This window comes from Canis aureus, chromosome 6 (genome assembly GCF_053574225.1).
Source record: "Canis aureus isolate CA01 chromosome 6, VMU_Caureus_v.1.0, whole genome shotgun sequence".
In the NCBI taxonomy this organism is placed as follows: domain Eukaryota; kingdom Metazoa; phylum Chordata; class Mammalia; order Carnivora; family Canidae; genus Canis; species Canis aureus.
This window is the reverse complement of record NC_135616.1, coordinates 74,848,650-74,909,597: the sequence shown is the minus strand read 5'-3', so window position 1 is coordinate 74,909,597 and position 60,948 is coordinate 74,848,650. Positions and strand designations below refer to the sequence as shown.

The 60,948-nt window shown below is 39.3% G+C and overlaps 1 protein-coding gene across 2 annotated transcripts; it reads left to right on the top strand.

Moving 5' to 3' along the window:
* The first annotated feature begins 295 nt into the window (after nucleotides 1–295).
* On the top strand, nucleotides 296–30,043 carry C4BPA (complement component 4 binding protein alpha). 2 transcript variants are annotated; one of them, XM_077902301.1, is made up of 12 exons: nucleotides 296–410; nucleotides 11,045–11,208; nucleotides 12,201–12,386; nucleotides 13,223–13,322; nucleotides 16,702–16,787; nucleotides 17,181–17,375; nucleotides 19,016–19,198; nucleotides 19,869–20,069; nucleotides 24,916–25,101; nucleotides 28,574–28,744; nucleotides 28,934–29,109; nucleotides 29,636–30,043. In XM_077902301.1, exons 2-12 carry the CDS (start codon nucleotides 11,049–11,051, stop codon nucleotides 29,807–29,809), a joined length of 1,818 nt encoding a protein of 605 aa, XP_077758427.1. In that variant the 5' UTR covers nucleotides 296–410; nucleotides 11,045–11,048; the 3' UTR covers nucleotides 29,810–30,043. The 2 variants fall into 2 exon arrangements, with proteins under 2 accessions (XP_077758427.1, XP_077758426.1); XM_077902300.1 differs by lacking the exon at nucleotides 296–410 and adding an exon at nucleotides 2,294–2,461.
* Nucleotides 30,044–60,948: the final 30,905 nt, after the last annotated feature.

The window sequence follows — 60,948 nt, the reverse complement described above, 5'->3', positions numbered from 1 at the left end:
AAGAGATCGAAGACATCCAAGAAAGGAAGTGATAAGCACCGAACACAGACTTGGCTCACAACAGTATGTAGTACCTGTAGAAGTAGGAAAAGAATAGAGAGAAAGGAACCATTTTAAGGGCTACTGCAGTAGTCCATGCAGGAGACAATGATAACCTGAGCAGCAGAAACAGAGAGAGAATATGTGAGGGACATTGGAAAATCAAATAAAAACAACTTATCAACTCATCAAACATTGGAGGATGAGGGAGAGGAAGGGTTTAAAGGTGAATTTGAAATTCCATTCCCGGAAGTCCAAATTACTGTTGGGGTCAGAAGGTGAAGCATCTTTCTGGGCAGGAAATGAGAAGTTCCCCTTTGGATGTGCGGCATGTAAGGTGCTTCTAAGGTGTCCGATGGGCAACAAACACAGTAAGTCTGCATTAAGGAGAGTGATCAGAGATACAGAGGTGGTCATGGGGTAGTTCTCTTATAAGGAATAAAGCCATGACGGCAGGTACAATAAAGGTAATGAAGAGAAATATTTTTGAAAAGAAGAACCTGGGACATATCTATATGTAGGGATGAGAAAGAACAAGAAGAGGTAAGAACAAATAAGCATTTTGTAAAAGAGGTGAATCAGAAAAGTTCATGAAAATGGAAGTCAAAGGAGAAGAGTTTCAGAAAGGAGATTATCAGCAGGGCTGATGAGAAATCAGGAGATAAGAAATTAAGAGCATGCCTGAAAGAGGTGTGTCCCTAAGCAAGGGAAGAAGCCAGAATGGGAGGCCACAACAGGAGGGGCGGAAGGAGGGGGATTAAGGAGAAAGTAAGCAGGAAACTCAGGAGACCTAAGAACTTAATTATCTCATGACCGAGCAAAAATGAAATTTGAGGTTTTGGCAAGATTTAAGGAATATTTCAGGATGAAAGATGCATTGAAAATAAGAAAAGAACAGAGATCTCTTCTGAAGCAAGAGTGACTAAGAGGCGGCACCTGAGTGGCTCAGTCGGTTAAGGGTCTGCCTTTGGCTCAAGTCTTGATCCTGGGTTCCTGGGATCCAGTCCTGTATCCGGCTCCCTGCTCAGCGGGGAGTCTGCTTCTCCTTCTCCCTCTGCCCCTCCTCCTCCTGCTCTCTCTCTCCCTCTCCTTCTCATTCTCTTTCTCAAATAAAATCTTGAAAAAAAAAAAAAAACTAGGAGAGAAATGTGAGGTGAATAGAAGCTACTGTAGAATGATTGTTTAGTGGACTAGGAGGCAAGATCACCAGCTGAGAGGAAAACAGTTAGGTGACCTGGAGAGAAAAACTTGGAACAGTCACTGTGGAAAGGAAAGCAAAGCACTGTAGATTTGGGAAATGGTATTTCGAAAACTCAACTTTAAAGGTGGTATTTCCTTCGATTTAGCTCTCAAGATTTGGCATAATCTGGAATCCTCTACACTCATTCTCGGCAAATCAGCAAATCGGTCTCACCTTGTGACTTGGCCCATGTTCTCTTTACCTTCTCATTTTTATCTAATAATTTTGCTACTTTTCATTCAAAGCCCAGCTCAAATCTCGTATCTCTGTCAAAGCTTGTGAGATGCTTCGATTCTGCTCTTTTCTGAGACCCTTAAGAGACTTCTGATATTTATGACAGAAAAAGTGAAGTTTTCAGGAAAAATTCCCCTTTAATAGCCATCTCCCGAGCACACAAACCTCGACTTTGAGGAATAATACCTTAATTAGATAAATGTCAGAGTTTGAGGTTCTTCCTAGATCTGAATGATCACAAACAGCGCTCCGTGACAGATCAACTTCTGGAAATAATTTGGTGTCCGACAATGTAGTAGTCAATGAACATGTATTGCACATTGCAGAAATTGGGTAAATTTGTTAAACTCCCCCACCATTGTGCTTTCTTGGGGTGGAATGAAGACCAACAAGGGCAAAGTCATCAGTCACTGAGCCCCAGGAAGGCCTGCTGGACCTAGCATCGTGGAAAGTGGATCAAAGTGGACCTAGTCGCAACCCTACAGTACCCAAGTTTTCTAGGCTAGCTGCATTGCAACATATATGTCTGCCTTGTATTTATGAAAAGAAAAAAGAATCTTGGCATCAAATTCATATTGCCTTTCCACTTAGGGGAAATGCTTGGCAGAGAAGAAAACAAATGATTGCAACACGTTATCAAGAATAAGGGTTAGTGCCCAGAAAAGGAGATTAGGTAAATACCAGTGCTTTATTTCTGTTGTTAATCATTCACTGGGCCAGTAGAAAGTCTCTGCCCATCCATTACAATTTAGCCATCCCTGATCAGCCAATCACATGCCTGGAATTCAGGGACTTTGTGGTGGTGCAATTACCAGCTAGCTTCAGGGGACTCTGGTAAACTGATCTGGGGAGGAACTAAAATTATTAGAGATCCAGACCGTTTTTCCCTGGAGAAACGACCCAAGGCCCCACAATAGAGTCTTCTACTTCTTCTTCAGCTACCTGCAGGTCAGTGGGTTACTTGGGGTACCTTGAGGAAAAGGCCGGTGTGTTTGGCCTTTTAAGGAGGACAAGATTAGAAAGATAAGACAAACACTTGGAGGGTATTTTCAGCTGAAATCTTTTCAGGAGTACTGCATTAGTGGATTATATGACTTGAAAAGTACATATAAATGTACTTTTAAATTATTTAAAATTTTAAAAATTTTTTTAAATTAAATTTAAATTTAATTTAAATTTTTTTAAATTATAAATGGGGAATAATAATGCATACTAATAAACTAAAGCAGAAAGGAAGTGAAAGGTGACTCTCGCTATTGTATCTAAAAGTCAAGAGTGTTGGTTCATTGATTCTTTACCATCACTCCACACAGGAGTTGAGGCAGGAGGTAAAGCAGACTTTCCAAAGGGTTTCACAGAAGACCTGGTTTGTATAGGCTACAGCCTAAAAATTGATGCAATGCCCTTTGAGATTTAATTAACCCCCCTCACATCCTCTCCACCATCAACAGCAAAGATCTTTTGATTTGGTAATAAGAAGGATGTTGCTCAGCCTCCAGTTAGCTTTCTGAAGCTAGAAACCTTAGTTGTTCTCACCTCCTTTCTCTTCCTCACTTCTCTGAATTCAGCAATGTTGATTACTCTTCTTTCTTGAAGTTTCCTTCTCCCTTGGTGGGGCAAGACACAGTACTATTCTTGTTCTTATTTTTGACTCCTCAACCACTCTTAGCTGATTCCTGTTCTGTCTCTCTAAATACAGTATTACAAAGAGAATGAAAAATAGAATATCTAGAATGAGCAGAAGCATCACAGAAGGTTAGGCTTAAGTGTAGTGATACACTTGAATATAATATGAGCACACAAGGAAGAAGCTGATAGATAAAGAGATTCCAGGAAGGAAGTGAAAGTGTGTAAGCAATTTCTTTCTGGGATCTGGAAGTGATGTGATTGAGTGTGCAGCTATAAGAAAGGAGCTGAGACTGGAGAAAAATATTACCCTTTCCAAAGGTAGGCAAGCTTTTTTCCTTTTTTTTTTTTTTTTTTTTAAAGATCTTATTTATTTGAGAGAGAACATGAGCAGGAGGGAGAGGGAGAAGCAAACTCCCCTGTTGAGCAGGGAGCCCAACCTCAGGGCTCAATCCCAGGACCCTGGGATCATGACCTGAGCTGAAGCTGCTACTGCTATGCATAACTGACTGAGCCACCCAGGCACCCCAGGACGTATGTAAGCTTTAGAGTTTAGACAAAATAAATACATGGACTTAAAAAAGTAATCTTTAATGGAAGAAGAAAGTTGGGAGCTGAGGATTTTTCCAGTGCCTCTCAAATTGTGCTGCACTGTGCAAGCCATCAGAGACCTGCCATGTTGGCTATAACTCTTGAGTTGGTTTCACTTCTATAGGAATTTAAAAGGTGAAGATGTCATCAAAATATTAGGGCATTTGCCTGGGAAGTCTAAGCTTTTCAGTGGGTAGCTAATAGCATTCCAGACTTTGTATGGAATGGAAAGATGATATAAGTTTACTGTCATCGTTTGAGAGTTGAGAAACTAAGACCCACGGAGCTGACATGGCTTCTTCAAGATCATAGGATTAGACTGTAGTGTGACTGGGGCTCCAATTCGGGTCTCCTTAACTCTCAAGTCCTAGTCGCCCCATCCTCTGTGGTTTGCTGAATCCTGTGCAGGTTCTACTGACGGACCACAGGCATCATGATGGTGAACTGCGGATGCCACCCCTGGCCCACTGAGCCACCGTACAACCTGAGAACTAGTGAGGGAAGTGGGATCACTGTATTATTTATCTCTCCAAAATTTATGAAACACTTCATAGACATTATTCCACTTGGTCTTCAGTAAGGCAGTTAGTTAGTCATTCTTACTCTGAAGATAAAACTATATTGAGTTTTATTTATTTCACATTTATTGGATAACTATTATAGTTACAGTATCAGGTCAGCAAATTAAGAAGTTGAATTAACATCTTCATGTCTTCATGGGACCCGCAATCTATTTTAGGAAGTAAGTGAATAGTGAATAGAAACAATACAATGTGGTATTACGATTAAGGTATCAGGGAAATACTAGGGGAGCATAGAAGTGACTCATATTTCTCGATGGGTTTGGACAATTCTTCATTAAGGAGGTGACATTTGATCTGGACAGTGAATCAAGAGCATCCGTGCACAAGAGATGTTATATGAAAATGCTTGTAAGAGTTAAAAAAAAATCCAGGATGGGGCAATTGGGTGGCTCAATCCATTAAGCATATGTCTTCAGCTCAGGTCATGATCCCAGGGTCCTGAGATCCAGCCCCAGTGTTAAGCTCCCTGCTCCATGACAAGTCTGCTTCTCCCTCTCCCTCTGCCTGCTGCTTTGCCTACTTGTGCTCTCTCGCATGCATTCTTTCTCATAAATAAATAAATAAATTAATTAATTAATTAATTAATTTAAAAAATCTTTAAAGAGATCCAGAATGTGTTTGAGAAAGATAGAAACCTTCACGAAGTTAAGGCACAGTGTTTCAAGTGAGTAGAAGCAGAGGAAGGTTGGGAGAGGTATGGAAACCTAGTGAATTTGGGACCATTGGAGTTTTTAAGTAAATTGCTTTTTTGGAATCAGCCTACAAGCTGGTTTACAAATGTTTAGGGGCTTTAGTGGTGGTCTAGGGTGGGTGAAGGAAATTATAAGTACATAAATCCAGACTATGGAAGGGGGGTGGGTGTAGGAAAGAGTGCAGATTCTAGTGCTGCTATGGCCAACGTAATGGGACTTGGAGACTGAACATGGGGGGCAGTGGTGGGCAAGAGAGAGGAGGCCAGGATGGCTCAGGTTTCTAGTCCAGGGGGGCTGGATGGAGATGATTACCTTAGCCCAGACAGAAAACATAGACGTCAAGTGTGTTGGAGAGAAGATAGTGGGTTTCCTTTGGGATACATTGGATTCAAGGTACATGGGAGATACTAATGATGCAGTTAGAAAACTGATGTAAACCTTGGGAATTATACCTTAAACGTAAAAAAAAATAAAAAAAGGATTTTGCTTAAATAAGAAATTCAACAATCGGTTGCCAGGGGTTGGGGGTAGGGAATAGGGAGAGCTTGGTAAAAGGATACAAATTTTCATCTGTAAGATAAAGAGGTTCTGAGGATCTAATGTAAAACATGATGACTATATTTGATAACACTGTATTGTATAATTAAAATTTGCTAAGAGAGTAGAACTTAAATGTTATCACACAAAAAAAGATAAATATTGAGGTGATAGACATGTTCATTGACAAAATGGGTGGCTGAAAGGGAGGCAGTCCTTTCACTAGGTGTACCTGTGTCAAATCACCATGATATACACTTTAAATATCTCACAGTTTAGGCACTTATACCTCAATAAAGCTGATATTTTAAAAAAAGAAATCTAACAAGATGCCTGAGTAGCTCAGCTAGTTAAGCATCAGACTCTTGATTTAAGCTCAGCTCCTCATCTCATGGCCTTGGGCTTGAGCCCCGAGTCTAGTCTGCTTGAGATTCTCTTTCTCCCTCTCCATCTACCCCTCCTCCTACTCAAACAGCTCACTCACTAAATGAGTAAATAACTAAACAAATAAAATCTTTTAAAGAAAGAGAGAGAGAGAAGTCCAACAAAGAGACAAGTTTGAATTTACTTTCAGAATTACAAATGAAAATTGTAATCATCTATTTCTGGATTTGCAAAGAACACTCACAGGTATTTGTCACATTCAAAAACAGAAATGTAATTTAAATATTATCCCAGACAAAAAAGAAATTTGTGAAGATAACCAGTTAGAATGATAGACTTTTCCGGAGTCTATAATTGAAAAGTTTTGTTCAAGTGGCAGAGCAATGATCTCTAAAGTCCCGAAATAATATTTGCAAGGTCATCGTTTTGATGAGGATGTCGTCTTTTGTGCAGCTACAGGGGAAGACAAAATAGTTTCTCCTTACTTTGCTGGGATTTCTTTCACTGATTTTTCAGAAATGTTCACTATTTCAAAGCTAAACACTGGAATTCCAGTTGCTAGTGACAAGATCAATGGAGGTGGGCCCAAAGACTCAAAATTTATGTATGGGACTGAATAGGGTCAAGTAAGATTTTTATTAACAACTGAGTTTATGAAGCCTGTAAGTTTTTGCACTTATAGAAGACAGCTGGGCCCAGAGGTCTGTGAGTGATTCATGGGTGATGGTCAATGTCGTGGGACTATGTGAGTTCCTCTCAGGAAGACAGTGAAAACTGGGGGAAGAAGAAGCCCCAGGACAGGCCCCTTTGGGCTCCAGAGTCTCTGCTTTGCAGGTGGCCCTGCATGTCACCATCGCCAAAGGCCACGGTGAAGACCGAACTGATGGCTTCTGGCCCAAGTCCAGTGGGCTTTCCTCTGCACTGGAGTTTAATTGAAGTACCTGGTGATGCAGCCAAATGTCATTGTAATTTTCATCACTAATTTTTTAAATTTTATTTTTATTTATGAGAGAGAGAGAGAGACTAGGCACGGGGAGCAGCAGAGGGAGACAGGCAAGCAGACTGCACTGAGCACAGAGCCCGACTCTGGGCTCAATCTTAAGACCCTAAGATCATGACCTGAGCCAAAATTAAGAGTCAGAGGCTGACTGAGCCACCCAGGTGCCCCATACATACATCATTTTGATGATGATGTTTTGACTTCAGGTGGGGTTGGCACATGGTCCCAATCCCTTCACTTTCTTCTCTGACATTTCTTTTGAATGTTTTCTGTGTGCCATCTGTGCACCGAGCCAAGGTGGCTCTCAGCAGTTCTGAGAGATGTGTATATTCCTCATTCCTATTTTATAAAGGAGGAAATTGAAGCTTAGTGGAGTGGAGTATCCTGCCCAGGGATACCCGGTTCCCATCTGCTGGAGCCAGGATTCAATCCACATAGCCTGGATCTGACTCCAGAGTCCATGCTTCATGGTCTGGCCACATACTTTCCTCTTGTGTCTCCAGCACTGTGTCTGTGGCCTCAGTGTGAGGCCAAGTGACATGAATTCCTCAGCACAATGCAGGGTCTGTATGGATGGCTGCCTTTTCTCCTCTTTTATAACCTGTGGAGGGAGGAGAACTAGTCTTTGCCCATTCCTTCCCTCCTCACTGTCCTCTGGTGAATGACTGAGGATTTGATGGCTTCAGTTTAAGGATGGGGAAGAGCTTAGAGTAAAATCACTGGGGTCTTTTTTCATGAAGATACAGGTGTGCCTTGCTTATTAAAGTCAGTTAAAATCTGACCTTGACAAAACAAATGCTGTTAAGAGTAACTATGGACGTGGAACAGTATTATTGTTCTTCAAAGCATTTTATCACTAGGTGCTTTTGAATGTAACTTCAACAGACATGGATTGAGCGCCTTAACTGTGGGAGGCAGGGTGCTAGGTACTAGGTGGGGCAGAAGCAAGTAGGAACCCACCTCTGACTTCAAGGACCTTATGGCCTAGAGTTGAAGACAGACTTCAGATGTCAGTGATAGGCCACAGCTGAACAAAAATGATAAACACCGAGTTGTAATTAGAATATGAAGGCTGGCCAGGAGGAAAGGAGGAATCACTGGAGAAAAGACGGGCAGAACGAGTAGGAATTGGAGAGGGAAGAAGGACAAGAGGGCAGGTGATATGGGCAGGGGTGCGTTACAGGAAAATGTTTGGGACTATGAGAGCTCCAGGTTGTCCAGCACAGCCAAACCCTGGGGGGCTCATACCACACAACTGAAAAACTCCTTGCCAGAAGCCAGTTGAGTGAATGCCAACTCCTGAAGGATCAGTTCGCTGAGATCAATTTGCTAAGTTCATCAGATGATCAACTTACTGAACATCATTTTAAATACTCATTTTGAGTCTACTCAATGATTATAAATATATTCTCTTCGAACACAGCTAATGAATATGTTCTTTGTAGCAGCATTTTAAGTATTTCTTTTCAATTCTTAAAAGTAAGGATGTAGTCTTATGGCTATATTTTTATAAATATACTCAGGAGTATATTATACTGAGTATATGAGTATATATACTCATTTTCCTGAGTATATACAATGTATATGCTTCTATTGTGAACATAAGAACTGCAACAATTCATATGGGCAATTTGCACTTTATACTATCAGCCTCTTGAGTTTTTACAGTCAAATTCTATGATGTCAATATATTGGTATTTTTATTTTATTTTAGTTTTCTTCATTTTTTAAAAAATTAAAAACAGTTTCCAGCTTATTTTGAAATTTTAAAAAAATACATGGTATATTTTTGGTATATTTTTATATTGGTATATTTTTATTATTCTCTATTTTTTAGTGGTATATTTTTAAATCTCTCCAAGTTCACTGAAATTCAGCAACCATACCAACTCTCTGAACTCATAAAAAAAGGAAAGAAACTCATTTCTATAGGTTTTACAATTCATAACAGTTTTCATTGGATGGGAGAAATTTATATTTTGCAAATTTCATGGATGATTTAATGGACTGGGTTTCACTACCTGGAACTACCCTTATCCCCATCTGTCTTCCATCTCATCTGGATTGTTAAGGCAAGAGGAAGAGAGTCCAGAGGTTGGGAGAGGAGGAAGGGGGCAAACAAAAAAGAAAGGAGGTGTGTCAGGGCCCCAAATGCTGATCCTGACTCCTAACACCTCTTTAGACCACATCAAGGTATTCAGTACAGATTCTGTAAACATATTTTAGTAAGCAAATGCATTTGGCAAGTGGATCATCAGGTTGAACTTCTTTTTTGGTGGAATTGTCCTAGTGGCCACGTCCAGAGCTCAGGGGTCAGGGTGTCTGTCAAGGTAGACTGACAGTCTTTGGAAGAATAGCTTTAGCAGAACTGAATTTTAGAAAGATAAGACCAAATGAGTCATTACTCAATGAAGAAGTTAGGCCCACCCCTATGGTATGAAGAGTCATTAGAAACTTGTCTCTTCCTGTAAAATGTGGGACAGAAGCATCTTTGAGGGAAATTTTGAAGGCCCTCAAAAGATTCACGCATCGTATGAATTGTGAACACATGGGGCATAGAGAATCGCCTGGTTATAACAGGTATCAGAATAAACAATGAAATTCAGTATTTCTTTGGGAGTTAACTTTGAATATTCCTTTAAGGACAAGGACTCTTTCTAATGTAAATTTAAGATAGATTGTTTTTCCCAAAGGGAACAGGAGTGGCAGTGAAAAGGGGTCTTCGTGATTTTGCTTTAAAGAAGTCTTTATGTGGATGGAACTGGAGGGTATTATGCTGAGTGAAATAAGTCAATCAGAGAAGGACAAACATTATATGGTCTCATTCATTTGGGGAATATAAAAAATAGTGAAAGGGAATAAAGGGGAAAAGAGAAAAAATGAGTGGGAAATATCAGAAAGGGAGACAGAACATGAGAGACTCGTAACTCTGGGAAACGAACTACGGGGGTGGAAGGGGAGGTGGGCGGGGGGTGGGGGTGACTGGGTGACGGGCACTGAGGGGGGCACTTGATGGGATGAGCACTGGGTGTTATTCTATATGTTGGCAAATTGAACACCAATAAAAAATAAATTTATATATAAAAAAGATTCTATAAAATTAAAAATTAAAAAATTAAAAAAATAAAGAAGTCTTTAAATTTTCTGATCAAATATGAAAGTACAATTTGTCATAAATATTTTTCTTTCTCTTTATACAGCTGCATGTATAACACACATACATATATACGTATCTCTCCATAAACCATTCTCTTAAAACTGCAAATTGCATGAATGTCTATTGCCTCTGTCGACAGTTGTCATGAGGAACTCTCAGTACTCTAAAGATTTGACTCCTTTTCTCCATCTCATCATTTTCTTGCCTTTGTTATTATTTTGTCTCCAATTTGTTCCCTCTTCTCCACCTCCTCTGCCATTTTCTGGGTTTGGACCATCTCTGCGGCTCACCTGGACAATTGCAATAGTCTTCTTCCTCAACCGTCCAGTTTCTTCTCTTTGTTTACTGTGGTCTATCAGGTACACATCTGCCACAATGATTGATTGATTGATTGATTGATTGATTTCACAATGATCTTTTTAAAGTGCAATCATGAGTCCTTTCTTAGCTTAAAAGCAAACAAAGGGATGCCTGGGTGGCTCAGTGGTTGAGCATCTGCTTTTGGCTCAGGTCCTGATTCCAGGATCCTGGGATCAAGTCCCCCTTGGGCTCCCCACAGGGACCCTGCTTCTCCATCTGCCTGTGTCTCTGCCCCTCTCTCTGTGTATCTCTCATGAATAAACAAAATCTTAAAAACACAAAGGGAAAACAAAATCCAAAATGAAAAACAGTGGTTCTTTATTCCCTAAAGGGTAGCATCTATACATTCCTAAACCTGCCTCTTGTGTCCCATTCAGACACATCTATAATCTGTCCCTTCTTAGCAACCACCTCCCCATCTCTTCTCTGAGCCAAGGCTGACACCCCCTGCCTTGTGTTGGAACATTTATGTGCATGTGCTTCTTTCTACTCCAGGCCATGATTTCCTTGAAGATGTGGACCGTACCCATAGTATTTATCCTCATGCTTTATGACAACTAGGAATCAATGACTGCTGATTAAACTGAGTTCTTTTGGCAGAAAAATGTGGGGGAATCATCAGGTCAAGCACCTCAGAGCTCCAAATGGGATCCTTCACAGAAATGAGAAAATGGCAGCTCGGCCCTTGTCTAGGTTATGGAAAGTCTCTGATCCAACTCTGTTCCAAATGACCTTGGTCGCTGCTCTATTGGCTACTGTTCTTGGTGAGTAATAATAGAGAGATAAGTTCAGATCAGCAACAAACTTTCAAGATCATCCACCCATTTGCTTTTAAGATGAACAGATGATTAAGCTTTTGGTAAAAAGCCACCTTCAGCAACAAGACGTTTATTTCACCAGGAGTTTGGAATTTGGCATTTAAGCGGATTTGGAATTATTTGGGATGTAGAGAGAATTTGTTTTATCCACAAAAGGGATAGTTTTCTAGACTAGAATGCCCCCTAGCATTTCTAGAATGCCCCCTAGCATTTCTCCTCCAGGAGTTTCCAAAACAATTTGTCTCCCAACCATGACTTAAAACAAGTGTGTGGGATCTATCAGCCCAACTGAACAATTTTCACTGCCTCTAGGTCTATCCAGAATAGAGAGGAGAAATAAGTAAAGACTTCTCCTAGGTCTCCTGTAAGGTAATTTAGTCCCCTATTTAATTTTTGCAAGGAAAGCTGAATTAAAATCTTTATGTTTCCAGGACTCCATGTATCTTCCTTTGCATCATTCAACATCCAACATATACAAAAAGATGCAGATTAAAAATGTGGTTTTTATCCATCTCCCAGCCACCTAGTTTCCCTTTCCCAAGACAACCAATCTTACATAATGTTATTATTGATTAAATAATGTTTCTACTGAGGAAAATTGTAGGAACTACTGGCTTTGTCCAGCTATCTCTGGGTCAGCAGATAGAAGGAATCTGATGGGTAGATAAAATCACGTCTGCCATCCTTTGGATAAATTATCTCATTTACAGTAGAAAGGGAATGAAACATTTCTGCCTTTCATCATTATCATTTGTCAGCAAATGGACATTAGTGATCACTCACTGGATTCGTTGAACAATGGGGACAATAGGAGTTGTTATTTTTCTTAATTAGAGGAGAAAAGCATGGCCCTTGATCTGAAAATCATACTACTGAAACATTAAGATGTGTGTTTCAAGCCATAACTGATGGCTCTCTTTGTCCTTTTTACTCTCCAGGAGATTGTGGCCCTCCACCAAATTTACTCTTTGCTTTTCCAATGACAACTGTGGTAAATCAGACACACTTCAACCCTGGAGCTACCGTAAAATACACCTGCCGTCCCGGCTACGGTAGGGTTAGTTATAAAAGTTCGACTCTTACCTGTCAGGATGACACATGGAACTACTCTGAATTCTGTACCAGTAAGTATGAACATTTATTTTTCTTACCTATACTTTTCCTTTCTTTGCAAAGTTGTCTCAGGAATTAAGAGAATGACCAGATGAGAATCTTTGATCACTAAGAAACCATCGTTGTTAAGTCACTGATCTCAAGGTACATACATGTGCTGCTTTTTGGAAAAGCATAAACTAAAAACCAAATAAAGCAGAAATTATGAATTACCTAGTTGCAGTGAAAAAGAAGCTTATCCTTTACAGTGTAACTCACTAAACACTTCCTTCTGAGATGAACTACAAATTGAATTTTAATATTTTGAGACCCAGATTCATTCTCTCCAAAGTTACAAAAAGTTATGTAGCTAGAGAGAGGCAGTGTGGTTTCCAAAGAAACTTCACCCAAAATATCTGCTATGTTTGAGAGAAGATTCTGTGATTCACTTACGGCTGAGAATAAATTCTGTAATATCCTCCCAACAGTGAGGGTATTTACACTTTGTGTTGTCCCTTTTGTGACCAAGGACATGCATGCCTCAATATGAAGTACGTACCACAGATCCAGAATGGAGCGTAGCTCCCTGAACAGTGACCTACTGTCCTGGACCACAGACTCCATTACCACAGAGTTTTAACTGTTTTTCACTGTTGGTGAAATGTACCAGAAAAACATTAGATCAAATTTTGTAATCATTTATCCTCCAAAGTAAAAATTCAGTGAGTCGGGATCAGACATAAATTTGGATCTCAACCTCCAGATCTTTCTGGAAGCCTCTGTCAAAGCTAATCACTCGGTCTTCTTTTCTAATGCCTTATCTGTGAGTACTCGGAATCACTAATTATCATTTTAATTTTTCTGTCAGAGAGACGATGCAAAAACCCAGGAGAATTACAAAATGGGCAAGTGATAGCTAAGCCAGATCACTTGTTTGGATCACACTTGGAATTCGTTTGTTCAGAAGGGTGAGTGTGAAGCCGTCTAGATACAATGCTTTTAAATTAATTTTTCATAAATAGCTCATATTTTTCAAAAGTAAAAATGATGTAAAACCATATACACTGAGAATTCTCACTTCTACCCTCTTGCCATCCACCCCTTTCTTTCATGTCCTTATACAGGGATCCACTTTTATTGGTTTCTTATGTATCTTTCTGGTGTTTGCTTTTACAAATTCAAGCTAAAAATTAGTACGTTTTTATTTTACACCTCTCCAATGACAAGTGTAGTTTTGAATCTTGCTTTATTTTTGACTCATCAATATGCATAGGACATCGTATCGCATTTGTGCATAGAAGTACCTCACTGATTCGCCTTTACAGCTTCACAGAATGTTATCCTGTGATGTGTCGCGGATTAACAATCTGATGGATCCACAGATGTTTCCAATGTTTTGCTATTCTGATCGGTCCTCTGATGCACCATTTTGTACATATATAATTTTGCACAGATGTAGTTATATCAGTAGGGTAAATTTCTAGAGTGTGTTTTCTGGGTCAATGAGTACACATATTTGAAAATTTGAAAGATTTTTGCCAAATTGCTCTCCTTAGAGGTTACAATGTTTTACAGAGTATGTAAACATCTGTGTCTTCATAAACTTTCCAACTGTGTTGTCAATCTTTTGAAAATGTGAAATTTTCAAAAATTTTCCAATTTAAGAGGTAAAAATGAAATCTTATGGTATAGTGTTAAGGTATAGTTCTCTTATTATGAGTGAGGTTGAGCATATTTTTTCGTGTGTTCAAGAGATATTTGTATTAGTTTTTGAACTATTTGGCATATCCTTTGCCTATTTTTTCAATTAATTTCATGAAATTTTTATTAATTTCTAGGATAGATACATACATACATGAACATATATATATGCATATTAGGGTTTAGGACTTGTTTCTGGTAGGAGTTGAGTATATTATTTTTCTTTTGACTTGGCTATTGATACATTTTTTCTTTTCAGGGAAAAATTGTTTTATGCTTCGAATTTATAAAATTCTCTTTTTAAAATGGCTTCTGGATTTTAGCTCTTTATTTATTTGTTTATTTATTTATTTTTAATATTTTGTTTATTTATTCATGAGAGACACAGAGAGAGAGAGGTAAAGACACAGGCAGAGGGAGAAGCAGGCTCCATGCAGGGAGCCCAATGTGGGACTCCATCCTAGGATTCCAGGATCATGCCTTGAACCAAAGGCAGACGCTCAACTGCTGAGCCACCCAGGCGTCCCTTAGGTCTTCATGTAAAAGCCCTTCTCCAGCACAGGATTTTAAACTATTTGCCTAGAATTCTTCTGCTATTTTTATGTTTTCATATTTTTTTAATGTTTAAAGCTTTGATCCATTTGGAGTCAATATATAATTTACAGTGTAAGGTAAATATCCTAGGCTATATTTTTCCATATGACTTTCACATTATCTTGAAAGTCCATCTTCAGTTCACTGATTTGAGGAAGCTTTTTAATATTATACTAAATTCTCAAATGTATCTTGTATGTATCTGCATATGTTCTATTCAATGCCATTATTTTGTCTACATACTCATATACACATTTCAGGCTTTATAATATGTTTTAATACCCAATTTGAGTACTCCACCTTATTGCTTTTTAAAAAATTTCCTGACAGTACTTGTTTATTTTTCTATATATTAAAGAAGTTAGGCATATTTTAAAATCAGTGCTGGATTAGTGTTTAACTTAATTTTTGAAGAATAGATTTTTTTTTGTTTGTTTGTTTGTTTGTTTGTTTGTTTTTACGTTGAATCTCCCTGGACAAGAATAGGCTAGTATAAGGAAGGGAAAACTTTTCCTCTATGGTCTTAGGGTCTCTGACTGGGCTTGAGAATTAAATTGACATAAAGCAGATTAGCAGAAGAAAAGCACACAAATTTTATTTTTGATGTACATGGGAACCTTCATGAAAACTAAGACCCAAAAAGTGGTTAGGCCACAGTCTTTATATAGTAGATTGAACCAAAAGTAGCAATTGTGGAAAAGGAACAAAAATCCATGGGAGGGCTACAGGAAGATAAGAGTTATTTTGACGAGGTCTATTTGTACAGATTTCTCTTGGCTTCACCTCCCCATCTCTGGTGATAAGATTATTCTTTTCCTCCTGTATAGGGAGAGCATCTTTCACATGAGAGTTTTATCTCCTGAATTCAGGAAGAAAAGGGGAAGTCCGGGTGCCCTTCCTTTGTGTATTTTATGTGGTTTTCACTCAAAATGATCTTTAGTAATTTTAGTTTTTTTGACACAGGCCATTGAGTTCAATACTTTGTTGCTATGTACTGCTATTTTCAAATGTAGATTAAGTATTATTTTATTTCTCTAAGGCTTACTTGAAATACATTTTAAAATACCTGTTTTGTTCTGTTTTGTGTTCCTTCTTCAGGTTCTCCAACTAAGTATATGCTGATTGTCCTTTGCTTGTCATCTGCGTTTAACATTTTCCTCTAATGTTGTTTCCTTTTGTTTGGTTTTCTCACATGAATCCTTATTTATCTCTTACTGTGTATGGCTCCCCAGATGGAAAGTGAGACGATTCAGAAGGGAAGTGCTGTTGGAATGCTGAAGTGTTCCTACTGGAATAACCGGAAACCATACCTTTCCCTTGGTTTCCTGGGTAGTTTAGAAAACTTAGATTTTTAAGAAATTTCAAGATAAAAAAATGCTTGATTCTCACTGTCTTGTATCTTATTAAAAGGTTCATTTTTCTTAAGTTATTACTAAATAAATCCCAGGGGCTCTAGTTTGCTGAAGATAGTATTCAATCATAGTGTACATTTATTCCTTGATGATTATCATTTTAAAACATACGGACAAAGCTCTTTCTGTTACCATGATACACAGAGGGCAGTAAGACAAACTGAAGAAGGCTTAGAATTTGCCAAGAGCCATAAAAATGGGGATCGTGAATGGGGGAGTTAAGGGTATATTGGAGAAGGTGAGATCTGGAAGTCAGAGGGAGGCTGCATGTCAGAGGGCCTGAGGGTTTGGGGCTGGTAACCTGGCTGGTACTGTCATTTAGACAAAATTGTGGAACACATTCAAATGAGTCTTTTACCCGACATTGTGCTGGTTGAGCTCTGGATGAACTCCATGCATAATATATAGCTGCTCCCCAATAACAGATTCCAGAATATAAGAGGGAATGAACACACACACACAGCTCATTGCAATGATGAAGTTTTAGTTGTATGGAAGGCTCAATGGCAAATGTTCTCTGGAAAACATTCTTTCTTCCTTTTTACTATTGAATAACCTGTTCATTTGTTCAGACCCTTTTATTCAACTTAATTTAGGATAAGAAGAATTTCATTAAAATCTTCAATACTATCTCATTCAGATATATTTTAATTGGCCCAGCTACTAGTTATTGTGAGATCCAAGATAAAGGAGTTGATTGGAGTGATCCTCTCCCACTATGTATAAGTAAGTAAAGACTTTTTCTGACTTAACTGTAAACCTAAGCCATGTTAGAAAATAAAACTCTAGTGCATCTTTGTTGCTTCTTGTACCCTCTGTTAGAATTTTCAGGGGATTCCCAGGTGGCTCAGTATGCTCAGTGGTTTAGCACCTGCCTTTGGCCCAGGGCGTGATCCTGGAGTCTTGGAATTGAGTCCCCATCAGCCTTCCTGCATGGAGCCTGCTTCTCCCTCTGCCTCCATCTCTCTCTCTGTCTCTCTCTCTCTCTGTCTCTTTCTCTCTCTCTCTCTTATGAATAAATAAATAAAAATTTTAAAACAAAAAGAATTTTCATCATGAATGCTAGATGCCACGATAGATACTAGGTGCCCTGATTATTTCTTCTTCACTCACCCTCAGTTGCTAAATGTGAGCCACCTCCCAACATTGACAATGGGAAGCACAGTGGTGGAGATGAAGATTTCTACACATATGGCTCGTCTGTCACCTACAGATGTGACCCCAACTTCTCAATGTTAGGCAAAGCCTCCATTTCTTGCATGGTGGAAAATAAAACAATAGGTGTCTGGAGCCCAGGTCCTCCTATTTGTAAAAGTAAGTCAGAGTGATGAATTTTGGTTTGAACTGTTTGTTTAAAAGAAAAAGGTAGGTAAATTTGTTGGGAGAAAGGGAATGATTCCAAGATGAATTATTGCTGCAACACAGTCATTTATTTGCTCAACCAATATTTGTGTATGATGTACTGGTGTGCAGTAACAAACAGCACCAATATCTCATGGCTTTGCAAAGTACAAGTTGATTTTCATTCATATGGAGTCTGCTGCTCATCCAGGGCCAGCTGTAGTCTACAAGTTAATTTAGTGAGAAGCTTAGCAATCCCGGTTACTTTGATCTTGTGGTTTTTCCACATCAAAACGTGCTTTCAAAATCTGTTCAGTAGGTGAAGAGAGAAAAGTAAATTATGCCCTGGCTCCCTAAAAGAGCTTTGGTCTGAAGTGAACACCTATCACTTTACAGCCTTTTGTTCCAAACTAATAATGTGTAGACCCTACCTTGAGGAAACTGAGGAATATTGCCTTTTGTCTGTTCAGGGAGAGTAAGTGGGAATATTGGTTAGTGGTTATAATGTCCATCTCAAGTGCTTATAGAACAAGGCCAATGGTAATTAAATTAGAAACTCTATTGTGTATTGTTAGTTGGCTAATATGAGGCATCTTCCTTTGCTCCTAAGTGCCTATGGGATATCCCTTACAATTCTGATTCACCATAGAACACGATCAAATCAGGGGATGAAAAAACATGATACTGCAAACGATTCAAAATGCCAGGAGTCCAGACAGCAAGAGGTGGAAATGGCAGAGACTGAAATAGCAGGTTACGAAGGGCCTCATGTGTCACTCTGAGGAGTTCGGAGCAAAGGTGAACATTGAAAGGCTTTAACCAGGGAAGTAAATGTGTTGCGTTTCAGAAAGACAAGTCTGACTACAGAATGGACAACGATTCAAAGTGGGACAAAATTCAACACATAGACACTAGTTGCAACCATCTAGCCAAGTAGCGGAAGTAGCTTCAATCCTAGCCATGACGAATCAGGGTGGCAGGACTGATATGGTAGCTGGTGGGCAGTTGGTTCTTTGTGAGAGCACCGATTGCTGATGCCTGGCTGCCTCCTCCTCATGACCACCATATCATTACCATGGGCCACTGTCCCATACCAAAATCATGCAGAAAAGTAGGCCACCGTAAGCGGAGGATTTGAGGACTTTGAGGGATGTGTTTCTTCTAGGTTATATAGGGCAAGTTTTCCTTGAGTAAGCTGGAGTTATTCACAATCGTATCATAACAGAACCAATATGAGGGGGCCTCATTTTACCGCGGCTTTTAAAAGCTGCAATTATGTTTGCTTTAAAATTTTTTCCTTGTGGATACCTGGATGGCTCAGCAGTTGAGCGTCAGCCTTTGGCTCAGGTTGTGATCCTGGGATCCTGGGATCGAGTTCCCATCGGGGTCCCCACAAGGAGCCTCCTTTTCCCTCTGCCTGTGTCTCAGGCTCTCTGTGTCTTTCACGAATAAATAAAGAAAATCTTAAAAAAAAAAAGTTTTCCTTGTATCTACCTGACATATACTGTTTGAGGCTTTTGTGTTATAGTTGAAACTGGATTAGCAATAGCAAGTACCATTCTTATTGCCCTTTCTCTTTGACAACCCACTTCTCTTTTCTTGTGATTCTTTAGAAATCATCTGTTCTAGGCCAGAGGTTAGAAATGGAAAAATAATCTCTGGACTTAGACCCACCTATAATTACCAAAACAACATGGTATTTGAGTGCAATGAAGGTTATATTCTCAAGGGAAGCAAGTTAATCTATTGTGGAGAAGATGGTGAATGGAATCCTCCTCCTCCCACTTGTGAGCTCAGTAAGTATGGACCATGAAGGAATTTCAATGTTTGGCATCTAAATGACCCAGAAATGTTGGTGGGGGCATACTTGCGTGCCTAAATTCACATGAACCACAGTAGAAATTTAAATTTAGAACAGTAATTGGGTCTATTTTTTCTAGTTGTTGGAAAAAAGAAAGGTTACGGTACACTGGGCAAGGACTTACATAATATCACAAAAGGCTCCCGTATACAGTTGTACAGATTGTGAACACTCCAACCCTAAAGGGAGACATCAGCATTGTAGACATTGTGGATTAGTGTATTTATTTCAATAATTTTCTTGCAGTTAGTAGGAAACTGTTTTGTTCTATCAAAATCATTACATTATGATAAGTGACTTGAAAGATAAATAGCAAAGTGACTGTGGGGGAGATGCCTTTTTCTAACTTCCACAAAAATATTATATGGACTAGCTATGATTCTGACACTCTGCAACTATAAACCATGTGGATCATTAAAAACTATGTTAATAGTGATAATGATAACTTGGTGCTAGTTTGTTTTTTGATGTGGCTGCTGCATCAGCCATGGCAAGAGGGTTGCTGCACAATGAACACATAGCATCCTTTGATAGGACGGGCTTGGTGATGATCACTGTTGCATTCTCAGTAACGTCTTTTCCCTTTGTTTTTCCTTTACGAACAGATAGTTGTCCTGAGTTACCAAACATCCCAAATGCCTACTGGGAAAGACAAAACTCGTTCTTGTCAAAAAAACAGCAAATGTTTAGTATTGGAACGACATTGAGCTACAGGTGCCATTTTGGCTATGAACCTGCTTCAGATGGTCCTACAACTCTGACCTGTCAGAAAAATTTGACTTGGACCCCACACATAGAATGTAAGGGTGAGTCTCTGTTTCTTCAATCTTTTTGTATATCAAGTGCCCAGCATAGACTTTTTTTTTCTTAAAATGAATGCAATTTTATCTTTTGAGATAAATTCAGCATTATTATAATTCAACAGAAGAGCGAAGTATTATTGTCAGAAAGGATCATGAAAGTCTTGGAGGGGCTGAGAAACGATAACCTTTTTCCTTATCCCATTTCAAAATCAAATGAGACATGGATACACAGAAGGAACACAGAAGCGAACCATTATGCAGACTGAGTATTAGCTTCATCACTGGTGAAAGTAGCATGGAGAATACTGCTCAAGAATGACCAGAGCCAGACCTCCATCATCACCCTTTACTCCCCAGTGTAGACTTTGGGGTGCTTAATAGAAAGAAAGTGTGTGAAACAGCCATGAATTCAATCAGCTGCAAAGTGACTTGTGTCTCATGTCTTTGAGCTATGGGACTGCGGGCTGCAGGAGCTGGGTCTTGTGACCTGCCTCTAGAAGACAGACCCTGACCCCTGACCCCTGATCCCTGACCCAGTACTCCTGCCTCAGAAGGATAAAAAGGAGACTTTCTTCAATCTCAAGATGTCTTTTCTCTTTTTGAGAGAATGTGTGAGGGGCTGAAAGACAGGCAGATGCAATTTTATGGGCTTCAGTGGAATTGATGACAGAGGGAGAAAATGTTTCCTTCCACACATCAGAATCTTGCCATTTTAGAGGTGAAGACACAGAGGCCCAGGATATAGAGAACTTTAGTCTGCAGATTGGAACTTGAAAAGTGTATAAAATGAACAAGTAATGAAAAACAGTAGTTTAGATCAACCCAATGGAAGACCATTCATTTCACAGTAGGACTCAAGGTTTAATTGCAGTTATTTAGACTCATTTGGGGGCAATAAACCGAAAAGTTTTATTGAAAAGTTTTAACAAAATTGCTGAATTAAAATATATTTAACAATGATTGAAAAGTTGAAAAGTTTTAACAAAATTACTGAATTAAAATATATTTAACAATGATTGAAAAGTTGAAAAGTTTTAACAAAATTACTGAATTAAAATATATTTAACAATGATTGCCACCACTTAAATAACAAAGTATTAATAAGTGCAAGCCTTTGAGGATTCTCCTTAATGAATACAAAATAGCGACTTGTAATTATACCCTAATTTTTCTATATAAATGAATATTTATTTATACATGTTTAAAAACCTACTTCTTTTTTTCTCCATCGTTTTCTTTTCTTCTTTCTTATTACGGAGGTGTAGTTGACATACAATGTTATATTACTTTCAAGTGTACAACAGAATTCAACAATTCTGTGCATTACTTAGCGCTCATCACAAGAAGTAAAGTCACTATCTGCCACCATTTGTTATTACAATATTACCGACTATATTCTCTATATTCTTCTGTACCTTTCATCTCCATGACTTGTTTACTTTATAACTAAAAGTTTGTACCTCTTAATTGCCATCACCTTTTTTTTTTTTTTTTTTTTGCCATCACCTTTTTCACCCATCCTCCAGTCTCCTTTCTGGCAATCACCAGTTGTTCTCTGCATTTAAAAGCCTGTCTATTTGTTTTGTTTGTTTGTTTGTTTTTTAGATTTTACATATAAGTGAAATCATATGGTATTTGTCATTCTCTGATTTGTCGGTTCTTTGTCATGGGCCTTCTAGGCCCATCCATGTGTCACAAATGGCAAGATTTTATTTTATTTTTTTACTGAGTAATATTCAATTATCTACATCTTCTTGATCTGTTATCAATGGACATTTGGGTTGCCGCATATCTTGGTTGCACCGATTTACATTCCAACTGGGAGTGCACAAGGATTCCCCTTCCACTGCATCCTCACCAAATACATGCTATTTCTTATCTTTTTGATACTAGCCATTCTGACAGATGTGAGGTGATATCTCATGGTGGTTTTGATTTGCATTTCTCTGATGGCGAGTGATGCTGAGCGTCTTTTCATGTGTCTGTTGGCTATCTGTATGTCTTCTTTAGAAAAAAGTCTATTCAGGTTCTCTGCCCATTCTTTATTCAGATTACTTGATTTTTCAGTGTTGAGTTTGATAAGTTCTTTGCATATTTTGGATAATTACCCCTTATAGAATATATTGTCTACAGATATCTTCCCCCATTCAGTAGGTTGCCTTTTTGTTTTGTTAATGGTTTTCTACACTGTGCAAAAGTGTTTCACTTTGGTGTAATCCCAATAGTTTATTTTTGGTTTTGCTTCCCTTGCCTGAGGAGACAGATCCATAAAGATGTTGCTGATGCTAGTGTCCAAGAGATTAATGCCTATGTTTTCTTTTAGGAGTTTTATGGTTTCAGGTCTCACATTTAGGTTTTTAGTCCATTCTGGGTTTCCTTTTGTGTATGGTGTAAGGGAGTGGTCCAATTTCATTCTTTTGCACGTATCTGTCTAGTTTTCCCAATACCATTTATTGAAAAGACTGTGTTTTCCCACTGTATATTCTTGCCCCCTTTGCTATAGATTACCTGCCTCTATAAGCATGCCTTTACTCCCCAGTGTAGTTCCAATTTTGGAACTCTCTATTCTGTTCTATTGATCTGTGTGTCTATTTTTGTGCTAGTACCATACTGTTTTCATTACTATAGTTTTGTGGTGTGTCTTAAAATCTGAGATTGTGATACTTCCAGATTTGTTCTTTCTAAGGATTGCTTTGGCTGTTAGAAGTCTTTATGGTTCCATATAAATTTTGGGATTACTTGTTCTAGTTCTGTGAAAAAATGCTATTGGTATCTTTATAGGGATTACATTAAATGTATAGATTGTTTTAGGTAGTATGGACATTTTAATTATAGTAATTCTTCCAAACTATCAGCGTGGTATATCACTCCTTCTTTGTGTGTCATCTTCCATTTCTTTCATCAATATCTTATAGTTTTCAGAGTAGAGGTCTTTCACTTCCTTGGTTAAATTTATTCCTGAGTATTTTATTCTTCTTGGTACAATTATAAATGGAATTTTCTTAATTTTTCTTTCTGCTACTTTGTTGTTAGTATATAGAAACACAATATATTTTTATATATTAATTTTATATCCTGCAACAGTTCCGAATTTATTAGTTCTAATAGTTTTTTTGGTGAAGTCTTTAGGGTTTTCTATATACAGTATCATGTCATCTGCTAATAGTGACAGCTGTACTTCTTCTTACCAGTTTGAATCCCTTTTATTTCTTTCTCTTGTATGATTGCTACAGCCAGGACTTGCAGTATTGTGTTGAATAAAAGTGGCAAGAGTGGGCATCTTTGTCTTGTTTCTGATCTTGGAGGAAAAGTTTTCTGATCTGGGAGGAAAAGTTTTTCACCACTGAGTATGATGTTAGCTATGAGTTTTTCATATGTGGCCTTTGTTATGCTGAGGTATGTTTTCTCTACACCCACTTTGTTGAGACATTTTGTTATGAATGGATGTTGTATTTTGTCAAGTACTTTTTCTGCATCTTTCGAAATGATCATATGTTTTTAAGAATTTTTTCCTCTTGTTAATTTGATATATCACATTCATTGATTTGCCAATATTGAACCATACTTCCATCCCTGGTATACATACCCCTTGATCATGCTGAATGGTCCCTTTAAAGTATTGTTACATTTAATTTGCTAAAATTTTGTTGGGGATTTTTGCATCTTTGTTCATCAGGAGTATTGCCTGCAGTTTTCTTTTTTGTGGTGTCTTTGTCCGGTTTTAGTATCAAGGTAATACTGACCTTGTAGAATTAATTTAGAAGTTTTCCTTCCTCTTCTATTTTTGGAACAGTTTGAGAAAAATAACTATTAACTTTTCTTTGAATGTTTGATAGAATTCACTTGTGAATGGTGAAGTCATTTGGCCCTGGAACTTTGTTTGTTGGGAATTTAAAAACCTACTTTAAAATTATATTTATTTTAGAAACTATAGTTTTATTGATTTAATTATTTAATAAAGGATATTTTTTAACCACTTAAAAAGCAGAAGTGAAATGGTTATTTGTCCTAGGTATCAGAAAATCTGATTCAGTGTGGATTTGGATTCATGACTTAAATATTTAAAAGTATCTTCTACAGTATTACATATACACTAATGTTATAATTTAGAAAACATGAATATTGGGTATTTTTATTGTAATTCACAAATAAATGAGTGGTAATAATATTTGCATATGCAAAAAAGACCCCTATTATATATAGTGCTAGTCAAGCTCCTTATGTGAATAGGGCATTTTAATCTGCTCTGATACTTTCTCTTACATCAAGCAATATCAAATTCTACCTGAAAGTATTTTTACTAATGAATAAAAAATATCTTCATAGCAGCTCTTATTGCATTAAAAATGAAATTTGAGTAGCTATTTCTCTTATATTCAGCATCAAAAAAGTAAAATCCTGGTCATTTGCAATAATTTATTTTTGTGCATTAGCTGTCAGGTGGATATAAGCTTTCAAGGACATTTTTCCTCCCGTGACTGAGGAAGTGTAAGGTATTAAGAGAGGTTAATAGTGATGTAACCCTAATGAAGCCATAAGCAATGGATGATGTTATTTGTTATTGCTTTTGAATATTTCTGAAAATTTACATTTTCATGCAAGTTTCATTCAATGTCTCATTTTGGAGGCTCCCAGTGAAATTATTTAGCTGGAGGGAAGTGACTGGGTTGGAATACCTTAGCAATCAGGGACAGTGAAAGCAGACCCAAAGTGTCTCAGGTCTCCTTTTCTGTTTCCCAAATCTCTCTTCAGTGGTGAAATCTTCAAAAGGCAGAAATGAGCTTATTATCCATAGGATCTTCGTTGCAGTGATTTTACTAACCATTAGCCTCACTTTTTATTTTTTTAGAGATATGTTGCCCAGTACCAAAGCTGGAGAATGGTGAAATCATTAGATCAAGAACTAGTTCTAGGAATAACTGTACTTATTTCCTTGGAGACACAATTTTATACAAGTGTCATAAGAAATACCAACGTGAATCTAGATGCCAAGGAGATGGCACATGGAATCCCAAAACACCAACATGTGATGAAAGTAAGAGCTTATGGAATTTTATGTTATTTTTTTCTTTTCTTTTCTTCTTTTTAAATTTAAATTCAAGTTGGTTAACATAGAATGTATTGTTAGTTCTGGGGTAGAGTTTAGTGATTCATCAGTTGCATATTGCACCCAACACTCATTCCATCAAGTGCCCCCTCTTTAGTGTCCATCACCCAGTTATCCCATCCCCCCATTCCTGCTCCCTTCCAGTAACCCTCAGTTTGTTCCATGTTTCTTCATATCAAAGTGATGGAGATTGTTAAGGGAAGGCTTCAAATTAGGTAAAAAGAATTTGTATACCTTGCATGATTTTTGGAGTGGATAAATTTGTTAAAAAGCATTGCCCACCCCCCCCACCCCCCCACCCCCGGTCCAAATTTCTTTCCCCTCCCCCTCTCATTATTTATTCCCATTCTCTTGACCTTGCTGCTTTTCTTTTCTTTCCTGGATCAGGAAAAATAGGCCACATCAAATAGATCAGCTGAACTTTTCCATGATTGCCTTCTGTTTCTTGGTATTTATTGTCTTCTCTTCTTTCTGTCCATATGCCTAAATCTATGGCTGAAGACCCACTCACATTTCTTCGAACCCATTTTTCTAAACTTGCTTCCTGTCTTCCTCAAACTTCCTTCCTTCTGCTACCTCTAAGTCCTCCTTCAGACGATCCCCCAGTGTGAGATACCTATCCCTCACCAAGAGTACGTCAGTGCTAAACACAGTTCTACCTCTCCCATTGTTTTTCCATGGCTCTATCTCTTGATGACCAAGAACAATTACCCCTGCTGAATAGCAATGCTTTTTCTTCTTGCCTTGTGTGTAGGTAGGAGCCCAAAGGAGATCTAAAGTGGTTCAAGATACTGTGTTCTGAAAGATATGGCAAAGTCATATTGTAAAGTCTCATCACCATTAAATATTGCCCCTCAACCCGCACTTCAGCTGTGCCTTTATCAGGCCATTCCAATGTCCAACAGGTCTACAGGTTCTGGGTGATGTAGTCTGTAATGTGAGTAGTACATTCCATGGCCATAGTCTCAGTACCACACCTCTTTTGCTGTGAGTAGGTCTTCTAGTCCCACATAGTATAATTCTATGCCAATTATTTAAGCACTCTAACCTTCAGATAACAGTGCTGACTGAAGTCCCACAAGCAGAAAAGGCAAACCCGTACCTAGAATACTTGTCTATTTCTGTCAAAATAAATATTTGTCCCTTTCAGGCAGAAGGGGTCCAATACAGTCAACTAGCTACCAAGTGGCTTTGTGGTTATCTCAAGGGCTGGTATCATATTAGGGATATGTCGCTCAGCATTGTGGCTGGTTAGAAGATTCAGTGACAGCCGTGGTAAATGGGAGTCCATGTTGTTGTGCCCATGCTTGTTCTTCATCCATACCACTGCTTTGCTCTTCTTCTTCTTGTGACATCACTGGTCAAGTACAGAATGTACTGCCTCTATAGTCTAGAAAGTTCTACATGATGTTATACAAGCTTTTTTATGGTGCAATGTGCACATCCCATTAGTTTGGATGGGATAGCCTAGCAAGCCCTGAGTCCTGGACCTCTAAAGACTGTATTGATATGGCAACCCTTGAATCCTTATCTTCTATATTCTGGAGCATCATTATGGGAGTTGGAAAAACCCAGTCTTCCCCTTCACTTCCCATGTTTTTCTTGTGTGTCTCTTTTACTACTCACACAGAATACTCAACATTTCTGGTGATCAAATGGTTGAGGGCTTTTTTTTTTTTTTAAGATTTTACTTATTTATTCATGAGAGGCACAGAGAGAGAGGCAGAGACACAGGCAGAGGGAGAAGCAGGCTCCCTGTGAGGATCCTGATGCAGGACTCAATCCTAGGACCCCAGGATCACAACCTGAGCCAAATAGATGCTCAACCACAGAGGTCCCCAGGTGCCCTGAGGGTTTTTTTTTTTTTTCTTGCAACAAAGAATTCTCTACAACACCATGTGGGTGTGCTATAATTTAACTCAATTCCAGCACTATCTACCTGGAGATAGTGTCAGATCCCACGGGTTGAAGGCTCAGTCTCACGAAACTGCCTCCCACTATAGATGCCAATTATGGGTAGTATGTCCCCAGGTTATTACCAAAGTCTGTTCAACTTGGCTAAAATTGGAGGTTCCTATGACTCCCTTCTTGAATTCCATTAATTTGCTAGAGTGGCTCACAGAACTCAGGGAAATATTTACCATTTTATTAAAGGATATAGTGAAGGATACAAATGAAGAGATGCATAGGGTGAATTTTAAGAGGGTCCTAAGCACAAGAGCCTCTGTCCCTGTGGATTTGGGGTGTATCCCCCACCAGTACATGGATATGCTCACCCACCTGGCAGCTCTCTGAACAATAGGGAGATTTTAGGAAGGTTTGCTCACTATAGGCCTGATCAACTATTAATACTATTTCCAAGTTCTCCCCTCTTTGGAGAGGAGAGAAGGCCTGAAAAATTCTAAACCTCTAAGCTTTTCATCATGACTTGATCTTTCTGGTGACTAGCACTAATCCAGGAGCCACTAAGCGTTGCCTCAAAAGAACAAAAGATGTTCTTAGTGTTCTCAGCACCTAGGAATTTATAAGAGTTTATTTTAGGAAGTTTGCACCAGGAACCTGGACAAATTTTACAGAATTAACGTGATGCCCTTGATATACTGGATCAATGTAGATGTACAGATAACTGTAGTATTTTCAGACTCTATCATGACAAGGGCAAGTGAGTTATCATACCCCAGAGCTAAAACTATAAATGTGTGATTTGATCCTTCTGTGTGTATGCAAATTGTTTCTGGCCCTCTTTTCTGATAGGGATGAAAAGAAGGCATCTGCTAGACCAGTGGCCCCCATCTACCTATAGATACAAAAAAATCTACTCTAACAAAGATACCATATCTGAAATGAGAACTAAAATGTTGTTGAGTTTTCAATAGTCTACTATAATTCTCAGAATCTTAATTTTCTTGTAGACTGATTGGGGAATTAAGTGGCAATATGATGGGAAGGCAGCTTTAGTTCTTTAAGAGTGGCACCAATTGCTCCATTTCATCTGCCACCTTGGTATATGATGTATTTTTTAAATATACTGTCTTTGCTTCAAGGGGGTTGGATAAGGACAGTATCAGTGGTTTCTACTTGACTTCTTAGATATGACAGATCTTACCCCATAGGTCAAGAACTCAATGTGGGGGTTGAACAAAGTAGTAATTTTTTCCATTCTCATCATATTTTTGAAGATGTTAGAGATGACCACCAAGTGGCCTAATGGTGGAGCCATGATGGTTCCTCAGCCTGAGGCTTACAGGAGGGTAGCACAGGTCTTGGTTTTGGCTGAATGATCTTATGGATAGAGAATATGACAGGACAGAATGAAGCCTTCTAAAACACACAGATTCTGGGATGTCATTTTTATATTCTACAAGCTCATGCTCTCTCACTTTTATCTCTCACCATCAAGGTTGTGATTATCCTCCTTTTCTTCCCCATGGATATCATGAACCAGTAAATGGATTCAATGTATTCAAAAAAGAAGTGATATATAAATGTTACCAAGGATACACTTTGGTTGGGGAGCCTAGACTCTCTTGTAGTTACTCACGCTGGTCACCTGCAGTCCCTCAATGTAAAGGTAACTCCAGCTCCCTTTTCAGTCAGGTGGTGGAAGTATCACAAAAGCACAGAAACATTTGATTTGATTTGATTTGGTTTATTTGAAATCATTACTATGTTCAGATAGTCAATTCTTATAATCCTAGCCTGTTGTCGTGTCTTTTTTTCTTAGATTCACATATTGCTTAAAACCATGTTTCCATTGTAGCTCTGTGTCTGAAACCAGAAATAGCCCACGCAACGCTGTCCATGGATAAGGATCAGTATATTCAATCCGAAAATGTCACCATCCAGTGTGACTCTAAGTATAAGTTGGTTGGTCCCCAAAGTATCACTTGCTTAGAGAGCAGAACCTGGTACCCCGAGATGCCCAAGTGTGAATGGGTAAGTGGCACGATTCAAAAAAATATCCTGTGCTATCCAACCCTAAAAATGAGGCCTCCCCGCAAGCACTGTTCCAGCCAGCAATGGTGAGATCTGACTTGTCGGGAGTCATCTGAATCCTTCAAAGGAACTCCCTTTTTTCTTGAAGCCCTGTGGTCAGGTGGGAGTGATGAGTATTCCTTTTTCACTGGAAAATAAGGAAAAGCTGAGCCCCTCTGGTCTCAGATGCCTGGGAGTACTGAGTCCTAACTTGACTCTTTCTAGACTATTTAATAGATTGTGTTCCATTTCTGGATGGTCTCAGACACAGCCTCTATCCTCACAGAAGCCCCCTGCGAAGCTGTCTCAGAACAGGTCCCTATCCCTCTGGAGAGAATGGTGATGGGACCTGCTCACCAGGCAGTCCTGGGCTTGGTCTTGACCCTGGGCCTGTAGTCCTGTCATTGTCAGAAGATACCCCCAACCCTGCTCCTTCTTGATCTGGAGAGAAGCCACTCAATCCCACTCACACCTACGTCTCTTTTAGGTGGTCCCTGAAGGCTGTGAACATATCCTCAAAGGCAGAAAGACGATGCAGTGTCTCCCCAACCCAGAGGATGTGAAAATGGCCCTGGAGATATATAAATTGTCTTTGGATATTGAACTACTGGAACTACAGAGAGACAGGGCAAAGGAATCGACTGTGCAGTCACCAGTCTGATTTCCCTCAAAAGAGGGAGAAAAATGTGCTGCCTTCTATACAATACAGACCACTTCAGGTTTCCAACTCTCCGGTCCCCTTTGCACCACCATTCAAGGCAATAAATGTCTAGAAAGAATCACTTGTTCACATCTATGCTTTGTGACTGTAAACTTATTAATTATCTTGTAGTTCATGCCTTTGCTTCTGGACACAAAGTGCACATGCTTTTCCAAGTAAAATTTATGGGTCAGAGATGATTTTGTCTTTGTGGTCATTAGGACTCTGTCCTTAATGAGGTCCCCACACAGAGCCATTACATAAAGCTAAAACATTTCCTTTCCTGTAAGGGCCTTGGACACGGATGTGGGCTCCCAGCAAAGCATTTCCCCGATTGCCTCCCTGCACACTTCCACAGGTGCATATCCTGAGATTTGAGATTAAATGTCAACACCCTCCCTAATCCTGTTCCATTCTCCCCATTTGAAGGGAGTCATGCCCTTTACCAAACCCCATGCACTCACCCTCTGCCTCACTGATACGACCTCTCAACTTCTGCCTCACAGGGAAGGGATTCATGTTTGTGTCTGGGCCTCCTTACTCCACTTTGAGAGAACAAACTCTGAAAGCCTGATGGATGAGGCCCACATGGTGGCCTCTGTGTATTCCCAGCTCCTCCATCTTATCTGGTCCCCATTCTCCTTAATAGAAAAGTCAAACGGCCTGAGCAAGTATCCCACTCATGAGGAGCAACCCCCATCTGTATAGCTGGATACCTATATATCTTGGGGGTATCCTGGAGACTCTTGTTTCTTCTACTCACCACCTCCTCCAGGGTTTACCTCCTCTGAAATCTCTCATTCATGTCCCCATTCCTTCGGTTGTCTCTTCTCTGTACACACACCTCTAGGGAGGAATGTTGGCCTCTTTTTGTTTTAATTTCACCAACTATACTCTGCAGAGAGTATACAAGTGAAGGAAGGAGCTTTTTGGGGGGTGATTATTTGGTTAGTTAACAGAGCTCAACAATGCCGACCGTGCTCTGAGAGCACGTGGGACACGGTTCTGAGTAGTCTTTCCAAGGCTGAGGACCTGAGGCATTTGGCTACCAATTCCCTCCTCTCGTTGGTGAAGACTTGCTCCAACAGCTTGGATAGCCAACACTGTGGGCCCCCGGAACAGGCTCCTGTGGACAGGGATCGCCATCTGGTGCAGAGACCCTGGTATCCCAGGGCCCAATGGCACTGCCTGCTGTAGCCTCCAGGGCAGGGACATGGACAGAGCTCTGCTGGCCTCTACCACAGTTGCCTCTTCTCTCTGGCTCTCCTCTGACATCTCTCCTGGCCTGTCTCTCTCTCTACTCAGACTTCTCCCATGATCAGACCTTTGCATTATGTGCTATTAGTTGGCTCCAAACAGAATTCTCTTCACTTTCTTAGAGAGTCATTCAACTTTCATCTCCCATTGGACCCTGGGCTTACAGTGTATCTTTTGTTACCTGCTGCCTCATAAATCAAACATTTCCTAAGCCTGCCTGAAAAATACCTTGAGTAAAATTTACAAATAAGTTAAAAATCCATTATGACAAAGAGTGAGTTTTCCTTGCTGGTTTGGGGCAAGAGGATGTCCCAGGAGCCCCTGGGGTGCCTCAGCCATTTTCTCAAGAGGAGGAAATCTGCTACTTGTTGTTTAAATTCGTATGCATTTTAAATATCATTTTCCACTTTATTTCCTGAAAACCAGGGTTGTAGGTGAGGCTAAGGATGCACAGAAGAGCCTTCTCAGAGACTTTATAAAAGAGGAATTTGTTCTGTCTGATGCTCAGTGATGCTTGGAGGAAGAGGAAGGGAAGGAGACTGAATAATTTTATACCAAATATTAAAAATAAATTTTAGAACATACAGAAAAATCATTGCCTTTTCTTTGCCATGGGGGGGGGGCAGCTGTATCACATTAAAAAACAAAAACACAAGCAAAACTGGATTGCCAGTGTAGTCTCATGTTAGCAGGAGCTATTTTATTGTAAGCCAAGGAAACTCAACCAGATGCCTATTTTATTTTTATTTTATTTTATTTTATTTTTTATTTTACATATCACTCTTTATTTTGACAGCATCACTAGAAGTTCCCACTAACAAAGTAGTTGCCCATATTGTAAATGTCAGGCATGGATTTAAGCTCCTTACACATTTTTTTCTTAGTTAATCCTGGTGATGATCCCAAAAGGTTAGAATTATTAGTCCCCTGAATCCAATGAGGGAGCCGAGGCTCAGGAGGTTAGTGAGATGCACCACAAAAGGTGGATGGGAAGGACATGAGTACGATAATCTGTTTCTCCCCCCTCTCTCACCCCGCCCCGGGTGGGGGCACTCACAGTTGATGACCTTGTTTCTGGCTTTAGAACTGCCTGCACATGGACAAACAGTCCTGAATCTTTGCATTCACCCTCCTCGGCCTTACTGAGCAGCCGCTGCAGAGTGGGGGCTCTTTGCTCTGTCCTCCAGCCTGCATCTGATTGGGTGCATGGAGAATCTGCCCCCTATCCTGGCCATCCTCTTGGACCCTCATCTCCACAGCCTCATGTACTTCTTCCTCAGTGACATGTCTCTTCTTGGTATCTTTTGTATCTTTTTTACCACTTCCACCATCCCTAAGGTGCTGGAGAGCCACGTGTGTGGCCACGCCACCGACAGATGTCCATTTTATGTATCCAGCTTCCTGCAGTGGTGCTTTCTATGCACTTCCAAGGTCTGCATAGCCTGGAAAAAAAGAGGATGTTAACCAGTTCCTTAGGGTTAGATATGAGTAACTATCTGTTTCATTTACTTGCTCTCACTAATTTTCACTTATCTTCTCCCACGAGCCAGCGTGACTAAACCCTCCCCACCTCCCTCTTGTTGCCACCTATCATCTCCCAGAAGTCTTCAATCATTAAAAAAGTAATTTTTAAAGCCACCAGTTTTCTCTGTTAGATGATTTTCGAACTCGTTTTATGTCTTAAAGTATTTCACTGTTCATTTACATTAGAATAAACTTTTTTGAGAATAGAATGGAAACCTTCTTGTATTTTGTGTTGTGTCATACTTCATTCTGCTTGTAAAAACTCATTCTTGAGTTCATTGAGTGTTAGATAATTAGAAAATTGATATTTTAAATGCGTTATATATTCAGGATACTTGAATGGATGGATACTTGGATGGATAGCTATATATGTGCTCAAAATGTTTGTATGAATATTTCAGAAATTGAGTGGAGCACTGAGACAGAGAAGGGAAGGGAGCCAATAAGAGGTGCATTGTCAAGCCACCCACCTCTGGATGAACTGAATCCATGAGGAAACTATGAAGGGATGTCACTATCTGAGAGCTATCCTGCTCAAAGGGCAAGGGAGCTAAGGCATTGATACAGTGATTTCTATGGATATTAAGATCTGCTACTGGGAAGTTTTAATTACCTGTATTTTTGACCTGCTGTTATGTTGTCAGAATAGCCTTCAATAGTTCTTGAAAAAGCCTGGACAAGCAAAGCAGATACTAACTTCTAGAAGTTGTCCAGAGTGTGCCAAAGCAGTAGAGCCCTAGTGATATCAACAGGAACTTGACAGTGTCTGCCACACACTTCAGTATGAGCAGGTGCTCTCACATCTGTAATACTCACCTTCCTGCTCTGTTTTTGCTCTTGGATTCACATTTCCTTCTTTCTTGGCTTATTTCCTCTCTTTACTAGAGGACTTCCTCAATGAGCTGCCTAGGAAATGGTCCCTAGAGAGTAAAATACTGAACTTTTGCATATTTGAAACTGTCTTTATTTGAATAGTCGGTTGATAAGTTCATTGAGTGTAGAAAACTGGTTAAAAATAGTTTTCTTTTAGGACTTTTCAAGAGTATCTACTTTGTATAGTATTTTCCAATATTGCAACTGAAAAGTCAGAAGCCATTTTTATTATAGAGGGTACAGGATTTTTTTTTCTCTTTCTCTCTTTTCCTCCATAAGGAAACTCATTCTTTATTTCTGAGAAATTTTCTTTGTACAGTTTTTTCAGTAATTTTCTCTTCTCTAATTTTTCTCTTTCTTTATGGATATCCTACTGGTCACATGTTGGATCTCTTTGTCAAGCTTATAATTTTTATAATTATAATTTTTATAATTTTTTCTTCCTGTTTCCTATACCTTCATCTCTGTTTTGCCCCTCCCCCATGTTCTTTGGGAATATTTCCTTGTCTTTGTATTTTAATTGTTTTATCAATTTTACAAATGTTCACAAGCTATGAATACATGGACTACTCATAGATATTATAGAATATTGCTAATAGTGTCCTTGGAAGTTCCAGTCTTAGCAAACTTCTGTTATTGATGATTCTATATTATATGTTCATTCCTATGTCCACATAAGACGATTTAAGTTCTATGTATATGAGGAGACTAGACAGTAAGCTAAGCTTTTCTTTCGGGGAGCTATGGCAGAGACTGCTAATTGTTTCCTGGTATCCATTTTCTGGATTTACCTTCTTTAAGTAATAGAACTACTCCCACTCCTTTAAATGTCAGCAGTACACATGATCCCTTGGAATAATTTCCTAGTCATTTTCTTAAAAAGGAAGCTGCTTACTTTACGTCTTTCACTCTGAAATGCCTAAAGGGTGCTGGTGAGTAAGCTTGTACCATGCTGATGAGGATAACGCCCCAGGAGATGTGAGAGTGACAGGGAAGCAGGGGCCTCATCCCGAGATGACCTCCTTGAACAGAGTGGCTGACCACCCTGAATATGTCTCTGCCTCTAGATTGTTACATAAGAGAGATATAAACCTCTGCTTTTCTTTTTAGCAACTTAACTTAGACCCTAACACATTCAGAGGATTCCCCAAATATCAGTGTTTATTGGTGTCGTCTCTGTTGCTGTTTAGTTTCCTACAAAAAAGATCTCCAGTTTCCTGCCTGCTTCTTTATTAACTAGAATTTTTTGCATGTAAAATGGCATTACTGCATCTCTGCTTCTTCCTAAACCTCTTGGCCTGTTTTTTTGTTTTTTAAATATTTTATTTATTTATTCATGACAGACACATAGAGAAAGGCAGAGACACAGGCAGAGGGAGAAATAGGCTCCCTGCAGGGAATCCAAAGGCGGACTCTATCCTGGGACTCTGGGATCATGACTTGACCCCTAAGCCATAGGCAGAGGCTCTATCACTGAGCAACCCAGGTGTTCCACCTTGGCCTGTTTCTAATGCAACATTACTTTGACCCTGTCAGCATTGATAGGCTTTACTATCCTTCTTGAAGTGATTTCTCCCATGCGTAGAAAATATCTTGGGGAGAAAGAAGGTGGTAAATCAGAGACTTTCAGATGAAAATTTATACATGAAAAAAAGAATATATGAATGGAGACTATGGATTGAGCCGCTATTTTCTTTACTCCTTTTTTATTTTTAAGATTTATTTATTTTAGAGAGAGAAGGGAGAGTGTGCAAGCAGGGCGGGGTGGGGGGCAGAAGAAGAGGGAGAAAGAATCTTAAGCAGACTCCCCGCTGAGTGTGGGCCCAGCACTAGGCTCCATCTCATGGCACTGAGATCCACTGAGATTGACTCACTGAAATCAATAAACAGATGCTTAATGACTGATTCATCTAGGTGCCCTGAGCTGCTGTTTTCTAATGAGGGATGCAAATGGTCAGAAAAGGAACAGTGTTTTCCAAAAATTTATCCGATTCAAAAATGGTCTTGTGAATAGCTCCTAATTCTCTATTCTCATCGTTTGAGCAGATCATCAACTGTCTGATACTGATATTTTTAGGCTTAAAAATAACATTGTCAAAAAAATAACATCATTCACTATAAATATTTATAATTAACAAATAACGCATATTTATATAACTGAAAATTTTTCTTGCTAAAGAGTTTTCTTAAGTAGTTTTTCTTTCCTCTGTGTTTAAAACTCAGTAACCAGTAGAAACATAATAATTTCAAAAAGAGTTAGAATATATCGGTTTATAGTAGATATGCATAATTTAAATTGCTAAAATAAAAATGAAAAATCAAAATTGTGAAAGAGATAGAAGTTAATTTTTTTAAGAAAGATTTTATTTATTTATTCATGAGAGACACACACAGAGAGAGACAGAGACAGAGAGAGACAGAGACAGAGGCAGAGGGAGAAGCAGACTCCATGCAGTGAGCCTGATAAGGGACTCAATCCCCCTTGAATTACCTTTCTAAATTTATACTCACCTCCTTCCCCTGACCCATACCTACCACTGGTAACTACTAATATCTTTTCCATTTCTATCATTTTGTCACTTTGACAAAGTCTTACAAAATGGAATTCTATGTTGTGTGATCTTTTGGAAATGGCCTTTGTCATGTAGCATATTGCTCTTAAGATGGTAGTACTTTTTAAATTTTAATTTCCAATTTTTCATTGCTAGTATATAGAAATACAATTGACTTTTATATATTGATCATGTATGTTGTGACCTTATGAGATTCTTTCATAAGTACTCACAGATTCTCTATAAATTCTTTGGCATTTACCAAATAAACAATCATGTTGTCTGAAAATACAGTTTTGTTTCTGTCTTTCCAAATTGATTGCTTTTTATTTGTTTTTCTTGTCTTATTGCATTAGCTGAGACCTCCAATATATTGCTGAATAGAAATGATGAGACTAAATATCCCTGCTTTGATTCCTAGTCGTAAGGGAAAATCATTCAGTGTTTCAGTATTAAATATTATTTGTAAATTTGTTTACATGGATTTTCTTGCTTTGATAGCTCTCTTTTCAAAGGTCAGAGAACTAATGTGAGTGTCCTACAAACTACTGCAAACTATATACACTTAAGAGCCACAGAAATGACTGCCCTGTGGGCCCATAAACCCAATGGATCATTGTGAGATAAACATGAACTAGGGATCCTTTCATTGCCTGGCTCCTGTAGCTCCTATTTTAACTGGGGTCATGGAGATACTTTTTGTTCCCAGGCATTACAGACAGCTCAGATCCAACAAGTTCTCTAAAATATCCTAGTACACAATTACTAGAGTAAATCATTGAAGTTTCCTTTGGGAAAGGATTGGAGAAATACTACTATATGTACTTCCTATGGTGTTACATGGTCCTTCCCCATAGGGATCTGTCCTTACTTTAAGCCTGAGGATGGGGGGAGAAAATTGCCAAGTTAAAAAAAAAAAATACTTGGGCAAGAGATCATGACTTTTATTGGAATGGCTTATCTCAGTCTTTAGATCATTCATTCTTGGCCTTTTTTGATCATGCAATACCTATGTTGGCAGACCTTTACCCTATGGAACACCATATTCTATTAACCTTCTTCAGAGATTCCTACAGGTCAGGATGTCCTCTCTCCTGGCTGTCTCCCAACCCTGGTGCCTTACATGCCTTATTCTGAAGTAGGCACTCATTCTGGGGGTCAGTACTTGCACAGCCCTGAGAATGAGTGCCTTCTTTGATTTTGCATCCTAGGCACAGTCTTGTATCACTTAGTCCTGCCCTCCAGTATTTTTCACCGAGTCTGCTTCTGTAGCTTAAGTGCTATTACTTAGTCCTGCTTGGGTTCTATAATCCCCATTGCTATTAGGCAGCCACATTTGATAATAGCATCTCTTACCAAAAATGCAGCCTACAGATAGGTAGCCAGAATATAGTTGCTCTGTAATATTGGTCCCTGCCATTGGTGCATTCTTTATTGTCCTGGTAAATGGTACATCCTAGGGTTCTCATAAAGAAAATAGCTGTCATGTCTTCTGGTTTTAGAAAATAAATCATTCTTTTTTTATTTTTTATTTGCTTATTTATTTTTTTTTGTCTGAGAGAGAGAGAGAGCACAAGCAGGAGGATGAAGAGCAGACTTCCCACTGAGTAGGGAGCCCATCTCAGGGCTTGATCCCAGAGCCTGGGATTATGACTTGAGCCAAAGGCAGACACTTAACTGAATGAGCCACTGGTGCCCCTAACATAGATTGTTCCTATGTCTATGAGTCTTTAATCATTTTCTACTTAGTTTGCCTCAGCAGTTCTGGCATCTTTATATCATTTTTGACCATTATTTTCCCTAAGCTTCCAACAGCATCCCAGAAGCACACAACAACTGACTCCCAGGGCACTTGCACTGCTATCTTGTGTTGTGGAACAGTGTCTCCATCCTGACAAACTCTCCCTTATAGAGCTTTATGATCCCCTCGTAGGCATACCCTCCCAAGTCCTAACACATGCTACTTTGGTCTCACCGATCCTGTATATGATTCCTCTCCTCTCTTAGCAGACTCAGCGTGTCCCCAGTCAGTTCATACCAAGATTTGATTTCAGTTATTGGTCTGATGTCTGGAGGTGAGATGGTGGCAGATCTTGAGGAGAGTAGTTATGATCTCATAAGATATCCGATGTATTTGATTCCTTTGCATGGTCTTCAAGCAGCAGGAGCACTCTCTTACAACAAGGGAAAGTGTGCCGATCATATAAGCTCTTTGGCCTTAGGGAAATCTGGAGTTCAAGGCTCTGTGGTCATCTACCCAGATATCCTAATGCCAAGTCTAGAGACACCACTCCTTCCATGAGGGTCTTGACTTTTAGTAGAGACTTGCCAAGGCTAAGAATTTATTTTTTACTGAAGTTTTACTATTGTTTTAAGATTATATCTTGTCCCTAGCTCGTAGCATAATTAGTCTCTAAGCAAGCTAAGATAAGAATTTATTTAAATACTAGCTGGGAGGGAGGTGAACTTCTGGATTTCACACTTGGATTTGAATTGTGATTGATTGCCTTGAACTTTCATTTTAAGCTAAGGGGTGCTGAGCTTGCATCGACAGTACTCAGCCACTCAATTTCACAACTCTTTTTCACAATCCTATTTCCACTGCATTTCTCAAATGTCGGAGATATTTCACTAGCCAATGCATCTTTTCCCATCTATATTTCATGACAGTTTACCAGGTGAAAATGTTCATAGTTGCAATGCCACAGTAAGACAGGGCTATGGATACTTTACCTCTCACTAGTGATGGAGTCTTGATTGTCATTTGGCTGGTGGGTGATCCCATTCTAGAATCTCATTCTTAGAGTTTGGTTTTTAGATCTATTTGTGGCATCAACTGTCTTCAGTGAGTTTCTCTAGAAGGGATTCACATGCATATGAATTTTTGATGTGTGCTTTTCAGGGGAGAAAAGGAACAAGAGGGTAGCTGAGCAAAAATGTACTCACAGGTTAAGTGTAGACTTCACCTGATCCACTGTGGGCTCTAAGGCATCAATTTTACCACAGAGTCATCCAGACTTGAGGCAAGAAATCAGTGTTTTTGTATCCTAAGCTCAGTCAGGCATTGGTTTCTCCTGGGGGAGTGGGGTATAACTTCCTATATCAGGAACGAGGTGGCTTCTGTCCTCACAGTTCATGTTTTGGAGGTCACAAGTCTAAGCCATTAATTGCAGTGCCAGCAGTGTCTGGAGGATGGACATACCATTGGGTAAAAGCCAATAGTGTTGATTTACTCCCAAATGGCTAGTTCTGTGCCCTGACAGGAAATCATTATTGGCCAAAAAGTACAAATTATTTTGGTTTAGAGACAAAACTTGGATTTTAGTATAAATCTTGGGTTCAGAATTTGACTTAGCCACTAATTATCTGAGGAGTTTGGGGGAGATGGTTTACTTAATTTATCTGAACCTGTTTCCTCATCTATGCAACAAGGAAGGCAAGAGCCATGTCACATGTTTTTGAGGATTCATTATAATAATTTATGTAAAGTAATGGTACTCTACATGCTTAAATATTAAAAGTAAGTTAATGCAACATGTTGACTGATTATTTAAATTACTTCTTTTTATTGTGGTTCCTTGTTCTAAAGGAAGCAACCATTTAGTGGATTTACTTGCTTTCTTTTTTCTTTAAGAAGTTGAAATTTAATTGTGCTTCCCTCAATATTCCAAAGAATTTTGTTCAGCTATATTTGGTAATTCTTATTTCTGAGGAATAAGCATTTTGGCTATTGCTGGTATGTAGTGGTCATTCCAGTTCAGCTGAGTGATGAAGCTCATGTTAGGACAATTTTCAGAGTTTACTCTTATGTTCAGACAACCATCTCTGTCTCTTCCCAGAACAGATATCCACAGTTGGTGGGCAAGAAGTAGAATCCCAGTTGGTAGCTTCATCTGTCCCACTTCAGACTAAATTTAGGAAATGATCTAGATGACTAGCCAGGCAATCCCAGAGTTAAGGGAAACTTAGACTTGGGGTTAACAATCCAAGACGAGTAACAAATGTGCCTTCCATTCAGCTGTCTTTCATGCTTGGAAGCAAAATACTGGGTTCTCATCATTCAGATGAGTCATAATAAATCTTTCTTTCTCCTTAATTAATCATCCTCAACCATTTAACATTCAGTGCATGCTTTTTCTGTGTTGCAAACACCGACTAGGATAACTTCCACACTAGAACAGTTTCACAGAGAGAATCATTTGGTGTTTTATGTACCTTATAAAACCCAGGAATTAGGAAAAAGCAGTGCCTACTGAAGTACTGTAATTGTAATTGTAACTGTGTGGACTGGATCCTTGAGTATTTTCACACTGAGAGACTCATACTACTCTGTTCTGACTAGACTATGTGTGATCTAGAAAGAAATTTAATTTTCAAAATTAAAAAAAAATCCATTCTTCTATGGGAAAGTTATACCTACTTCTATTCACAGAAACCATTTCCCAAACAGGCACCACTTCTCAGACATTCTATTGTGTCTCATGCTATGACTTCTAATTCCTGTAGAAGCCACAACATACACTGTGCCTTGTGAGCCACAGTGCCTTGTGCCTTTTTTACTCTTGTTTACCCAGAGAGGAATCATGGGTATATCCAGAAAGGAACTCAACAGGTGCTCCATCTGAACAGCAAGGGAGTCTGAGGATTATAACAGTAACTATAGACAGATCCCAGAGGACCTCCCATTTCTCTCTCCAAGAAGGGGACCTTATCCGTTTACCCCTGTCAGAGCTGTGCTTAGCACCTGGTCACTCCCCCGTCTCTCCCCTTTAGTGACACACAGTTGGGCTTTGCCAAGGCTGGTTAGTTTGGCTTGGGCACCATTTCAGTTGTTACTTAGAATTCTTTTCTTCATACTGGTTCAAGTGTCCGAGGACTGTGCCACGGCCCCCAAGTTGCAGAACACCTTCCCAGCTCTGTACCTCTTTGGGGTCTTGACCCTACTGATGTGCCCTTCTGGCCTGTGTGGTGGGTACAGTAGTTATGGGGAAAGGAGAGTAATTTCTCTATGATATGGAGGATGAGTACCCAATTAAGAATTAACTGAATATAGGCAAATAGTACTTCATAATGTTTTTGAGAGCATCTAATGACCTGTGTATTAATAAAAATGAAGAATTTTTAAATATAAAGGAAATTGTTTTAATTCAGCTGTTGTTATGTCCAGAATAAAAAAAAAAAGTGTTGTTGATATGCAAAAATCCTTATGAGGCTTTAGGCAAGGAATAATCTTGAATTTTCAGATCAATTTCTTATATTTCAGTGCTCCAAAATCCTTCAAACCAATCTTCTTTCCAGATAGGTTAATTATGCCATCCCCAAACTTGGTTACTGATTGATTAGAAATAATTTCCATCTGAAAAGCAAACCTATTTTCTGTTGTCAGATGGAGTGAGAGAGGATAATGCAAAGTAGAATAAGTCAGAGAAAAACAAATGCCATAGGATTCACCCATATGTGGAATTTAAGAAATGAAACGAAGGAAGGAAGGAAGGAAGGAAGGAAGGAAGGAAGGAAGGAAGGAAGGAAGAAAGAAAGAAACCAAGAAAGAGACTCTTCACGCTAGAGAACAAACTGATGGTGACTAGAGGGGAGGTGGGTGGGGGACGGGTGACATAGGTGATGGGGATTAAGGAGGGCACTTGTCCTCATGAGCACCAGGGTGTCCTATGGAAGTGTTGAGTCACTGTATTGTACACCTAAAACTAATCTTGTATGTTAAGTACACTGGGATTAAAAAGTAATGATAAATAAAAATTTTAAAATACATTTTCTGTTATTCAATGTGAGTAAATTTTCTGAGGTATTATTACAGGGCACGTTGTGAACTGTAAACCGCTACATAAATGATAAGACATTGTTATGGAAATGTAGGGAAACCTTTGCCAGACTGAGAAGCGAAAGTGTTTGAGAGAACTCATCAGAACAAGATGTTTCTTTTGCCTTCGTGGATGTATCTTGCAAGAAGTTACTGTGGCCGAGTTCAAAAAGGGTGTTGCCTGTGTTCTCCTCTAGGATTTTGATGGAATCTTGTCTCACATTTAGATCTTTCATCCATTCTGAGTTTATCTTTGTGTATGGTGCAAGAGAGTGGTCTAGTTTCATTCTTCTGCATGTGGATATCCAATTTTCCCAGCACCATTTATTGAAGAGACTGTCTTTCTTCCAGTGGATAGTCTTTCCTCCTTTATCGAATATTAGTTGACCATAAAGTTCAGGGTCCACTTCTGGGTTCTCTATTCTGTTCCACTGATCTATGTGTCTGTTTTTGTGCCAGTACCACACTGTCTTGATGACCACAGCTTTGTAGTACAACCTGAAATCTGGCATTGTGATGCCCCCAGACATGGTTTTCTTTTTTAAAATTCCCCTGGCTATTCGGGGTCTTTTCTGATTCCACACAAATATTAAAATAATTTGTTCTAACTCTCTGAAGAAAGTCCATGGTATTTTGATAGGGACTGCATTAAACGTGTATATTGCCCTGGGTAACATTGACATTTTCACAATATTAATTCTGCCAATCCATGAGCATGGAATATTTTTCCATCTCTTTGTGTCTTCCTCAATTTCTTTCAGAAGTGTTCTATAGTTTTGAGGGTATAGATCCTTTACCTCTTTGGTTAGGTTTATTCCTAGGTATCTTATGCTTTTGGGTGCAATTGTAAATGGGATTGACTCCTGAATTCCTCTTTCTTCAGTCTCATTGTTAGTGTATAGAAATGCTACTGATGTCTGGGCATTGATTTTGTATCCTGCCACACTGCCAAATTGCTGTATGAGTTCTAGCAATCTTGGGGTGGAGGCTTTTGGGTTTTCTATGTAGAGTATCACGTCATCGGTGAAGATACACCCACGAAGGCAAAAGAAACAAAAGCAAAAATGAACTATTGGGACTTCATCAAGATAAGAAGCTTTTGCACAGCAAAGGATACAGTCAACAAAACTACAAGACAACCTACAGAATGGAAGAAGATATTTGCAAATGACGTATCAGATAAAGGGCTAGTTTCCAAGATCTATAAAGAACTTATTAAACTCAACACCAAAGAAACAAACAATCCAATCGTGAAATGGGCAAAAGACATGAAGAGAAATCTCACAGAGGAAGACATAGACATGGCCAACACGCACATGAGAAAATGCTCCGCATCACTTGCCATCAGGGAAATACAAATCAAAACCACAATGAGATACCACCTCACACCAGTGAGAATGGGGAAAATTAACAAGGCAGGAAACCACAAATGTTGGAGAGGATGCGGCGAAAAGGGAACCCTCTTACACTGTTGGTGGGAATGTGAAATGGTGCAGCCACTGTGGAAAACTGTGTGGAGGTTCCTCAAAGAGTTAAAAATAGACCTGCCCTACGACCCAGCAATTGCACTGTTGGGGATTTACCCCAAAGATACAGATGCAATGAAACGCCGGGACACCTGCACCCTGATGTTTATAGCAGCAATGTCCACAATAGCCAAACTGTGGAAGGAGCCTCGGTGTCCATGGAAAGATGAATGGATAAAGAAGATGTGGTTTATGTATACAATGGAATATTACTCAGCTATTAGAAATGACAAATAACTACCATTTGCTTCAACGTGGATGGAACTGGAGGGTATTATGCTGAGTGAAGTAAGTCAATCGGAGAAGGACAAACATTATATGTTCTCATTCATTTGGGGAATATAAATAATAGTGAAAGGGAATAGAAGGGAAGGGAGAAGAAATGTGTGGGAAATATCAGAAAGGGAGACAGAACATAAAGACCCCTAACTCTGGGAAACGAACTAGGGGTGGTGGAAGGGGAGGAGGGTGGGGGTGGGGGTGAGTGGGTGACGGGCACTGAGGGGGACACTTGACGGGATGAGCACTGGGTGTTATTCTGTATGTTGGTAAATTGAACACCAATAAAAAATTATTTTATTAAAAAAAAAAAGAACAAGATGGAAGGCCTGCTGCTGTGGAAATTAATTTGTTGCTCTGTTATTTAAGTGGAAATGTCCTTTAAGCAAAGTGGTATTTTTCCTCTTTTGTTAACTGACATTATTTATCTGAGGTCATTAATTTTCATACTTAAAAATATTTATAAACATATTCTATGAAACAGCTATTGTGGCCTAAAAACTGAGGATCTGATATAGCTTAGAGGGAAAATCCCGACCCTAACATAATTAGCCAAATGCTCCTCTGTGAGGTGGCCTGTTGATATAAAAATGTGGAAGCCATGCTTTCCTCATCCCTGAGCGTGGGCAGGGGGGCAGCATGCGCTAATTAAGGAAGCAATATCTGGGAGAAGATTTTTCCCATCAGATGCATGAAAAGTATTGAGCGGCAGTGTTGATCTAGGTGGTAGAGTTGTTACCGGGTAAAGGGTTTTGTGCTCAGGGGATCTTCCGGTCCTCCAGCCTCATCTCTTAGTTCTCTTCTCCTCCAGTCTGAGGTGGCAGAGGAAGGCCTCATCGAATTTGTCACGTCTTTCAATTATTTCTTCAGGTTTCCATTTCCCTTCCCCTTTTCCCTTCTGTTCCCTCATCTTGTCCCAGTTCCCATGGCCCCAACCCTCTGAAAAGGTACTTAATGTCTGACCTGAGTCACCCTCCGGTCACAGTAACCAGCTCCTGATGCCAGACTCTGCTCCCTGCCCATACTGCTCTGCCTCTCCTATCTTATCAACCACTCAGCTTCCACCCGGCGGTCAAGGCATATCTCCAGCTTACCCTTGGAGGCCTCCCCTCCATTACTGCGAACACCTTCTCCTACAGAACTCATTTCCTGTCCTAATCTGGCACTAGAGTGACTGGTGCTGCGGTATAACTACATATGTGGCGACACCTTATCTTTTTAACTCCCTTGCAAGTATTCCTCCATGATAGTACCTGAAAGTGGAGTACAGAACTCTCTGTGTGTGCTTGGTCATAAATTAAAAGCCATTTTTTTTCTATGTCTATGGAAGGGCTTAATCTGCAGTTTAAGAAATGCTATATGGAAGCTGTTGACTCATACACAGGTGAATTCCTTTTCCTCTTTACTAAAAGAGAATTTTCTATGGAATTACTGCTCTTATGTTTTCTGAACCCCTCAGAGTTGAAGCTTTGAGGGGAGCAGAAGTAAGGGAAACAGTGCTTGAGCTGCGCTGATGCTTCACGTCAAGAGTGTTTCAAGCTTGCTCTCCCTCTTGTGTTTTGTTGTTGTTGCTGTTGTGGTTTGCCCATGGGTCCTTCATCATCACCGAGGATCTGCTAACTGCAATTTTCTGGTCCGCTTGATCCCTGGATCCATCTCCAACTCTGGTTGATCATTTCCTCTTTCCTATCTCCTAAATACCTCGTGACTCCTGGAGATTTACTTTTACTGAGGCTTTCTTCCCACCTCAGGCGGTCCTTTTGCACAGGCCTGAAGGCAAAGCCACCAGGGCTGTCCTTTTCATGGATCCCATTTCCAATTCACTGGAAGTACTTGCTCATTCTTTATTCCCAATAACATCAGGAATATAGGCCAATCTCCAAGCAACAGAAATCTGTCCTCCACCCTCACCAGCAGAGCCTCTAAGGCAGCCCACTCTTGCATTTTAGATTTCCCAGGCAGGAGCTTGATGCGAAGCCACTGTGTCTGATGTAACCTCCAAATTAATAAGAGATATATTGGCTTCTCTCAGCGGGCTCCTTGGAGCCCCTCTGTCAGTGTGAAGGAGAAATGTACCCACACATTTGCCTTACATGGGACTAATCTGAATTTAAACAATTCCTAATCTTCCTGTACCTTTGATTTGGGTGAAGGAGTTAAGAGCTTTCTAACAGATTCTGAGCTACCTACTTCATCAATTATGGGATGTTACTTGACGTTGCATGAGTATTGTTCTTAAACCAAAACTTCCATTTTATGGCCTTAAATATCCATTGATGCCATATAAAGTAAGTACCCAATGATTGCTACAGAGAGCAGAAAATAGTCACATTCCAGAAAGTACCAGTGGACTTTGATACAAACCTCAGCTTAATCCCTAAGTGTGATGGATGTTACCGGCACTTACCAGCTGTGACCTTATGTGGGATATCTGACCCCTTTAAGGTTGTGTTTCCTTGGGATGATGATCATACCACCTCGGAGAGTTAGAGTGAGGATTAATTTGCTTAACATATATAAGATGATTAATACAGCAAGTAGCTAAGATCTCAGTAAATCATTCCTATTGATTTTGTCAAGGAAATGAGATATACCTCTGCAGTATAATTTGATTTCACTCTATCAAATCGGAAGAGTCCCTCACTCTGAATTGTTAATTAAATTAGACTCTAGCTCATTGTCTCCCACCCTTCTTTTTTTACCATTCAAAATTGTAGAGTAGTTCCATGCATTGCCCATGGATCCCATAAAGACGTGAGTTCGTTTTTCTCCCAACCTACCGTGGTGCCATATGAATGTGACGAAGGATACATTCTGGTTGGACAGCCTAAAATCACCTGCAGGAACTCCCACTGGTCCTCTCCAGCCCCTGAATGTAAAGGTAACTTCAAACTCACTGATGGCCCCTGACAAAAACCATGGGGCCTCCGTGAAAGTTCTGACCATACAGTCTCTTCCCAGCCTAGGGAAACACTTAATTTTTTTTTTTTTTTTTACCGTATTTGTTCATTTCGTGTAGTTAACACATGCCTAGGGTACAATATTTTAAAAGTCTGAACCATCACCCAGCTTATCACTCTTGGAAGTAACCATGGTTACCAATGCGTACCTTTTCAGAGGTAACCTAGAGGACCACTTTTTGTTCGTTTTAATAAAAGTTTCAATTGAAATGTAACCTACTACAGAACAGTGTGCAAATCTTAGGTGTGAAGGTGAACAATTACCACAAGGGGAACCCACCCTTGAAGCACCACATGTCCTCCTGCAGTGACTCCTGACTCTCCCCCAAGACGTCGCTATACCGACACCACGTGTAGGAGTGATGACAATCCTGACCCCATCTTTGGCCCTACCTCTTGTTCATGTTCGCTTGATGCCCTCCCCCGGGGCTGTGTGTTCCTGGCTCATCCTTAGAAATGCCCACCAAGGCCCATGGAGGGGAGGCCGGCTTTGGCCTCCCTTGAGTCTTAGAGATAAAATAGTCTTTCCTCTTACTGACCTATAGATGGCGCCACAAGATCTAATCAATCAGGTGCATGGGCGCCCTCCATCTCCCTTCAGTGGCCCATGCAACATCTGAAAAATAATGTGGACTCAAGGCCAGACTTTCCAGAGAATAGCTGCGCAGGGCCTGGATTGTTGTCTTCCTGATTCCCCTCCTGTCAGTAAATTATCCTGAATAAAACTGTGTAAAGTGCACACAATGGCTTGATCTTTTTTTTTTTTTTGGTTTCAAAGTATCTTTTCATCCTGGGAAATCCTTGATTGTTTCTCTCCCACCCTCTAACTCCATGGATTAGTCTTGCCAACTTTTTAGCTTTGTATAAAGGAAATCATGCTTGTACTCTTCTGTACCTGGCTTCTTTCTTCATTACTTTTGGAAAGTCATCTATGTTCTTACACATAGTGATAGTTTTTTTTTTTTTTTTTCGCTTTCATTGTTTTATAATGTTCTTCTGGATGAATATGCTACATTTTAGGTATTTTATAAAAGTCTGAGTTTTTCTTGTTTTAGTTATTATGAATAATGCTCTTATGAACACTTTGTACATGTCCCTTGGTACTAATGTGTGCATATTTCTTTTTTTTAACATTTTTAAAATTTATTCATGAGAGACACAGAGAAAGAGAGAGAGAGGCAGAGACACAGGCAGAGGGAGAAGCAGGCTCCATGCAGGGACACTGACATGGGACTCGATTCCAGGACTCCAGGATCACGCCCTGGGTGGAAGGCAGGTGCCAAACTGCTGAGCCACCCAAGGATCCTCCTCATATTTCTGTTAGGCATAAACTCAGGAGTAGATTTGCTGTTTTGTGAAGTGTACACATTTTCATCTTTCATAGATGATGCTGAATTTTGTTCAAAAGGGATCATAACAATTTCTATTTCTACCCATAGGCTATGAGTGTTCTAGTTTTGATAAACGTAAATTATAAATTCCAATTTATTTCAAATTATCAATATTTTCCTTGATGTTAGAAACCTTTGTGTCTTGTTTGAGAAATGTTTGCCTACCACAAGGCAATATTCTATACAACAACAAAATACAACAAAAAGTATTCACCAATGTTCTCTTACAGAGTTTTACTGTTTACCTTTCACAATGATATCACCGACCACTTGACATCCCTATGTGTTTATAGTAGAAAGTGGGGGGGGGGGGAGTTTGGTTTTCCCCAGCGGATAATCAATTAACTGTGTACCTCTTATTAAGTGAACCGTAGTTTCCACCGCTACCTTTGGCATAATTCAAGTGCCTGTGTATGTAGGCACACAGAGATAGCAATTTTTGATTTGAGACACTCGGTGAGGATTTAGCAACATTTTAGTAAGTACCTGATCCATTTTAAATGACTACTCTTACGGATAAAATCCAAACCTCCTTGAGGTGTCTGCTATCTCCATTAGAGAGCCTCATGCATGCCGTTCATCTTCTCATGGTGAGGTTGACCTAATAAGAGATTTCTGGCTGACCACCAAGATGAGGTGTGCCTTTCTAAAAATCACACTGCTAATAACAACTCAAAGGGCTAATTTCCCATCATTATTTTCATTTAACATAGGAAGATGTTAAGAGTATGTGAGTAAAAGTCACATATTTAGGATCACAAAAAGAGTGACGTTTTGAGATACAGTAGTTTTAAAAACTCAAATTCTAGGACCACAGTACTTAGGTTTATATCATAATCATGCCACCTAAAAGCTATGGAACCTTAAACAAGTCACATAAACTGTACTTAATTTTTTTCTCTAGCCAAATGGTGATAGTTATAGTGTTTTATGGGGCACCTGAGTAAGCTCAGTTGGTTAAGTATCCAAATCTTGGTTTCAGCTCAGGTCATGATATCTGGGTGATGAGATTGAGCCCTGAGTCAGGGTTTACACTCAGTGTAGAGTCTGCTTGAGATTCCTTCCCTCCCTCCTGCCCTGGCCCTCCCACCCCCAGCTTGCATGCTCTCACTCTTTCTCTAAAATAAATAAATAAAATCTTTAAAAAAATAGTGTATTATGTTGAGAATAGAATATAAAATAACATTATTTATTATTATTATTATTATTATTATTATTATTATTATTGTTATTATTATCATACAATTAATGGAAGTAGAGAACAACTCTCAGCATGCAGGTATAATTTATTATCAGTGTTTCTCACCCCCTCAGGATTCTTCACTTTTATAAGATTTTATGCTGAGAATCATAAGATGATCAAAATTGTGTTTCCATTACAGCTCTGTGTCTGAAACCAGACATGGAAAATGGAGATCTGTGGATAAGGACCAGTATGTTGAGCCTGAAAGTATTACTGCCCCGGTGACACTGTCAATGGTGTAGTTGGTTCTCAAAGTATTACCTGCTCAGAGAATGGAATCTGGTTCCCAGCAGTGCCCAAGTGTAAGTGGGTAAGTGGCACACATTTCAGGATGTCCTACCATGGTCTCAAAATCGTAGCCAGTGTCAGAGCCCTGTCAACCAACATGGATGGACTCTGACTTGTATTAGGATTCACGAGTTGTTTAGATCACTTTGGAAATCATCCTCACAGCACTTGGTGAACTCCTTAAAGCAAGTCCTGATTCTCTCATTTTATAGAGAGAAGAACCAAGCCCCGAGGTAGGAGGGTTCCATAGATCCAGGTGACCTGGCCCCCAGTCCTGTATTTTCTACAATGCATGCTATGCTTTTGCATAGAATGGTCAGAACCATTCCTTCAGTTGCCTCCTTCCTTCCCTGCTTCAATTGTTATTCACCCCATCTGAGGAGTGCTGGTGCAGTGCTGGGCACTCTGCCCAGACTAGCTATCTTTTCCTTCACCAGTCCTGAGAATGGGCTTGATGTTCCTTTTCCTGTCATCACTGAGGCATCCTGAAGAAATCTGATACTTTCACAGTTGGAGAGAAGTCTCCAAATCTATCCTTTTATCTCTTTTAGGAAGTCCAGATGGGCTGGGAGCAAGTGCTAGTCCGCAGTAAGCTCCTGCAGTGTCTCCCCTACCAGAGGACATGAAAAGGCCCTGGAGGAGCATAAGCTGTCTCTGGAGACTGAACACCCAGGCAAGGGTCGGATATGAAGAGGAATGCCATTTTGAAACCAGTACGTCTCTCCTTCTACCTTCCCCCCAAAAAATAGAGAATTAGGTATACTTTTGTCATTAGTAACTCTACTAATCATTCCTTAAGTACTGTTTGCTTAAAAAAAAAATACCCATTGTAGAAGAATCTGTTGATATTCTAAGTGCCACCAATAATGTGGAGCTATTGATTTGTATCTTTGCTCAGCCTACGCTTCTGCTGTCCAGGACATGGTGGAATGACAGAAATAAATAACCACTTGTCAAAAATCCAGGGTCCCTGTTTTCACCCTGATACCTGTAAAATGAAAAATTAGGGCCCTATACAAATCACTTCCTAATGTTTCTCTAGTTAACTTCCTTTCCTATTTTACTGTATCACAGAGTGTATATCGTCCTCAAAAATATATACTTGTGCCTTAGCTGAGTTGTCTTGACCCTACATCTTTACTTCCTACCCATCCTTCACTGCCAGGGCCAAACATCACATTTTCCTCCAGGTCTTCTGCTTTCCTTCTCTATTTGATCACCAGTATTTCTCTGGAACAACTTATTACTTCTTTACATTTCGTTTTGCTTGACATCCCTTCCACCCAATATTAACCACCTTGCAGGTCTTTGAAAGCCTAATCTTGGTGCCACCCAGCACTCCCCTTGGGCATGGCCAAGGCTTCCAACTCTCTTCTTAATATTCCAATTAAAATGGCTTTAGTGTCTCTCTTAGATAAGATTCTCCAGGGATCCCTGGGTGGTGCAGCGGTTTGGCGCCTGCCTTTGGCCCAGGGCGCGATCCTGGAGACCCGGGATCGAATCCCACGTCGGGCTCCCGGTGCATGGAGCCTGCTTCTCCCTCTGCCTGTTGTGTCTCTGCCTCTCTCTCTCTCTGTATGACTGTCATAAATAAATTAAAAAAAAAAAAAAAGATAAGATTCTCCAGAAGCAGACCCTGAGAAAAGGAATCATGTGCAAGTAATTATTAAGGAGTTGTTCTAAGGAGAAACAGGAAAAGGAGTAGAGTGAGCAGGACAGGACAGAGAAGGACCCTAGCATGGTGATCAGGGAAAGTCCTACAGAAAGTGGCTTAGACTTGTCCCCAAAGGGAACTCTGGATCATGAATTTGCTTAATTTGTCCCAATTCCAGGTAAAAGAACTGGGCTTTCATTCTGCAGTACCTATCAGATACTGGTGAAGGGCCACCCTGGGTGCACACAAGTGCCTGGGGCATCCAGCTCTCTCTGTGAGACAAAACTGTCTAGCAGCCTGAGGGGAATGCCCTCAAGAGAAGAGAAGGTAGGACCATGAGAAACCAGAACCCATGGAAGCCTGCAGAGGAGCCCACAGAAATGCTAGGAGGGACCGAGGGTGGTAGGCAGAGCTCCTGGGGGCTTGGCCCTCTTGTATCCCTCTTATAGCTCTGGATACTCTTGGGAAAGTTCTATTTCTGACGTCACCTCTCCTGTCAATCCTTCACCTCCTCTGAAGTCGCATTTCTACTCATGCTTGCTTTCCTGGTCTCTGCTTCTCCACTACATCTTGATCCATAATACAGAACATCGCCTCTTTTCTTGGATTTCTTTAAAACACGAGAAAGTTTTGTAGAAGACTTTTCCTAAAACTTCAGAGTTCGCAGAGGGCTAATAGGGTTGACTAAACAAGACAGGACTTCCCCAGTGAATGTTCCAGAACGGTGATCTTAAAAGACCGTTGCCTTTTCCTGCCACCAGGAATCTCTTGACTATCCCTGCATGACCTTGTCAGCCTCTGGGCTTTTCGGGGCTGCCAATTACCCTTCTCAAATCTCTCCTTGTCAGACTTTATCTATCCTTGCTACCACTGCCCCAGAAATTCATTTCCCTTCACTTTATTAAGGAGAGCAGTTTAGCTCACCATCTTTCCCTAGTCTCAGGGCTTTTATATCCAAAAATTCATGAATGTACACAAACAAAGGGCCATCCATTCCAGGTCTGGACACCAAGCTATAGAGAAGATTCAGGAAAATCTCTGAAATATGAACCTTTCCATGTGTCCTTCCCTGCAGTCTCTGGAGGGCTTTGTGGAGACATTTTCACACTGATGTGAATTACATCGTAACCTTTGTATTTGTTAAGTCCAAATTAATTACACATAATTATAATATATATATATATATTTATGAATGAGACCCAAAGCCTCATGAAGGTATATATAAAAAATGAAAATGAAATTCTTCTCTTCTTCTGCCTGAGTCCCATTCTGTTTTGAGTTTTTCTACTGGTGAACTTATTTATTCTGAAGAGGAAGCACACACTATGTCATTTGGCTTTTTCTCTCTAACACAAATATTTTGATTTCCTGCTATAAAATGATCAGTCTAGCTCTGATTTTTCCTCACTTCTCTCTCTCCATTGGTCAGTCTCATTTAATTTTATTTTCTCTTATTGGTGATTTATCTTTATGGCTTTAAATAACTGACTTAAGGGGGATCCCTGGGTGGCTCAGCGGTTTTGCGTCTGCCTTTGGCCCAGGGCGCGATCCTGGAGTCCCGGGATCGAGTCCCACGTCAGGCTCCCGGCATGGGCCTGCTTATCCCTCCTCCTGTGTCTCTGCGTCTCTCTCTCTCTATGTCTATCATGAATAAATAAATCTTTAAAAAAATAAATAAATAAATAAATAAATAAATAAATAAATAACTGACTTAAACCTCTATTATTATTTATGCAACTCTAATTTTTTAGTAATTTACTGTTTTACTAAAGTAATACAAGCAAGTAGTTAAAAAGTCAAATAATCAATCCAAAAAGATTTGTAATGGAAACTGGTATTTTGGCAATCCTATCTCTTGGTCGTATGCCCCCAAAATAACCACTTTCAACTCCTTTAGCACTTTCTTAGGGTATTTATCTACAGGTTTCCAAATGATATTCTCATTCTACTTATGTTTATTTTTTTCAACATTACGTATCAACTTACAATCTGGAGAGAATAGAGTTTAGGTTTTTTTATAATTATCATCTTCCCTCAGTGTAGTTGTATCCTACCCCTTGATTGAATTATACTCAGTGTTTACCTTATTATGACTGAGCAAATTGTAATCTCTGCTAACACACAGTAAGCCAAGCAGTATTGAAGTCAAGCATTCAATACTCATGAATGTATTTTGTTACCAGAAAATGCTTTAATTTTTATGACTTGAATATTTTATCTTGCTTTTTGGCTGTTTTCTGCTTCTGTTATTGATTCTTGCTATGTGCTCCAATAGATCTTTTATAGTCTAGCAATTAATTTCTGAGTATGTTCAGATATTGCAGATACCATTTCAGTACCACCTCCCTCCATACCACCCCTCTTAGAGATTTCCTTTCCAGGCTGTCTACTCAGTGGTTCTGAAATGAAGTGTTTACTTTTAAATCTTAGGTCTTCCCTTCGCTATGCTCTTCATTACTTTGATTCCAAGTCCTCATGTATTTCGGTTTATTTCCTCCTTTTTTTTCTGGAAAAGATCCTTCACAAAATGCCTAAGAAAAGGTGCCTGAGAATTAACATCCTTACATGTTTTAAAATCTTTTTTTTTTTTTTAACCCTCATGGTTAATTGATAGATTACTTGTACATAAAAGTCCAGGTTCTCTCAGAATTTTTTTTTTCTCTCAGAATTTTGAAGGCATTTATCCATTGTAGTTGGCCTTCTGGTGCTGCTACAAAATAGTCCATGGTATTCCAATCCTTGATACAGTGTTATTGATCTCCACCCTCCCCTCCCCCCCCCCCCCCCCCCAGCTCCAGTGATTTTACTATATACTCTTTATCTCTGTGGCCTTGCTCTAGGGTGCTCTTTGTGCATCAACATGGGTACCTTCTGGGAATTTTTGATCTGGAAACACATACGTCTTAGAATTTAGAATTTTTTTTCTGTTATTTTCTGGTTTTATTTTGTCTTGTCTTCTTTGTTTCTGTCTTCCTACCTCTTGCCCCTGGAATTTGCTTCAGTAAAATATTGTTTTAACCTTTTCTGCCTTACTTCCCATATGTTTTTTTTTTCTTTGTGTTCTATTTCTGGGAGATCTTCTTGATCTTGTATTTTAAGACCTTTACTGAAGTTTAAAAGTCTATTTCATTTTAATTTCCAAGAGCCTTTAGTTGTCTCTACATGTTCCTTTTAAGTGGTATCCTATTCTTTCCTAATGGATACAATATAATTTTTTCTGTCTCTGAAAGTATTAAGCATAGGGTGGGTTGTTTTTTTTTTTTTTTATATTGTTGGCTTTCTGCTCATAAAAAAGAATGAGACCTTTACATATTGACTGATGTCTCTGAATGAATGAGCAAGGCTTTTCCAATGGTGAACCTCTTTGTAGCAAGATGGGCAGCAAGAAGGTTTAACTATGTGTATGTTTTTAAAATTTTTTTAAATAGGACATGTATCTATAGGTGTTTTTCTTTGGGGATGCTCATTGTCTCCTGAGATTTCTGTAATTCCCTCTGGATTGATATATCAAATTCATTCTTTTCTCTTGAGTTTCTTTCTTTCTTTTCTTAAAAAAGATTTTATTTATTTATTTGAGGGAGAGATAGAGCATGAGCAAGGGGGAGGGGTAGAGGGAGAAGGAGAAGCAGACTCCCCGCTGAGCAGGGAGCCTGATACAGTTCCTGATCCCAGGATCCCAGGATCCCAGGATCATGACCTGAGCCAAAGGCAAATGCTTAACTAACGGAGGAACCCAGGTGCCCTTGAGTTTCTACTACCTATGTGTACCATGTAAAATTAAAAAAAAAAATCAGTGCTTCTAAGTCTATATCCAATTTCACTGCCCTTTACACCTGTCAACTTCTGTCTACATACTATTATTTTTATATTGCACATTTCTAGCTCTTTGGTTCTACTGAACACCTTTGACTTGACCACTATTCATTGATGGCAGAACTAACCTTTGACACAGTACACTTATTATTTCATTTATGGGCTTTGTTCACAGTAAGTGTTCAATAATCATTTCATAAAGGGATGTTTAAAGTTCCATGAGGTAAGACTTAGTACAAAAGATTAGTTTTAAAAATTCTCTGCTGAATGTAATTCCTTCTATGATACCACAAACCAACAATAAGTGATCTGTTGTTCTTTTCTGGGTTTAACAGGAAAGCCCAGAGTCATGAAAAGGGCCAAGAATCATCAAGATAATCTTGAAACAAAACAAAGCTGGAAGACTAATACTGCTTGATTTAAAGACGGGTTTATAAAGCTAGATTAAGATAGTGTGATGCTGGTACAAATAAAATCAAGCTGATTATGCAACTGAATAAAAAATCCAGAAGTAAATAGATTAAGGCAAATATAAATTATATATAATATTTAACATAATATTAAATTGTGACAAATTAAAAAATAAATAAATAAATAAATTGTGACAAATTCAGTGTGATGGAAAGGATGCTTTTTTCAATTCATATTTTCTTTTTTTTTAATTTTTATTTATTTATGATAGTCACACACAGAGAGAGAGAGAGGCAGAGACACAGGCAGAGGGAGAAGCAGGCTCCATGCACCGGGAGCCCGATGTGGGATTCGATCCCGGGTCTCCATTATCCCGCCCTGGGCCAAAGGCAGGCGCCAAACAGCTGCGCCACCCAGGGATCCCCAATTCATATTTTCTAGGTCAATTGGAAAGCCATATGGAAAAATTGTATCTCAATCCTTACCTTACCTCTGCCCAAAAGAAATCCAAAGTGGATTATAGATCTACATGTGAAAGGTAACATATGGAAGAAAAAGTTTATGACCTTAAAGTAGGCAATACCTCTTACAGACAGCAATATAAAAAGTATTATCAAAAAAGTTATAAATTATCAATATTAAAATAAGCATTTCCGTCCATTTAAAGACACTATTAAGGTTCTCCAAAGAAGACATAAAAATGGCCAATAAACACAGGAAAAGCTACTCAGCATCATCAAACAAATCAAAACCATAATGACACCCCATGTTCCACCATCTAGGATGACACTCATACATTGTTGGGAAGAATGGAAAATAATGTGGCTGTTACAAAAAAAACTGTTTGGCAGCTCCTCAAAAACTTGAAGTTACTCTATGACTCAGCAGTTCACTTCTAGTTCTACACCCAAGAGAATTGAAAGCATATCTTCATACAAATACAAACATTCATAACAGCATTATTCATAATAACCAAAAAGTAGAAACAAACCACCCGATAAGTGGATAAATAAATCGTGACCTATCCATGCAATGGAATACCATTCAGCATTAAAAACAATGGAGTTCTGACACCTTCTACAACACAGATGAACGTTGAAACATGATGCTACATTAAAGAAGCCAGACACAAAGGTGATGATTGCATTTATATGAAATGTCCCAAATGGGCAAATCTATAGAGACAGAAAGGAAATCAGCCATTGCCAGGGACTGAGAGGGGAAAGAATGAAGAGTAACTACTAAAGGGCCTGGGATTTCTTTTTGGAGTGATGAAAATGTTCTGGAATTAGTGGTAATGGTCACACAACCATATGAATTATGCACTATAAAATGCTGAATTTGTGAAATGTTAATTATATCTCAAAAAAGAAATCTCTAAAAAAAAAATTGGGCTAAATTGCCCCCCCACCCCCCAACACAAATTCATATGTTCAAGCCTGTGGTGCTCTAGTACTTCAGAATATAACTGTATTCAGAGATAAGGTCTTTAAAAAGGTGACTAAGTTCAAATGAAGTCTCTAGAGTGGGCCCTAGTCCAATATGACTTGTGTCCTCCTTAGAAGAGGAAATTTGGACACATACACACAGAGCTTAGCCATGTGTACATGCAGAGAGATGACCATATTCTGGAACAAAATTCTCCCTCCCAGCCCTCGGAAGAAACCAAACCTGCTACACTTTGATCTCAGACTTCTAGTCTTCAGAACTGTGAGAATACAAATCTCTGTGGTTTAAGACCCCCAATCTGTGATAGTTTGCTATGGCAGTACCAGCACACTACTACAGACACCATTAAGGGAGTGAAAAGGCAAGCCCCAGGCTGGGAAGTGGTATTAGTACCCATGTCCAACCAAAGACTTCTGTTCAAAATACACAGAGAATTCTTCCAAATAAATAAGAAAAATATAATCAACCCACCAAAAGAATGGAGAAAGACCCGAAGAGCTTCCACAATAAAGGATATTCAACTGGCTTATAGACATATAAAAAGATGATCAATTTCATTAATTACCAGAGAAATTAAAATTAAAACAACAGTGTATGGTTGGACTACCACATGGATGGACCTCAAGGCCATTAGGCTAAGTAAAATAAGTCAGACAGAGAAACACAAACACCATATGATCTCTCTTATATGTGGAATCTAATATACATATAACTAAGCTCATAGATGCAGGGAAAGGAATTGGCAGTTGACAGAGATAAGGGGTAAGGAGGGGGGTAAGAGAAATGGCTAAACAGTTTTTTTTTTTATTTTAAAAAAATTGAATAAATTTCTTAAAATAAAAATAAAACAAAAAGCCCTTTAATATGAAAGCATAAACATCATAAGCTGATGAGATATTTTTCCATAAATATGTATGCAGATAGCAAAAGAACAAGATTTCAATATACCACAGGGCATAAAAATTGCAAAAAACAAATGACCTCTCTAGAAATGCATTTGCTTATTTGACTATGAACTTTAAATGTAATATGGCTTTGCAGAAATAAAGAAGCTGCAGCTGAATTTTGTTTCTTAGAGAGCAAAGTTGGGAGAGAAAAATTTGGTTGGATGTTTTAAGTGTTTGTTGATTTCCCTAAGAATTAAAGTTGGTCAAGAAAACACACACACACACATCCCCTACTTATAAATACACCAGGGATCAGGCTTTTTCATAAGAAATTTCAAGTATAGATACAGTGGTTACGTACTGAGAAAGAATGAGGGACGCCTGGGTGGTTCAGTGGTTAGTGCCCGCCTTTGGCCCAGGGCGTGATCCTGGGGTCCCGGGATCGAGTCCCACATCAGGCTCCCTGCATGGAGCCTGCTTCTCCCTCTGCCTGGGTCTCTGCCTCTCTCTCTCCGTATCTCTCATGGATAAGTAAATAAAATCTTAAAAAAAAAAAGAATGAAAAAGCAACTATATAAAACAAAACAACCCATGTATCACTATCCTGGTGAAGAAACAAAACCCAGTATCCAGAAGTTTTATCTGTGCTATTTTGGCTGCCCCCTATTGGCCCACTGATTTTCACTCGTGTGGTAAACAATAGCCAGGGCATTCAATTCTGTTGGTGGTCTTCTCCACATTTTTCCTATCCTTAGGACAAGGGGTATAGTTTTTATGTCCCACTGGTAATTTCTACCTCCATTTAAACATCTCAAGGCTTTAGGTAGCTCAAACTATGGATGGTAAAATAATCTGGGTGCACAATAGCATATTGCTTCATTGTCCCAACTTCTTCACAGAAATTTAGACATAATAAAGGTGGAGACTCTGCATCATTCCTACTGTTAGCACTAATCTACACAGTGATGGTATTTACAGTATTGACAATTATTAAGAGGAAGTCCAGAATGATGAGAAGGTCAAATGCTTGAATAATCAAACCACGTACTTACAGAAAAGATACAAATATGGGGAAGGAAGTCCTCGAGGTCAGGGCATAGGGCAGAAAGATCAGTCACATTTTCCAAGTTAGGCAAAGGTCAAGTTTCTAGACTTCGAAATCATAGTCAATGTACTGTTGAGATCGTTTCCTCTGAGCAGGAGTCTCATCAGAATTTCTGGAAATTCAAATGTTCCTTTCTGAGCATTGCCTTGTAACATTGGAACAGTTCTCCCCACTGGCTGCTTTTGATAAATGCTGAGCCCACTCATCTAGGCCAGGTGTACCTCATCAGTATACAAGGTGACCGCAGGTATGAAGATGGAGAGGGCCTCCTTGGCTAACAAAGCCCTGGCTAATACTTCCTGAATGAGAACAAGGGTTACTTACTGACACCTCCTGAAATCAAAGGAACAGGCCATTAGGCCTATCTTGATAACTCTCTGCAGCCAAGTTATTATATTTCTCTAGAATAGTACCATTCTCTCCATGGCTAACGATCACAGGTTGCATGACCTCGTCTTTCTTGCCCTCTATATCTAATCAGCCATGCGATTTAATTGCTTCTTCCTTTGAAATGTTTTTGAGAGAATGGGAAAAAAATTATGTTAGGATTATGGGAATTTTTCTATAATATGGCTTTATTGGTTATTTGTTACATGTTTATTTTATTTAGGCTTTGTAGTTTCTTTATATGTTGACTAGTTTTGGATTGTATCCTGGACATTGGGAATGGATTCTGTGGTAGCTCTCTAAAAGGAAGGGGTTTGTTTGTTTGTCTAAGCAGACAATTTATTTGGATCCAAACTGAAAATTCTGTCTTAAATAGCAGCTCCAATCTGTTCTTTTTCCTCAGCTGGGCCATTTTCAGTATGTCCCCCCCGCTAATGAGCAATTTAGAAATCAGCTGCCATTTGGGCAAAGTTTCTACACAGTATGGCCCCCCTCTCTGGCTCTTTAATTACTAGGTGTCCTTTCATTTTGCAGTGGCTGTTGTTGCTCCAAACTCTTTCTGTCCTGAAGCAACAGGAACTTTCTTCAGGACAGAAAGACTACTGGTTTTCCATTAAGTTTTAGCCATCCCTCACCATGCCAAATGCCATTTTCTCTTAGCTTAGCTGCCATAACAAATGGGAAACACACTCTGTGTTGGTTCATGCTCTGGTCCCTTCAAGTAGGCTTTCCCCTCACCTTCTATCTTTTCTAGAATTTTTAACAGTTATCTGTGGGAGGATAAAACTCACAGAAACTCACACACATATTCTCCAGACTCTTACACCTACGTAGTTTTTTAAACTTGCAGAACATGTTTTCTCTTCATGGAAAAATCTCCCCTGGATATTTGCATAGTTTACTCCCATACTAATTTAAGTCTTTGCTCAGATATCAGTTATTCATAGAAGCCTTCTTTAACCACATTATTTCATAGAGCTCACACATGGCTGTCTACCACCTTATGTTATTTTAATTCCATAGTATTTCTTTTTCTGACTTTGTTACACACTAATTTCTATTTCTGTGTAGATCCTCTTTTCCACTATACTATAAGCCCTATGAATATGGGAATTTTTGTCTGCTTGGGGTGGTGTTGCCTCCTCAGCACCTAGAATTCTTGGCTTATAGTAGGGGCTCAAATAAATACTCATTAAATTAGTAGCCCATGCTAGACAATGAAGAACAAATTTACACACAAATATGTTCAACTGATTTTTGACAATGTAAAAACAAATCAATGGAGGAAAGGTAGCCTTTTTGACAAATAATGGTATGCAACTGGACATTTAGAGGCAAAAAATGAACCTTGATCTAAACTTCACATCACATATAAAAATGAACTCAAAATCAATCTTGGACTTACATATGAAACATAAAAAGAAAAACTTTTAGAATAAAGCACTGGAGAAACATTATGAATCTAAGACTTAAATGTAAATTATAAAACTGTAACACTTTTATTTATTTTTTTATTGTTTTTTAAAGATTTTATTTATTTATTTGAGAGGGAGAGAGAGAATGAGCAAAAGGAGAAGGAGAAGCAGACCCCCTGATGAGCAGGGAGCTTGACACAGGGCTTGATCCCAGGACCCGGAGATCATGACCTGAGCCAAAGCAGATGTTTAACCGACTGAGCCACCC

Excerpts from the sequence above, each read along its gene's own strand:
- C4BPA (XM_077902301.1), top strand. The coding sequence starts at position 11,049 with ATGTGGGGGAATCATCAGGTCAAGCACCTCAGAGCTCCAAATGGGATC. Across the intron at positions 11,209-12,200 it reads TCTATTGGCTACTGTTCTTG|GAGATTGTGGCCCTCCACCA; the intron begins GTGAGTAATAAT and ends TTTACTCTCCAG. Across the intron at positions 25,102-28,573 it reads AACACCAACATGTGATGAAA|GTTGTGATTATCCTCCTTTT; the intron begins GTAAGAGCTTAT and ends CTCACCATCAAG.